General features: G+C 38.3%; 1 protein-coding gene across 1 annotated transcript; it reads right to left on the bottom strand.

Moving 5' to 3' along the window:
- Window positions 1–18,855: 18,855 nt before the first annotated feature.
- On the bottom strand, window positions 18,856–64,310 carry rnf144aa (ring finger protein 144aa). The gene is made up of 8 exons (XM_083910299.1): window positions 64,014–64,310; window positions 48,848–48,998; window positions 47,534–47,638; window positions 46,885–46,945; window positions 45,116–45,332; window positions 44,212–44,359; window positions 43,805–43,894; window positions 18,856–22,233 (listed from the first exon to the last, which is right to left on the bottom strand). Exons 2-8 carry the CDS (start codon window positions 48,980–48,982, stop codon window positions 22,102–22,104), a joined length of 888 nt encoding a protein of 295 aa, XP_083766425.1. The 5' UTR covers window positions 48,983–48,998; window positions 64,014–64,310; the 3' UTR covers window positions 18,856–22,101.
- Between the last annotated feature and the right edge of the window lie 7,779 nt (window positions 64,311–72,089).

The following is a 72,089-nucleotide window of genomic DNA, read 5'->3' as shown; positions in this document are numbered from 1 at the left end:
ATTGTCAATAAGTATAAATGAGAAAAGGTCCTCCTGGTCTGCAATGGGGAACTTTGATTAAGAACCAAACTGTGATTATGAACTTTGAGCTCTAGGTGTACAACCTGCTGGACATTATTGGAAGAAGAACATCTCGTTTGCCACAGGTTTTACTTTAAATCGGCATCTTTATGCCTGACTTTCTGACAGTATGGATGCTTCACAATCAACTTATTTTCAGCTTCACACAGGATCTCAACGATGCACTGCTTACTCTCGTTGCACATTACAACATATAGAAGCAGGATATTAGGTGGCGGACATGTTTCTTAATGGTTGAGAAACCTTTGAACAACTTCATTTTTATCATATATTTCGTTAGGTAGACGGCAGCAATGTGCATTTATCATTCCACAACTTTGTTTATGAGAGAGAAAAGATGGAGGATTTATGTTGGTGTAAACTCGTCCGAATGGAAATCGTTTGTAATCTCTTTTTCTTCTCATCTCGATCAGGCTAGAACACCTCAGGCTATTAGGAGCACACACATTTCTTATGTTAAATGTGGGGGTGCTCTTGTTCTCACCTGGGCAAGTGAATGTGTGTGCATGGGTATGTGTATGGCGGCAGTCGTGGGAGATATTTTCCAATCACCGCTCCGCCGGTTTCTCATTGTTCCGGGAAGCTGTTTGCCACTCTGCACGATTAACAGTATTATCTGTACCTAGCTCAGTCAGCCATCTAGTCCTTGGGCCATTGTATTCCCGTCAGGGGTGAGTGCTCTCCGCACTGCGTGTCATGCTTCCCCCCCCCGACAGCAGGGACAGGCTTGGTTAGGCCCAGGTGGGACGTGCTGGCATTTGGGCACTGACCACTGCAGGAGGGAAGGAGGAGGTGGTGGTGCTGGTGGAGAGATGCCACAACAGAAATGGGTCCCCCTGTGCAACCATAGCCCCAGTTAAGGGATGAGTTGGGGTAAGGGGGTGAGGATGGGAGGCCCCTGGGACCCACCTCCATCTGGTCACTCTGCAGAGAGGACAGCCTCTCTGACACACTTGCTTTTAGAGAAGAGTTTTTATCAAATTGCTATCAAAATCTGTTAAATGTCAACTTTTTATTCTGGAAAATCATGTAACTAGCCATGTTTAATTTAAACTCAATTTTACGCTCCACATGAAAGTGCCTGACAATTTAGCTTGTTTTTCTCTGACATTCTGCAAAATGTTAACACAGGTGTCGACCAACTTGTTAAACATTTTTGTCACTGGATCTTTGCTCCAGTGAAATTAAAAACCAAAGAGCTGAATGACAATAAATGATTGGCCATAGCCAGCCAATTTACAGTGCAGGGACAATAAATAATAATAAATCACATTAGAAGAAATCATGAAGAAAACAATCCTCTGATGTTAATGCCATATTAGCATACCATTGATCATCTACCAGTCTGAATTTCTCATCTCTGTTCCTCTTTCTTCTGCTTCCTCGCAGCCTCTCTCCGCACTGACCCTTCCGCCTGCTCCTTTGATGAACTCATGAATTCATTGCCCCGGTTCTCGGGCCCTTCCCTTGCTCTGCTGCTCTTTACCTCTCTTCCCTGCGCTGTATAATTGACTCAGCTGCAGCCTTTGTGATATAATAGCTAGTTTACCTGGCAGAACGACATTTCTCAGGCTTAGAGCCGCCATAAAGCTAATTGTTGTAGAGCGAGAGGCAGCTAGCAGTGTGTATGGGCTGTGCAGCAGATGATAAGAGGAGAGTGGTTGCTCCATTTGTTCTGTAGAGGCCAACGGAGGGTTAGAAGTAACATTTATCTCCACACTGAGCCTCAGACCCCTCTGTGGCCTGATGTTCTCCTGCCTCCTGCTCTTTCTTGCTCAATTTTTACTTTTAAAAGGATTGTTTGTAGTTTAAATTATTTTAATAACACATGCAGCATGCGTGTGCATGCAAGTAGGTAACATACCTCCTTCTAGACCTCAATCAGTCACCCTGCATAAGAAAGATAAGGTTTTTTAATTAGGCCCAGTGGCTCTATTTCTCCTTTCAGTATTCAGCATAATGCAGAAGGAGAAGCATAAGGTGGTTTCTCTATAGTGTAATTCTGATGTGTTGTTCTGCTGGCTCGGCGCTGTTTGCCCTGTCCATCTGTCTTCTTTAAAATGAATGTATGGTATCAGCTCATTTGTTCCTAACAAATGTCTGCTACCAAATGAGACAACTCCTGTTCGAAGAAATATATCACAGCACACAGTTCACAGCACAGATGCGACGGAGATCTCTTGTCACCTTTGAATTTGAATCTAAATGTCGACCAGATATCCTGCTGAAAGAAAAAAAAAAAATAACTGAGCTCTCTGACGTGAAATGTGTCCATGTTGCAGTGTCTTTTGAAGGACAATAACAGCAAATTTACCAACTTTAATACCTAAAGCTGACAAGTACTTAGGTTAAGTCTTGATTTTACATCAATTTAACTTCAACATGAATGTGCTGGTTCATTTTAAAACACCATATCTTATGAAACTGAGATCTATTTGCCCATCGTTCCACTGAATCACATTCGTTTTTCGAATCTGACAGCACTCTGGGATATCAGAGATCGGCGGCTGACATGTTTTGTATTGATTCTGTGTGTCTGACATTCAGATAGCCTTGTCTAATGTTACCGCAGGAGAGAGAGTGAGAGAATGGGATGGAAGGACAAACGGAGATGGAGAGAGAGAGGAGAAGAGAAAGCTTCCAGAGGGAGAGCAGCTGTTCTGCAGTGCAAGAAGATACATTTCATAATGACAACATACTGTTATTGATTCCAGGTTTGAATGAGAGCATTGATTTGATTGAACAGTCATTACACCGTGGACCTTAACAACCATAATGTGATCAGACTGAAAGCATGTCTCATCTTATCTATCCAGGGAAGGTTTGTTTGAGTGTGCATGTTGAAAAAGAACCTTTCCCATGACTAAGTTTTTTCCTGGCATGTTCATTAGTCTTTGGCCAATCATAAGTTTTTTTTTTATTCTAAGAGTCAACAAATATGAAATAGAATATGTAGACCAGAACACCTTACTTACAGAATATATTTAAGTACACTACCATTCAAAAGTTTGGGATCACTTAGAATTGTCCTTATTTTTGAAGGAAAAACTGTTTTTTTTTCAATGAACAACATGGTAAACGACTATTCTAGCTGCAAACGTCTGGTTTTTAATGGAATATGTAGGTGTGTAGAGGCCCATTTCTCTAGAGGCCCAGTGTTCTAATGGTACATTGTGTTTGCTAATTGTGTTAGAAGGCTATTGTGCAATGCTGTTAGCACAGCTGAAAACAGTTTTGCTGGTTCTTTGACGAAAGGGCAAAATTATTATTTTGAATACAAATCATTATTCTAATCTTGTCTTGACAATATTTTCTATTCATTTTGCAACTCTTTTGATCAATAAAAGTGAAAATTGTATATGTGATCCCAAACTTTTAAACGGTAGCGTAATTGTTAATACAGTTAACACAAAGAGAAAAATTGCACAGCTTGTATTTGAAAAAGCCCACATTTTGAGGTTTAGTTATGCACCAAGTAAATATCTGTTCATGTAATTTTAAATATATGGCACATGCGTCAGTCCTGGCATGTTTGGAGGAGGCATGTCCGCCTGCCTCTGTGTTGAACAGACTGTGGAATGTCACTGCAGCATCACTAGGTTTCTTCTGCTTTGTTCCTGTCAAAAGAACCCACCAGGCCCACCCATTCAAGATGGCCTCTCTGCTTCCCACTTAGAGAAATAGATGGAGTGTTTAAGTGTTTTTGTCGAGTCAAATGGCACCAAGCAGATGACTGCATGCCATTACCATAATTTACCCTGATGCAGGCTGTCAGGTTGTATCATCAGCAGGTCTGTTTCCTGCCCTATGGAGCTTCCTGGAGCTTATAGACAGGTGTAGTACTCCGCAGTGACTGTGAAGCTCAACGCAGGTTCAGCTCGCTGCATAGTTTGGCAAAGTTTTGTTTGTCGCCTGCCACAGCTTGTCACCACTAAAGTTAGCCGCACTTCCTCTTCTCTGGTGACAGCTGAGGGGTGCTGAGTGGCACTCATCCTTCAGTCTGTCTGTATGTCCGTCCCCACCTGTCTCTCTTCCCAAAGCTTTCAGGCGCTTCCTGCACAAATCTGTCAGGCAGATGGGGGGGCGGCTTTTTACATGTCACTTGAGGGAGGCCCAGACAACACAATCTGCGGCCCACAATGCAGTGTGTTTGAACCTTATGAAACCCAAATGGAGAATCGATGCAGTGCCATGCACGGCCCAGATTCTCTGAAGAATCCCTCGCCTGTCTGTGTCTACCTTCTGCCGGGCTTCGTTAGAAGAACTCTACATCTTTTATTTATCCCTTCAAGTAATGCTGGACCCTGACGAGACCATAGGCTGCCCACACAGACACACATCTTGCACAGATATACACACACAAATGGGCCTCCTTCTGTTACTGAAAAGTCGGCAATTATGTAGAGAGAGGGGAGGGACAGTTGGGATTTGCATATGTCGCTGAGAGAAGAAACTACATCTCCCACAAGGCCCAGCGGTGGAAATGAACCAGCTGTCCATGGTTTGTAGATCAGATCCCATCCTCTTGGTTACGAAATCACAGAATAATAAGGACCAAAAAGTTGTGGGCCACGCTGTTTGTTCCTCCTTTGTTGTTCCCTAGAACAGAAGTTATTTTGCTTCTGCTGCCTCCGAGCTGTTTGCCATGTGCCAGTGTTAGGTGCACTGTGCGTCACTTGTTCTCCTTCTCACACAGAAAATTCAGAAGACTGCAGCCCTGCCCCTCCAAAGCTGTCATGTGAACTCCCGCCTTTTGTTTAATTTACATTTTGAGGCACAGCCCATCAATTCCCCCTCTTCCTGCTGCCCCCCTGCCAACATCACCACTACACCACACCAACTGGCTTCATCAAAAATGCAGAGTTCAAACTAATTAGGGACATTTGGCCATTTGTGAAAGTTTTTTCCCTCTGTAAGCTCAGCTTATGTCGAGTATAGCCTCATAGCTCATGGAGGACTGCGATACTACTGTTTATCAATAACAAGAAGCTATTTCTACTATAGTTTTAAGCTGAAATGCAATGCACACTACAATAGGTGATAGGCAAATAACTTGATAATCAGCTTCTGAATGAAGAAGAGCATTATAGTTTTAACTTGTTTACTTGTGATTTAACCCTTAGAACACGGAGCATTTCAGCTGCTTTTTACAGTATATATAGGCTATAAAATGTGTCTTATATCCTTTTTTCAGCACAACATATCTGATTCACCAACTATATAAACACACCGGAAAAATGCTAAAAATGTGATATAAAATGAATCAAAACTTTGACTCAACAATGAAAGCGAAGACGCCAAAAAAAGAGCATTTTTTTAAAGCCTGAATATGTGACCTACTAACACACACGCCCCCAGGATGTCCATGTTGTGTATTATTCCCACGGCAATTTACCACAGATCCAGGCATGTGAGCACTAAGGGTTAAATGTCCACTGTGTAAGAATTAGTGGCATTTAATGGTAACGATGCGGTGTGTGTACATACCTTTAGTCAGTGGGTTGATAGAGCTCACTATCATCTTTCCACACTTTATAATTCACATTTTAGCAAGTCAAAAGGGAGACACACAAAAAAATAGTGTTTGTGCCTGATAACATTTGTACACTATGTTGGGTCTATTTCTGTAAACCTGCGTGTATGCCTCTGTCATGAGAGACATCTGTCTCACCGATTAAAAATAGCTCTCGGTATGAAAGGCAAACATCCAAACATCTGTAGGGACAGAAATAAATAATGTGATAAAATGATGACATGAAAGCTTAATTACACAGAAAAGTGTTGAAGTTCTAATAGCAGCTTGTGCGGAAGTGTAGATGTGGGGATTGGAGATGGCACGCACGCACACACACACACACACACACACACACACACACACACACACACACACACACACACACACACACACACACACACACACACACACACACACACACACACCTAATATAATATAGCATATAAGATAATGTGTCTGTGATTACTACCATGTTACTACCAAGTAAAGCTCACTTGCTGACTTATATGTGACTTGTGATGGAACTGCAGATAATTATCTTCCACCTTCTGCAGTTTGCCCTCAGTTGGTACGAAGCTTTTCGGCATCCGTCAGCTGTTTTTACGGCCCACAAATTTACCGTTGTGGTTCGCTCTCATCTCTCTTGACAGTGTTGTGTTGTGAACTGCTGCAGTGAGGGAAGTCAGTTTGAATATTGGACTTGCATTGACCAGGGTTGTGGGTCAAGTGTGATTGTAATGCGTGAGATACTGTCAGTGCTAACTCTGCAGGATGTCATTATTGTCGCTTAAATGTCCAGTGTGTGAAAATTAGTGACAGCTAGTGGTGAAATTGCAGAATCTGGGGGCTCCTCTTGCGATGACATAAGCTTTATCTTTAGAACACAGAGCAGTTAGGCTGCTTTTTTCCATCACTAGGTGATAAGAATGTTTTTTGTCATTTTCACCAACTATATAAACACACCTGAGTAAAAAAGTACTCAAAATTTAATTTGGAAATATGTCACAGTTCAAAGTTCGCTTGGCTCATTTTTATCAACAAAAATCAAAGAAAAGCAGTCCTGTGACCTATAAACACACACCCCCAGGATGTCCATAACCTAACCCTAACCCATAAGGCATGGTGTATATTATTCACACTGCAATTTACCAAGGGTGCACCTGCGGCACAGATCTGTGCTGCGTAAGCACTAAGGGTTAAGCAGGTGTAACTCGTATAAGGTAAGCTTTTATTTAAGTGACATTAAGCCTGTGTTTATTGTGTCTCTGCTGGCAGTCATGTTTTCTTTCGGCCACAGCACCTGTCTGTTTCTCAGAAATAGTAGCGCACTTGGTGAAGTCATAGCTAATAATGTGTCAGTACCGTAAAAACGGGAATTAGCCCTTTAAAACCTAATAAATTTTCAGTGTTTTGTTCACCACTTGTTTCCAAATAATGCCATGCTGCAGGATTAACACAGTTACACACAAAGGACTGTTTACTATACTCAGCTGTAGTGCACTGCTCAGCTCAGGCTGAGGAAATATTTGTATAATGTCTCCTGTGGCTCACGAGGAGCTTTTGTCTTATAGAATAACAGCTGATGACATCATCAGATGCTTGTCAGCAGCCGGGGCTTTTTCGACAACAAAGGCTGTATACATTTAGAAAAAAATTGCATTCTCATTTTGAGGCAATCAGGATTTTAAGTAAGACGGTAAAAAATGCAACAGAAAATGATCTTACACCCCACCTTTAAGCTTTAACTTCTTTTAAAAGCAGTTTATTCCAAGTTTCCCAGTTTGATACAAGTGTAAAAATATCAAATATCAATTACACCATCTACAGCAACGATGGTGACTGTATGACGTTCCCTTGTACATCAGCAGCGTTCATTAATCTGACGTCTGCGTGATGTCTTTTTGTCAGGATGCTGAAATGATGGAGTTGACTCGAATCCATCGAGTTGCATCACCTCCACGAGATGTGACATCTGATTCATGTCCACATGACACAAGTAATGACTCTGTGCTGTGTCTGTGCACTTTGCATAGAGACGTGCCTATAATTATTCACAATGTCACAGCACCCCCTTCAGCTGACTCACCAGAAATGAGTGACATCTTGTCAAGCAGCGTGTGCGCCTCTGAAACTGTGGTGTGCTGAAATGTCTGTTGTGGTTTGAAAGATTTGATTTGTTGTTAGTTTGTTGGAATAATATTTCAAGAAATCGTATAAGCGATGCTGCAAGGTCGTCGACGTCTGCCAAACTTTTTTTCCCCGCTGCCCTTCCTGTAGAGTGTGGGTGAGGGAAAATGAGCGAACAGCAGAACATAGTGAGGGATGGAGCAGCGCAGGTGAGGAGAATGGAGGTAAAAAGCTGACAACGTTAATATGGAAGCAAAAGGAGAATGCAACCTGGCAGTCACTCAAATTCTGCACCTGCACCTTTATAATGCAGCCGCTCCGGTGTGCTTCTCAGCTCTCTTTTTGTTTCTCTCTCTCTTCTCTTTCCATGTGCTGTGGCTTGGGGCGTTGTCATTTCCAGCGTGTTTTCTCTACACTGTGCACTCTGTGTGTGTATTAATTGCAGCCATCCTTAGGGAAGGGGAGAATGATGAGGAGGACCCGTTTGAGAGAAGTCGTGCCAGGTTCTGTGGTAGGACTCAGCGTGGAGCTACAGGCACCTGGTCTGCCTGAAGGGCGAGAGGGAGATAGACGTGCTTCTTCTCTTTTCTCTCTTTTCTGCCCTCCCTTTGCATTCTGTTCGACCTCTCTTTCTTTTCATCTCTTTCAGTTTTTCACACACACTCTCTCTCTGCTCTCCTTGAGCTTGGAGAAAACAGCTGCTGTGCAGCCTGTGCACTGGCATCCCACCTTACCAGCCCAACCTATCCCATCAATCATGGCACACTGCTCACCACTGTTTGTATGGGTGCAAGTGTGCAAGAAAAAGAGAAACTTTGTGGGTCAATGCTAAAAAATTAGAGGCCTGAAGCCACCGTACCAGCTGACAATTCCTCATAATTCACAATAATTCATCAGTGACCAACCACAGTCACTTAAGTTACCCACTCAGGAGGAGCCAGAGCAGCAATACCACTCAGAACAATGCTATTTTATTACAATGTTTGATATCATTTTGAATATTTTGGTCATTATTTCTTTGTTTTATTAAAAGAAATGTACTTCTGAAAGTAAGAATTGGGAACATGGCTGAATCTCTGCAGTGAAGCTGTCAGATAATCAAACAGGTTTTATACAAACCTGTAAAAAATGTCCCTGGATCTCAGTCATTTAACAGATAAGTTGATATTTCACTAAATATATTTTCTTATTTTCTTGCTGTTAGCAGCTGTTTAGCTCGTGGTTCAATGTGGGATCTTGGATCAAAGTATTTTGTGGGCGAGCGATGATTCACTTCCTGCAGTGTCAGAAAGTTAAAAATAGTCCTGCACCATACAAATACAACAACCTGTTTCTTAAAACGAATAATCAACACAGTTGGTTATCGACCCTTACATTATATTTACATATATTACATATATTTATATTATATTATTTATAATAATGACAAAGCCACATTCATGGATATTTTTTGTCAAAACGACATCTGTTTAAATGATGACATTTTACCGTTGGACTGATGAAACTAGCCTGTGATCTGCATCTGTCACCACAGTGTGACATGGATTTATAGTCTGCAGCGCTCGGCCGCTTTGTCACCGCTCTTTGGCCTTTCCGCTCAACTTTGACATTCACCATCGGCTTTGTGGCCATATGTGCACATGGTGGTTGAGTGATGGAAAAGTTGCCCGTTTTTCATATTCAAGTCTGACATATTGAGGAATGGAAAGATGCTTGTGGAGTGCTTGTGGGCAAAGACAGTGACATACGGACACTCTCTCTCCCTCTCAGATACACATACATACACACACACAGCTCTTGGTCAGCAGCACAGATGAGTTCTGGGAAAACAAGCAGCTGCAGGAGGAGGAAAGGACCATAAGGCTGGACGGCTTGCCAAATTTCATCATCTATTATGGATTGCCTGAGATGCACACTCTACTGCAACCATGGGGCATGTCTCCGATTCACATGCTATCGCAAATCTGCGTGCGCACACACAGATGCATGCTCTGGTGTGTACGCCTCTTGATATGCAATGTTGCAGCGTTTAAAACCCCCAAACCCTGACAGTATGTGACCATAACATAGCAGCCAATCCAACACTTCACTTTGACTTGAGACACACACGCTCATTCATGATGCATTACAAGATTTTGTGAAGTTTGGTCTTTGGTCTGGCAGGATTCAGTAGCAAAAATGTAGATCAGTAAAAACCAATACTGACTTTTATTATTCATGTTTCTGTTTCTTCATGTGCTACTCATATCATATGAAATGCTTTATTTTTACTTTGAAGTTACAATCATCATTGATAATTAAGTGATTTTTTGTCAAGTGAAAATGAATAAATTAGGCAGTGTGTCCAGACACACAATCATTCTCTTATGCCGCGTTTCCACTACATAGTACCGCCTTGACTGGACTCTTCACTGTTTGGTTGACTTTCCTTTACAATAGTACCTCCTCAATGTGGGCGGAGGCATCACACCACAGCTGCATGAAAGTGCCGTGACTTTGTGTTGCCCGCAACACACAAACTAGTGATTAGTGACTTGTCAAGCAGTTGTTTTCAGTGTATTGAATCATTACAATCAGTTAATTAAAAAAGATTTGTTCAGTAATACCTACATGACTGGAGCACAGACTCCTGACATTCAGCATTGCTGTCACTAAATACTCTGTTAAATATTGAGATTTTACTTCCTTTACTTTAATTTCCTTGCTAAATGTTGGAGATTAACACACACTTTTAGGATATTTTTTTTGTCTTTTTAACTGATCTACAGTTCGGTATGAGTCTTGTGTCGGATGTCTTGCTCATGACTCTTCCAGTGACGACACTCTCTGGCCAATCAGTGGCCCGGCAGATTGACAACGTCATGCATAGTATCGGCTCAGCTCACTTCGAGCCCCTCGCCAGAGCAGGTGCTAAGAAAGTACCGGGTACTATGCTAGTGGAAAAGCAAAATTGCCATGCCATGCTGAGGCGAGTAAAGTCATGCTGGGGCCATGTAGTGCAGGGTTTCAGGACAGTGGTAGTGGAAAAGCAGCATTAGTTTAAGTAAACCTAACAGCCAACGAGAATACTTCACTCGAAGTAATATGAAAACACCTACATTAGAATTCACGCCGCATGGTTCCGAACAAGGATAACATCGTGATAATCATGATCTGTGGGGGCAATCTGTTGTGGGGAAAACTCGTTGCACTGACATGATGACGGATGAAGCCACATGAGGTGATAAATTACACATACTATAGAGACAGTGTCCCATAGAAACAAGGGCAATATGGGCATACTGTTGCACAACTGGGGATTAATAGGAGATATTGTATTTTTTGATAATGTTGACATTATATAACTCGATATAGAAAGTGCTGTTCTATGGTTTAAGCAACCACTTATGCTACCACTGCTGTGCAGCTGATGTGTCGTAACAAATCCACTCGCATGTTGTCCACAGGGGCTTCAGGTGTTTGTTTGGAAGTGGCCACATGACGTCAGTGACCAGATGAACCACAGATAGTGTAATCCCTTCATAAGCAGAGGTGCCCGACAGCACAATGGCCACATGGCAGCTGGTGACTCGTCAAATTATAGCTGTTTGTCAGACCTGGTGTCGAATGTGATGTTGTGCTGACTCGGCTATATACGGTTGCTACAGGTCAGAGCCAAAGCACAGAATATCCTTTAGCCTTTCTGCATGTTCTCCCCGTGTGTGCGTGGGTTATCTCTGGGTTCTCCAGTTTCCTCCCATATCCCAAAAACATACAATATGGGGATGAGGTAAATTGGACACTCTAAATTGACTGTAGGTGTGAGAGTGAATGGTTGTTTGTCTCCGTGTGTCCCTGTGATGGACTGGCGATCTGTCCAGGGTGTGACCTAGCCTATCGCCCTGTCAGCCTCATGTGCAGGATAAAGCGGGAGAAGATGGATGGATGAAAAACTCCTATGAGAAACTACTGTTACCACTATCTTTGATGGCATTAGTTTTTGAGTGAGTTTGTTTGACAACGAGGCCAGACAATGTGTCGCGTTATACATGAGACAAATCTCAGTTTTTGTCAGGGAGGAGTTTATCACTGTCACTCCTCAAAGTGTGGAAGAGACAAGGCCATCTGACACGAGGTCATAGTGATATATTTTTTCCAGTCGAGGTAACTTTTAGGCTCAATAACACTCCGCTCTTCTTGTGATTACATTTGGTACCTGGCATTCTTGGTCCCATCTTCAGGAAGGGAGATGGGATAACTTGTTGTTGTGCATGTTTGTGTATCTTTTCTGAGGGAGCACTTTGGCAGGCACCATTACCGCCCAGCAGTAAATTGCCTTGTAAATTACAGTGCCGGGGTAATAAAGCCAGATTTGTATATCTCCGGGAGTGGAGACTGTGTCTGTCTTGTAAATTTAATTAAACAGCAGGTGCAAAATCAGGTCATATGGCTTTGATGTGCCCCATGTGAGAATGACAACCAGACAAAGATTCTAATACAGGCAGCATTTACATATTTTTGCATGCAGCAGGCGGCTTGTACGGAGGTAGGGGGAGCCTCGCCTATCACCTTGTTGTGTATTAAATTTCCCCCAAATTAAAGAGGATTCAAATTAGCTGTCACCTTCAATTTTAATAGATCTCCAGCAAAATAAATGGTTCAGGCCTTAAAAAGCAGGCCCCAGCTTGTTTAGTGTGCATAAACGCAGCCATTACTAACACCTCGTGCAGACTGAAACACTTTCAGACTAATTGGCTCTTATTGCCTGTCTACTGTACATTACATCAGAGTGAACCCATTAGAGTGCAATTGAAGTACTTCCCAAGAACTTCAGTTAAACAAGATGTGACACCACGCTAAGCAGTATAGAATATTAAACAAAAGATTTCTTTTAGCCAACTAGAATCAGGTTTTAATATAGATCTCCTTCTGGCTGATGTGCACTGAAGCCAAAAATCATCCTCTTATGGCTGTGCTTGACCTTTGACACTGTCAGCATGCTGTCTGGGCTCCAGAAGGCCCTTTGCAGTATGTTGGTTTGAGTTCTCTGCCAGAGAGCCTGCAAACGTGGCATCAGTTGACCTGACGGCAACACCTTCACTTGTTTCTTTCTCTTTTTTTTGTCTTTTGTTGGGAGGAAGTGGTTGATAATTACCACCTAGGATGTAGCCATCTGTGCCACCCTTTCACGGCCTGTTAAGCTCGCTTTTCAGAAAGTTTACTGTTGACAGAGGGCACGCGAGAGGAGCGAGTGCCAGAGCGTGTTAAAAAGACTGCACACTCAAGCAATATTAAAGTCAGCGCTAAGGAGCGGATTCACAGGCGGAAAATGGAGCGGGGAGACGAGGAAGAATGGTGGGAGGAGAGGGGCGGAGGCCAAGGAGATGGTGAAATATTGGAGGAATTGTGGTTTGGTGTATGCTCATTAATGAAACTGCATCAAGAAAAAGAATGCTGTTGAAAGGTAGCTCTTGAAAATCTAATAATTTAAAAGTGCAGTAAGCAGGATTGTTGAAGTAGTTGGTTGTTGACTTTAATCCTTGGGGAAAATAAAATACTAGTATTTTTGCAGCATCCTTTCATTAGATGAAATAATGGTATAGTCAAAGATGACTTAATGCTGATATTGATTTACTTATTGTTCAACCATAGACACTCAAAGTGTAATGACATTCTGTAACAAATATGTAAAGAGAACAACTGGAATGTGGACCTTGAGGCGTCCTTTCAGAGAGCTCTGCAGGGTTTAACTGAGGTGTGGAGTAAGTCTGAAGTTACACAGTGTAGCTTTAAACTCGAGGGAAGTGAGTGTTTTTTCTTTTTTTTACTTTCTCTCACAGTGATCTCACTCAAGTTCACAGTCTCCTCTTTTTTCTGTTTGTCACAGCATGCACACTTTTCTCTTGTTCCAGCTCTGTAACTTTTCATCACACACCATCCGTCACTCAGAGTTACTACCTATTGTCATCAGCCATGAGGGACACCTGTGTTTCTGCAATAAGGCAGCAGTTATTGTCGAGCTGTCGGATGGCTGTCAACTGTGGAAACCTTTGCCGTCAGAAGCTGTCAAATTTCACTCGAGTCTTTAATGAGAAAAAGTCAAGTTGGAATCACGGGCTCAGTGTGTGTGTGGTAGAAAGGGAACAGGTGCATGACTGGGAACTGTGGTGGTCATAGGAGCTGAGTACAGTACATCCTCCCTGATCAAACATCAGTCAACTGTCAGCGAGTGAAAGACATGACTGACATAGAGCACTGGACGGGATTCAGCTCCATTCCATGAACCTCTCGTTAAATCCACACATTTTCTTTCTGTTATAGCCTCAGGTTTTGATTTTTTTTTTTATAAAAATCAATGTGTGAGCTGTGTAAACACATCTCGCTAAATCGGCGTTAGAAAACATTCATTTGGGTTGATTTTCCTGCAGCTCACTTTACACCTGGCAATATTGTAATCAGCCAAGGTTTGTTTATATTTGACTTTGCACTCTTCCCAGGTATGTCATCATAATAAGAAAACAGAACTTGTTATTTTCCCCCGTGGCCTTCAACAGCCATTATCCTCACCAGGCAGGCTTCTGTCAGAGACCAGGTGAGGAGGCTCAGGTGATTGACCCCAGGCAAACTTTGATAGAAATACAGGGGAGAGTGTAAGAGAGGCAGGAGATGAGTGAGGCAGCAACGCAAACACAGTGGGCTGTGGAAAAAGAAGTGGGTTGAGATAGATGAGTTTCATTAAGACGCAGAGTGTGGCGGAAAAGGTACTTCACTCGAGGCGTGTAATGACGGATGAAGTGTAGTTCTGAGAGAAAGGAGGGAACGTGATAGTGTTGACAAACTGTCGTATTTAACATTCTGACTTATAGGACACAGCTTGAACACTGTGAACATTGTTAATTCATTTTTTTACGCTGAGACAGACAAGTATAAGACCACTGGTAAACGATCACATCATATTAACCTCAAAATGTTCACACAATACAAGCTTCCGTGCTGTGATGCAGTGGTTATTTAGTGTTCTAACTCTAAATCTATCAAAACTATCAAGTGTCTGTCGAAGTATTAGAGCAATTCCAGATCCTTTTTTTAAAAAAACAATTTATTTTGTAGCACTGAATTCCTATTGCTGGTTGCCTGGCAACGGGAGTCTGTGAGACTCCTGGAAGACATTTCAGTTTAAATAAGCAAGATATGATGTGTTCACTGGATATCACTGGATGTGCTGGTGATCTTACGTAGCCATCACATGAAGCTGAACCAATGGTCTCCCAGCTGTAAACAAGCACTGAAATAATGTACTAATGAGTGCGAGTATTACAGTAGTATTAAGTATTTTGATGAAATGTATTATTTCATTATTTCATCATTTTCTTTCTCGTTTGTTTAAAAGGGGCAGAGCAAATTCACATAAAAATCAATGCTCAGTGTTGGCAGGTGAACGGCAGTACACACAGTATAATTATAAAAGTTCAAAAGAGTACTGAAATATTCCACTCAAGTATAAGTACCACTATTTTAAAACCATTGTACTTAAGTACACATAAAAGTACTGGTTTAAAAATGTACTCAAGTTAAAGTAAAAAAGTAGCTTGTCTCAAATGTACTCAGAGTAAAAGTTACTTCGTTACTTTCTTTTAACAAGGTTGGGGTTCTTTCTTGTGTTGTGCAAAAAATGCTGACTAACATGTATAAGTATCATACTAGCCCTTTATTAATAATCATTAAGCACATATTAACACCTTATTATACGTGACCATAAACCTTATTACGACACAAATTAAGATTTTTCCTACATAAGGTGTTAATACGCTCTTAATATTTACTAATACAGGGCTAGTATGCTACTTATATGCATGTTAGTAAGCACCTAGTTAATGGTGAATATGTGTTCCTTAATCTAAAGTGTTACCAAAATCTCACATGAATTGTTTTTAATTAAAGACAAACCTTTACAAATTAAAGTGCTGACAAAATAAAATAGTATTTTACATATTATGTAAACACGTCATGTATCAGTCAACATGGGTCAAAGGTCACAAATGCTTTAACTTAACTTTAATTTAACATTTATTATTATAAACATTTATTTTACTCAGTAACAGATATGATTTAAAACATGCTTATAAATCATACTTAAGCAAAAAATAAAATTACATTTAGTAAATTAAGTTCAAGAAAAAACCTACTCAATTACAGCAACGCAAGTAAATTAAAATGATCATTCCGTTCCACTTCTGATATGTCGTATATTGAGAATGATGCATCAGCGCTTATCTCATTCTAAGCAAATGATTTAGAGGACAAACCACACAATAATAGTCCATCTTTTGTTGTTGCTGTGACATACAGACATACATACTGAACCTCAGGAAGCTAATGAGCGATAATAGGTGTCACAGGCTGCAGAGACAAAGAGCAATACAAACTCCATGCTGGGATAAAGCAGACCAGAGGTGGGACCCTGTCAGTGCATGTCAGTCATTGGTGGATGTACAATGGCCTCTGGTCACAGTCAGAGCTCTCAGTGCTGTGTGTGCGAGTATGAGAGCAAAGGCACATGCTTATTATTAATCCTGAACCCCCCCATGGAGAGCTGGCAGGGAGCTCTTAGCTTTTAATGTCAACATGTGTTTAGTCCACTCTTTCCTCGGTGGGGGCCACGCGACCTGTCAGCGTGACGCGTCAGGGCAGCGGGAAGAAGACCCTCGGATGCTCAATGAGACAGAAAACACACAGTGAGGTGGAGTGGAGACTCCTAATGACATGTGATAAGTGTGGTCATAACACAAGCTCAGAGATAGCTGCTGTATAAAAACACATCTAAGCTCTGCTTTATATTCACTACATGCATTTCATTGATCAAGCTCTGATTGCGTGTGTGTGTAAAATGACTTTTCCGGGATTAGTTTGAAGGCTGAAAACATTTGTTGTTGCTTGTGTGCTTTGTAAGTACTAAGCAGAGGAGATGATGCTGATGACTGGGAGCAGGAGGACACCTTGGCAGCAGGGTGTTTGGAAGGTACAGCCAGAGCAGTCCAGGCTGATCGGCCCTCAGCCAGCACACGTGTGATAGCAGAACCTTGTGTTCTACACAGAGCAGGTGCAGAGGCCTTGTCTTTCCTCTTTTCATCCATCTCCCCCCCCCCCAGTAATGCAGCCTGGCTCTCCGTCCCCCTGTTTCTCCAAGGTCCAGCTCTTTGTCTTCCAGGCGATATCCCACTCTCTGTCACTCTGACCATCTCTCCATTTCCGTCTACGCACCCCCCCCCCCCCCCCCTTCTCTCTCGCTCATACTTCATTTGCTCCAGATAACACATCAGCTTCACAGCTTCGACGCCCATCCACAAACCCTGTCACCATGGTGCCCACAGATGGTAACTTCCTGTGGTCCTGCATGGCGATTGGTGGAGAGACTTCCAAACAGAGAACAGCTGGTGAGGGATGATATATCACGGAGCGTTTGCACTTTCATTTTCAGGGTTGTCTTGTTAATGCTCCCAATCCAGCATCTGGCAGGAAATCGACACAAAGGCAGACGGAGAGAACAACCTGTTCTTTGGCAGACCTTATCAAAAGGCTCGCACATGTCTGATGAACAGACAGAGCCGCCTCGAATATGAAGGAAAGATGCGTGATGCAAATACAACAATGATGAGATATGAGTATGTCAACACAAAAGGTTTCAGAGTCCTATGAATCCTGTGGTTTTAAGATCATAAAATGATCGCGTGGAATATGAAGAGGAAAAACGAATCACGTACACATTTGGCAAAATAACCCCATTTTCATTCTTGTTGATGTAGGAGTTATTTTGTGTTCATGTCCGACTTGAATTTTACTCTTAAAGAGTCAAAATGAAGTGAACACTTGACAAAAATTTAATTTTTGGAGAAAATGGACTGACTGCTTCACTTAGAGCTTGTGGGGCAGAGGTTAGAACTATCACCACTCAGATAGTTTATGGTCATTTTTAGTCTGTTAGTGTGGCTTTCCTCCACCTATCTAAATGATTATTGTAACATGAGAGTGTGAACGGTCTGACAGCCCTCACGTTCATACTGAAACATATCTTGGATCATAGTTGATTCATTTTTGTAAATTTATTTCATACTTTTATTTTTTCTCTGAAAGGTTGTATTTGAGACAACATTTTCATTGATTCATAATAAGATGTTTGCAATTTATTTCTGTTTAACACAATGCATGATGCTCATTTTACACTTCAGGCTATTTTCTTGTAGACTGTTTTATTTGATTCGTGGATGGTTGTTCATTTGTTCTTATACATTTTTAATACAGTTGGCAATACTTATTTATTATGACTGTTTTGCATCTTGCACCAGTGGCAAATAATAATAAGAGTAATAATAATAATAATACAAAATAACATTAAAAGTAAGAAAAACTAAATTAAAAAAAGAGATTTTCAAAAAAATTAACTAATTAAAACTAATGAATTTTAAAAACACAAAGTTAAAATTAAATAAAAACAAAATCTAATGAAAAAGCTTTAAATTACTCCCATTCAAAGCAGTCACCAGTATGTATCATATCTCGTCACTGGAGGGTGCTGTTGGGTGATAAGACAAGTCATGTTTAAGAGATCAGAAGAAGAAGTGTGGGCATGAGTGATGTCTGTGTGTTCTCTGAGTGTCATCACCTCTTAAGGACCTTTTATGGCATAAACACTGGCACCAGTAGTCCTCATGGAGACCAAAACCTGGTCCTAATATTCTAAGGAGCTGGTTAAGTTAAGGGCTAGCATATGAATTATGGTTAGGTTAAGGTAAGGGATAATGCTTAGTTGAGGATGTCCAAATGAATGCCAGTCAGTGCAATGTCCTGAGAAGAATAGCTGTGCAAACATGTGTGTGTGTGTGTGTCACTTATAGCTACTTTATTAAACAGTTATTCTTTTTCATAATGAATCTTTTGCTGATATGATAACGTATGATGATTCTTGTTATAGGTGTCCCAAATGGAGAAACTACAACTGTTCGACAGCAGAGGGCGCCATTTCACAGCCTAATGGTACACAAGACTCACACATGGTATGTTTGGAAAAATAATATCAATGAAGTCCTGTGCAAAGTAAATAAATAAAGAGAGAGCAGAATCACAAAAAACAACAACCTTTAATACCTGGTGTCACAGTGTTAGTGGAACTGCAGATATACTGAGATGCTGAGTCTAAAGTAGTAAAGAATTGATCCAAAAATGTCACTTTACAAGGTTGATTTCTTTGTTCTAAACCCACATCAATTCACTTTGAGTAACTGAGCCAGAGTGGACAAAATCGTTCACCTCCTTCAAACACAGAAGCCTTGTGTACAGACAGTGTTTTCTCACTTTACTGAGGTGAGGTACATTTAATTGACCATTTGGGGCCAGAAAATGTCTGCTCTTTCAAAAAAAAAAAGAATCATTCAACTACAACAGCTATAATGCAACACAGTCATATACAAAAATAAAGTAAAAGACTTATGAGCCTTCTGAATGGAGGAGAACGTACATCAAACCATTTTCTTCAAGAAAAATAAATGCTGGTCGAAATGGCGACAACGCTACAATTTGAAAGATCTGGAGGCTACGATATAGTAATATTTAACATGTACGTCAGAGACAAATCATGCAGCTTCATCTCTTGACACAACAGCTCAGGTTATATTATAATAGAAAACTGCTGCTCATAACCAAACTCGATCTTCAGATTCATTTTTGCAAAGTCGATCTCGAGCTTCTGTAAAAGACAAGGGATCGAGGATCATAAGTGAAGCGAGCCTGTGAGTCAGTCGTACTGTCCTGTTCCAACAGCTGTGCTGATGATACGTGACTTTAAACCTTTATATCGACCTTTAGAAAATGAGTCATGGTGAAGTGTGACACTGCTGTTCGGCCCTTTTTCTGTTTGTTGCATAATACAGTATATACAGTAGGTGAAGAAGAATGGACATTTGTGAGTCTGTGCCTGCTTTGGACTGATACGTGAATCGTTTTTTTGATTTTTTATTATTTGTTTCTTTAAATCCTGGTGATATCTCACATGGTTTTGACCTTTCAGGCACCGTATCACACACAGGTTCATATAAAGAAGTAAAACAATGAAACCCAAAAATAAGTGTTTTACATAGAGAAGCATTTCCAACTCTGTTAAAAACGGTTAACACGTTACAAATACATGGTCAAAATGCACATACAGTTGACAGTTCTGTTTCCTTTTCCCCCCCTTCCAGGAAGTCTGCTTGGCACGATTGTCATGGAAACAACAACAAAAACAAAAGAAATTCAGGCTTTTTGGGAACTCAACGGCATGGATATCAAATCATTCGGCCAACACAAAAGGTGAGTGAGCGCAACAGGCTACAGGTAAGGCGACTATGACGAGGAGAACAGAAGAGTAAATGATGAGCTACAGTTAAGCTTTGATTAGCTACTGTTTTTGTTTTTTTAAACAACTGTAGCCACACTTTTCAAAAAAAGCTACACCGGTGAATTCCACCCTTAAACTTTCCTAAAGCTTTCAATGATAGAAACAATTTATGACAAAATTATTCAACCTTTTTTTTTCACCCTCCTTTACCGACATAATAGAAAGTTTTTTTGTGTGAAGTTGTTCAAAAAATTTCAGATCCCCAGAAAAAACATGTCTCGGATTTCAAAGCATGTAAAAGACGGAGCAACGTATATGATTCAAAGTTTCTGAACAATTCCCTGATTAAAGAAACACCATGATATGCACATCATACATGGACTGGGACATTCAAACCCCGCCTGTGACACACAGTTGATTATGATAAAAAAAAAAAAAAAAAAAGCCTTTAAGAACGGTAACGTACAAACTTGCATAGATAAAGTGATATAGTATAGAGCGGCTTCATCGTTGTGTGCCCCCCCTCCCCAAAAAATGGAACATTCTTACAGATTTGACTCTCCGGGGGTTGAGGAATAGCTGCTTGTTGTTGGAGGATCGACAAAATGAAACGCCAACACTTGGACCACTGACATATGCAAGTTTGCACTGGTCCTCCTCAGAGAGGCTTCAGAAATACAGGTCCAAGGTCACAGAATCAGTTCAGGACAGTGCTTGTTTTATACAGTATGGCTATAAACAATGTGGCATATGGGTGACATCATAGAATCATTAGAATAAAGGGCTTCACTGACTGCCATGTTTTTAAAAATGCCTTTAACCATGCTTTTCCCTGGGAATAATTGGACTTTGAACTCTTTTTTTTTTTTTTAAAGCACAGGGGGGAAATGCCTGATTTTGGCTCTTCTCAGTTTAAGGCTATTCATTTCTATTTGGCTGATCTACCACTCAGGAACTGAGAATTACAGGAGTGACATCTCTTTAAGTGACGTATTAAAACCGTTCCCACAACATGTGGATACAAAGTCCGCTCATAAACTTTGAATTAACGCTGAACTTAAAAGGGGAACGCCACTCATTTGAAAACAAAGTCTGTATCTAGAAACATGGAAAGATGTCTCCAGTGTACAGAGTCGAAGAGGATGAATCATTAAAGCATAAGCTGCTGAATGGTAAAAGTAGTCATTTGTTGACACTCGACCAAAGAAAACTTGGATTTGAGTGGCGTTCCCCCTTTTTTTTGTACCTAATGGGTTGTAGAACACTCTAAAGTACAACACATAGACACAACTCCGAGCACAGTTCTATTAAAAGCGACAGGTTATAAAACATTGACATCATCAAGAGGACGTGCTGTACATGATGAGCGACAACAGCCTCCCATCTCAGTCAGGGGCACACGGCGGAGAAATCGTGTTCCGTGTGCAGACCAAACATGCGTGGCACACCTCCAATGCTACTGACTGAATCTGTCGAGCTACATCAGGTGTGGCGGCGGTGGCAGGAACAACAAAAAAAGAAGAACGAAGCTTTTTCATACATCAAACCCGCAAAGAAATTGAGCAAGGGTTTTTTTTTTTCTTCTTCAAAGTGGCTCCTGCTCAACAACGTCCGTACAAAAGAGAAGAAGCTTTTCTCCACATTGAAACTTCCTTTGTCAAAGATCTGCAAAAAACACCACACCACAGTGACCCACAGAGAGGACACTTAAAGTGACCCAGTCTTCCTTTAAATCCCAAAACCACCACCATCCTGCACACAAAGACATCGTGGTCCTTAGACAAGTCCAAAATCCCCCTCTGACCTTTAACCCCCCCGCACCTCTCTTTAGGCCAAGGTGTAGGGTCACTTTCCTACCATGCCTCTTTCATGCAGAGTGGTACGAGAGAGCGGCGGGGGAGCCCGAAAAACGTGAAGCACTCGAAGCTGGTGGGAGAGCACAAACAAAACCAGTAAAGGGGGTGAAAAGGAAAAGAAAAGATGACCCATCCTTGGAATGGATTCTCCACTCCAGCTCTAATGGCCTGTTCTAGGTTGGCAATGGGTCGTCGTCGCCTTTGCTGCACTTGCACTTGCAGCAGAGGACGATGGGCGTGGCCAAGAGGAGGAAAGGGGAGGCAACCAGCAGGAGCAGGCCGAACCCAGCAAAGATCCCCACAACCTACAGGGGAGAAGAAAAACAGGCCAATGAACTGATGTCAGATGGTTCTTCAGATCTCTTACAAAGGTCTTCAAAGCTGTTTTGGTTGCTGTGGGAATAATAAACTCCTTATATGGACATACTGGGGCTGTGTGTATATTGGCCACATCTTCAGGCTTTTTTTTTCGTGTTCTTATGTGTTGTTGAGTCAAAGTTATGATTTGTTCTATATTGCATTTTTAGTAGTGCTATAAAGTAGCGATAATTGTGCAGAAGTCACAAAAATATATTGTTTTTCTTTTATTTTTGTTCATAAAAACGAGCCAAGTGAACTTTGAACTGTGACTGTGCAGGAAAAAAGATATAAGATGCTCTATATTGCACATTCCTACAGCCTTTGTATATATTACATACAGCCTAAACGCTCTGCATTCTAAGGGTTAATGTAAATGTGAAAACAAATATTTCATGATTTCCCTGGTTCTACAAGTTCGGCTCTAAAATTGTATTTTATTGCTACCATTTTGTGCTGCAGTATTGATGTGAATTTCCCCTATGGGAGAGTAATGGAAGTGCATCTTTACTGTGTCCTTAAATGCCAAAAAAAGAGCAACCGCAATAGCAGATGTAGTCCAGCAGAGGTCGCTGTATTTACACTTCAGCAACAACAACAACAATAACAACAATACAAAATACATGCAAACATTTTTTCAGGAAAATTGCCTTTAAATCAGGCAATTAAGTGGCATTCTACAGGTAAATGAAGATAAGCAATTCATTTACATTCCTTTTTCTTTTTGTTGACTGTGTGGTGCAGATGTGTCTTTTTACATCCAAGAGATAAACAAAGGTGCAAAAGTAAAGTCTCCTTTACCGAAGCAGATCAGTAACACTTTTGAAATCAGTACAAGGAGAAAGCTGAATATTAATTACATTAAATGAATATTATAATGTATATACATGTTGAGCTTTAAGACTCTCATCTGTATTTATAATGAGCTGGATTGTCGTATGCAGAGTGCCACATGGAACAATACAATCATATCATTCCCCCATCAACTGAAACAAAGGGCATGACAGTCTGAGCTGTACCACATGGAATTTTCTGTTTATCAGTTCGTAGCAGTGCAATGCAGTTAAAGCGCCACAAGGGGGCACAAAACACCAGCAAATTGAATGCACCAAAAATGGAATATTGAACATGCAGTCACATGCAAAAGACGATACAAACACAGTGCTTTCCTTCCTGTTTGAGGAAACGTCATTTTTTGGGTTTTTGTGTGAAAACATATTATGTAACTGTTAATTTTACATTCAGCACACATTCACAGTGTGTGGAGTTAACAGATAATACTCTTATTTACAGACCCCATCGAACTGCAATAACAGCTTGTGTGTAAACGCAGGCTTTTTTTTGGGAAGATGTTGTATTTATGAAGGAGTCAAAGACACAGAGCAGTGAACTGGAACCGCTCTCACTCGCTGATCTCCCACTGGGCAACAGGTGCCAGTGTCTGTGCTAATCTCGACAAAATAATATACACATAACATATATATATATATATATATGTGCACACAGCAGATGAAATCCGTTAGATTGTGTTGAGTGGCCTTTCATGTCGTCACACTGACGGATGAGAACACAGACCGATCGAACTCTGCTAAGAACACGATCTCTGGCAAAGACCCGTCTCGCGCATGTGCGTGCTTTCGCAAATGATTCAGGTTAATTTTACATTTTAGTCTTTTAAAATCTGAATGTAAAACATTTGTTTTGAAAGGCTTTTAAAACCTGGCAGCACTGTGTGTGACAGTGTGTGAAGTGTGTCAGATGCTAAATGAACAGGGAAAGACGACGGTATAAAGAGAGTGAGTTAATTAAATAATGATGAAAAGGTTGATGTTAAATACTTGTATGGAACACAACCCATCCACTAGAGGGAGTCAAGACTTACAGATGTCAATGTTCAAAGTAAGCAGTCAAAAGCTTGCCTGTTCATTTAGCAACTGAGCATACTTTATCACTGTATATGTGACATGACGTCAACAGTTCACTGGAGTTGGATATATGACGGTTTTGGTAAAATTTTGGACGACATGCTATATTATGCGTTTTTTGACAATTTTTGGACGACATGCTATACTATGACGGTTTAGACCATTTTTGGACGACATACTATGGCTTTTTTTTCTTTTTCTTTTTTTTACTTTGTTTATTGGGTTTTGCAGATGTAAACAACTGTATTAAAACATTTACAAAGAGTTGAGCACACACTTTTTCTTTTTAGAGAAACAACAAAGAAAGAAAGTGGTCATTGAAGTAATGTTGCACACCCAAACAACTTATATAAACCCAGAACCACAATAAAAATATTTACTATGACATTTTTGACCATTTTTGACCATTTTTGGACGGCATACTATACTATGACGTTATTGACCATTTTTGGACGACATACTATACTATGACTTTTTTTACCATTTTAGGACGACATACTATACTATGACGTTTTTGACCATTTTTGGACGACATACTATACTATGACGTTTTTGACCATTTTTGGACGACATACTATACTATGACGTTTTTGACCATTTTTGGACCACATACTATACTATGACGTTTTTAACCATTTTTGGACGACATACTATACTATGACGTTTTTAACCATTTTTGGACGACATACTATACTATGACGTTTTTGACCATTTTTGGACGACATACTATACTATGACGTTTTTGACCATTTTTGGACGACATACTATACTATGACGTTTTTAACCATTTTTGGACGACATACTATACTATGACGTTTTTAACCATTTTTGGACGACATACTATACTATGACGTTTTTGACCATTTTTGGACGACATACTATACTATGACGTTTTTAACCATTTTTGGACGACATACTATACTATGACGTTTTTAACCATTTTTGGACGACATACTATACTATGACGTTTTTGTCCATTTTTGGACGACATACTATACTATGACGTTTTTAACCATTTTTGGACGACATACTATACTATGACGTTTTTGACCATTTTTGGACGACATACTATACTATGACGTTTTGACCATTTTTGGACAACATACTATACTATGACGTTTTTGTCCATTTTTGACCATTTTTGGACGACATACTATACTATGATGTTTTGACCATTTTTGGACGACATACTATACTATGACGTTTTTGACCATTTTTGAACGACATACTATACGATGACGTTTTGATCATTTTTGGACGACATACTATACTATGACGTTTTTGACCATTTTTGAACAACGACATACTATACTATGACGTTTTTGACCAATTTTGACAATTTTTGGACGACATACTATACTATGACGTTTTTGACCATTTTTGAACGACATACTATACTATGACATTTTTGTCCATTTTAACTATGACGTTTTTGACCATTTTTGAACGACATACTATACTATGACGTTTTGATCATTTTTGGACGACATACTATACTATGATGTTTTTGACCATTTTTGGACGACATACTATACTATGATGTTTTTGACCATATTTGGACGACATACTATACTATGACGTTTTTGACCATTTTTGGACGACATGCTATACTATGACGTTATTGACCATTTTTGGACGACATACTATACTATGACTTTTTTTTACCATTTTAGGATGACATACTATACTATGACATTTTTTTCAATTTTTGACCATTTTTGGACGACATACTATACTATGACGTTTTTGTCCATTTTAACCATTTTTGGACGACATACTATACTATGACTTTTTTGACCATTTTTGGACGACATACTATACTATGACGTTTTTGACCATTTTTGGAGGACATACTATACTATGATGTTTTTGACCATTTTTGACCATTTTTGGACGACATACTATACTATGATGTTTTTGACCATTTTTGGACGACATACTATACTATGACGTTTTTGACTATTTTTGAACGACATACTATACTATGACGTTTTTGTCCATTTTTGACCATTTTTGGACGACATACTATACTATGACGTTTTTGACCATTTTTGAACGACATACTATACTATGACGTTTTGATCATTTTTGGACGACATACTATACTATGATGTTTTTGACCATTTTTGGACGACATACTATACTATGATGTTTTTGACCATATTTGGACGACATACTATACTATGACGTTTTTGACCATTTTTGGACGACATGCTATACTATGACGTTATTGACCATTTTTGGACGACATACTATACTATGACTTTTTTTTACCATTTTAGGATGACATACTATACTATGACATTTTTTTCAATTTTTGACCATTTTTGGACGACATACTATACTATGACGTTTTTGACCATTTTTGGACGACATACTATACTAAGATGTTTTTGACCATATTTGGACGACATACTATACTATGACGTTTTTGACCATTTTTGAACGACATACTATACTATGATGTTTTTGACAATTTTTGGACGACATACTATACTATGACGTTATTGACCATTTTTGGACGACATACTATACTATGACATTTTTTTCAATTTTTGACCATCTTTGGACGACATACTATACTATGACGTTTTTTACCATTTTTGAACGACATACTATACTATGATGTTTTTGACAATTTTTGGACGACATACTATACTATGACGTTTTTGACCATTTTTGGACGACATACTATACTATGACATTTTTTTCAATTTTTGACCATTTTTGGACGACATACTATACTATGACGTTTTTGACCATTTTTGGACGACATACTATACTATGATGTTTTTGACCATTTTTGGACGACATACTATACTATGACGTTTTTGACCATTTTTGAACGACATACTATACTATGATGTTTTTGACAATTTTTGGACGACATACTATACTATGATGTTTTGACCATTTTTGGACGACATACTATACTATGACGTTTTTGACCATTTTTGGACGACATACTATACTATGACGTTTTTGACTATTTTGACCATTTTTGGACGACATACTAAACTATGACGTTTTATGACCATTTTTGGACGACATACTATACTATGACGTTTTGACCATTTTTGGACGACATACTATACTATGACGTTTTTGACCATTTTTGAACGACATACTATACTATGATGTTTTTGACAATTTTTGGACGACATACTATACCATGACTTTTACCATTTTAGGATGACATACTATACTATGACATTTTTTCAATTTTTGACCATTTTTGGACGACATACTATACTATGACGTTTTTAACCATTTTTGGATGACATACTATACTATGACGTTTTTGACCATTTTTGGACGACATACTATACTATGACGTATTTGACTATTTTTGGACGACATACTATACTATGACGTTTTTGACCATTTTTGAACCACATACTTTACTATGACGTTTTTGACCATTTTTGGACGACATACTTTACTATGACATTTTTTCAAATTTTTGACAATTTTTGGACGACATACTATACTATGATGTTTTTGACCATTTTTGGAAGACATACTATACTATGACGTTTTTGACCATTTTTGAACCACATACTTTACTATGACGTTTTTGACCATTTTTGGACGACATACTATACTATGACGTTTTTGACCATTTTTGAACGACATACTATACTATGACGTTTTTGACCATTTTTGACCATTTTTGAACAACATATTATACTATGACGTTTTTGTCCATTTTTGACCATTTTTGGACGACATACTATACTATGACGTTTTTGACCATTTTTGAACGACATACTATACTATGATGTTTTTGACCATTTTTGGACGACATGCTATACTATGACGTTATTGACCATTTTTGGACGACATACTATACTATGACTTTTTTTTACCATTTTAGGATGACATACTATACTATGACATTTTTTTCAATTTTTGACCATTTTTGGACGACATACTATACTATGACGTTTTTGACCATCTTTGGACGACATACTATACTATGACGTTTTTGACCATTTTTGAACGACATACTATACTATGATGTTTTTGACAATTTTTGGACGACATACTATACTATGACGTTATTGACCATTTTTGGACGACATACTATACTATGACTTTTTTTTACCATTTTAGGATGACATACTATACTATGACATTTTTTTCAATTTTTGACCATCTTTGGACGACATACTATACTATGACGTTTTTTACCATTTTTGAACGACATACTATACTATGATGTTTTTGACAATTTTTGGACGACATACTATACTATGACGTTTTTGACCATTTTTGGACGACATACTATACTATGACATTTTTTTCAATTTTTGACCATTTTTGGACGACATACTATACTATGACATTTTTTTCAATTTTTGACCATTTTTGGACGACATACTATACTATGACGTTTTTGACCATTTTTGGACGACATACTATAGTATGATGTTTTTGACCATTTTTGGACGACATACTATACTATGACGTTTTTGACCATTTTTGAACGACATACTATACTATGATGTTTTTGACAATTTTTGGACGACATACTATACTATGATGTTTTGACCATTTTTGGACGACATACTATACTATGACGTTTTTGACCATTTTTGGATGACATACTATACTATGACGTTTTTGACTATTTTGACCATTTTTGGACGACATACTAAACTATGACGTTTTATGACCATTTTTGGACGACATACTATACTATGACGTTTTGACCATTTTTGGACGACATACTATACTATGACGTTTTTGACCATTTTTGAACGACATACTATACTATGATGTTTTTGACAATTTTTGGACGACATACTATACCATGACTTTTACCATTTTAGGATGACATACTATACTATGACATTTTTTCAATTTTTGACCATTTTTGGACGACATACTATACTATGACGTTTTTGACTATTTTTGGACGACATACAATACTATGACGTTTTTAACCATTTTTGGACGACATACTATGACGTTTTTGACCATTTTTGGACGACATACTATACTATGACGTTTTTGACTATTTTTGGACGACATACTATACTATGACGTTTTTGACCATTTTTGAACCACATACTTTACTATGACTTTTTTGACCATTTTTGGACGACATACTTTACTATGACATTTTTTCAAATTTTTGACAATTTTTGGACGACATACTATACTATGATGTTTTTGACCATTTTTGGAAGACATACTATACTATGACGTTTTTGACCATTTTTGAACCACATACTTTACTATGACGTTTTTGACCATTTTTGGACGACATACTATACTATGACGTTTTTGACCATTTTTGAACGACATACTATACTATGACGTTTTTGACCATTTTTGACCATTTTTGAACAACATACTATACTATGACGTTTTTGTCCATTTTTGACCATTTTTGGACGACATACTATACTATGACGTTTTTGACCATTTTTGAACGACATACTATACTATGATGTTTTTGAACATTTTTGGACGACATGCTATACTATGACTTTTTTTTACCATTTTAGGATGACATACTATACTATGACATTTTTTTCAATTTTTGACCATCTTTGGACGACATACTATACTATGACGTTTTTTACCATTTTTGAACGACATACTATACTATGATGTTTTTGACAATTTTTGGACGACATACTATACTATGACGTTTTTGACCATTTTTGGACGACATACTATACTATGACATTTTTTTCAATTTTTGACCATTTTTGGGCGACATACTATACTATGACATTTTTTTCAATTTTTGACCATTTTTGGACGACATACTATACTATGATGTTTTTGACCATTTTTGGACGACATACTATACTATGATGTTTTTGACAATTTTTGGACGACATACTATACTATGATGTTTTTGACCATTTTTGGACGACATACTATACTATGATGTTTTTGACCATTTTTGGACGACATACTATACTATGATGTTTTTGACAATTTTTGGACGACATACTATACTATGATGTTTTGACCATTTTTGGACGACATACTAAACTATGACGTTTTATGACCATTTTTGGACGACATACTATACTATGACGTTTTGACCATTTTTGGACGACATACTATACTATGACGTTTTTGACCATTTTTGAACGACATACTATACTATGATGTTTTTGACAATTTTTGGACGACATACTATACCATGACTTTTACCATTTTAGGATGACATACTATACTATGACATTTTTTCAATTTTTGACCATTTTTGGACGACATACTATACTATGACGTTTTTGACTATTTTTGGACGACATACTATACTATGACGTTTTTGACCATTTTTGAACCACATACTTTACTATGACGTTTTTGACCATTTTTGGACGACATACTATACTATGACGTTTTTGACCATTTTTGGACGACATACTATACTATGACGTTTTTGACTATTTTTGGACGACATACTATACTATGACGTTTTTGACCATTTTTGAACCACATACTTTACTATGACGTTTTTGACCATTTTTGGACGACATACTTTACTATGACATTTTTTCAAATTTTTGACAATTTTTGGACGACATACTATACTATGATGTTTTTGACCATTTTTGGAAGACATACTATACTATGACGTTTTTGACCATTTTTGAACCACATACTTTACTATGACGTTTTTGACCATTTTTGGACGACATACTATACTATGACGTTTTTGCCCATTTTTGAACGACATACTATACTATGACGTTTTTGACCATTTTTGACCATTTTTGAACAACATACTATACTATGACGTTTTTGTCCATTTTTGACCATTTTTGGACGACATACTATACTATGACGTTTTTGACCATTTTTGAACGACATACTATACTATGATGTTTTTGACCATTTTTGGACGACATGCTATACTATGACGTTATTGACCATTTTTGGACGACATACTATACTATGACGTTTTTGTCCATTTTTGACCATTTTTGGACGACATACTATACTATGATGTTTTTGACAATTTTTGGACGACATACTATACTATGACGTTTTTGACCATTTTTGGACGACATACTATACTATGACATTTTTTTCAATTTTTGACCATTTTTGGACGACATACTATACTATGACATTTTTTTCAATTTTTGACCATTTTTGGAAGACATACTATACTATGACGTTTTTGACCATTTTTGGACGACATACATTACTATGATGTTTTTGACCATTTTTGGACGACATACTATACTATGACGTTTTTGACCATTTTTGAACGACATACTATACTATGATGTTTTTGACAATTTTTGGACGACATACTATACTATGATGTTTTGACCATTTTTGGACGACATACTATACTATGACGTTTTTGCCCATTTTTGGACGACATACTATACTATGACGTTTTTGACTATTTTGACCATTTTTGGACGACATACTAAACTATGACGTTTTATGACCATTTTTGGACGACATACTATACTATGACGTTTTGACCATTTTTGGACGACATACTATACTATGACGTTTTTGACCATTTTTGAACGACATACTATACTATGATGTTTTTGACAATTTTTGGACGACATACTATACCATGACTTTTACCATTTTAGGATGACATACTATACTATGACATTTTTTCAATTTTTGACCATTTTTGGACGACATACTATACTATGACGTTTTTGACTATTTTTGGACGACATACAATACTATGACGTTTTTAACCATTTTTGGACGACATACTATACTATGACGTTTTTGACCATTTTTGGACGACATACTATACTATGACGTTTTTGACTATTTTTGGACGACATACTATACTATGACGTTTTTGACCATTTTTGAACCACATACTTTACTATGACGTTTTTGACCATTTTTGGACGACATACTTTACTATGACATTTTTTCAAATTTTTGACAATTTTTGGACGACATACTATACTATGATGTTTTTGACCATTTTTGGAAGACATACTATACTATGACGTTTTTGACCATTTTTGAACCACATACTTTACTATGACGTTTTTGACCATTTTTGGACGACATACTATACTATGACGTTTTTGACCATTTTTGAACGACATACTATACTATGACGTTTTTGACCATTTTTGACCATTTTTGAACAACATACTATACTATGACGTTTTTGTCCATTTTTGACCATTTTTGGACGACATACTATACTATGACATTTTTGACCATTTTTGAACGACATACTATACTATGATGTTTTTGAACATTTTTGGACGACATGCTATACGATGACTTTTTTACCATTTTAGGATGACATACTATACTATGACATTTTTTTCAATTTTTGACCATCTTTGGACGACATACTATACTATGACGTTTTTTACCATTTTTGAACGACATACTATACTATGATGTTTTTGACAATTTTTGGACGACATACTATACTATGACGTTTTTGACCATTTTTGGACGACATACTATACTATGACATTTTTTTCAATTTTTGACCATTTTTGGGCGACATACTATACTATGACATTTTTTTCAATTTTTGACCATTTTTGGACGACATACTATACTATGACGTTTTTGACCATTTTTGGACGACATACTATACTATGATGTTTTTGACCATTTTTGGACGACATACTATACTATGACGTTTTTGACCATTTTTGAACGACATACTATACTATGATGTTTTTGACAATTTTTGGACGACATACTATACTATGATGTTTTGACCATTTTTGGACGACATACTATACTATGACGTTTTTGACCATTTTTGGACGACATACTATACTATGACGTTTTTGACTATTTTGACCATTTTTGGACGACATACTAAACTATGACGTTTTATGACCATTTTTGGACGACATACTATACTATGACGTTTTGACCATTTTTGGACGACATACTATACTATGACGTTTTTGACCATTTTTGGACGACATACTATACTATGATGTTTTTGACCATTTTTGGACGACATACTATACTATGACGTTTTTGACCATTTTTGAACGACATACTATACTATGATGTTTTTGACAATTTTTGGACGACATACTATACTATGATGTTTTGACCATTTTTGGACGACATACTATACTATGACGTTTTTGACCATTTTTGGACGACATACTATACTATGACGTTTTTGACTATTTTGACCATTTTTGGACGACATACTAAACTATGACGTTTTATGACCATTTTTGGACGACATACTATACTATGACGTTTTGACCATTTTTGGACGACATACTATACTATGACGTTTTTGACCATTTTTGAACGACATACTATACTATGATGTTTTTGACAATTTTTGGACGACATACTATACTATGACATTTTTTCAATTTTTGACCATTTTTGGACGACATACTATACTATGACGTTTTTGACTATTTTTGGACGACATACTATACTATGACGTTTTTAACCACTTTTGGACGACATACTATACTATGACGTTTTTGACCATTTTTGGACGACATACTATACTATGACGTTTTTGACTATTTTTGGACGACATACTATACTATGACGTTTTTGACCATTTTTGAACCACATACTTTACTATGACGTTTTTGACCATTTTTGGACGACATACTTTACTATGACATTTTTTCAAATTTTTGACAATTTTTGGACGACATACTATACTATGATGTTTTTGACCATTTTTGGAAGACATACTATACTATGACGTTTTTGACCATTTTTGAACCACATACTTTACTATGACGTTTTTGACCATTTTTGGACGACATACTATACTATGACGTTTTTGCCCATTTTTGAACGACATACTATACTATGACGTTTTTGACCATTTTTGACCATTTTTGAACAACATACTATACTATGACGTTTTTGTCCATTTTTGACCATTTTTGGACGACATACTATACTATGACGTTTTTGACCATTTTTGAACGACATACTATACTATGATGTTTTTGACCATTTTTGGACGACATGCTATACTATGACGTTATTGACCATTTTTGGACGACATACTATACTATGACTTTTTTTTACCATTTTAGGATGACATACTATACTATGACATTTTTTTCAATTTTTGACCATTTTTGGACGACATACTATACTATGACGTTTTTGACCATTTTTGGACGACATACTATACTAAGATGTTTTTGACCATCTTTGGACGACATACTATACTATGACGTTTTTGACCATTTTTGAACGACATACTATACTATGATGTTTTTGACAATTTTTGGACGACATACTATACTATGACGTTATTGACCATTTTTGGACGACATACTTTACTATGACTTTTTTTTACCATTTTAGGATGACATACTATACTATGACATTTTTTTCAATTTTTGACCATCTTTGGACGACATACTATACTATGACGTTTTTTACCATTTTTGAACGACATACTATACTATGATGTTTTTGACAATTTTTGGACGACATACTATACTATGACGTTTTTGACCATTTTTGGACGACATACTATACTATGACATTTTTTTCAATTTTTGACCATTTTTGGACGACATACTATACTATGACATTTTTTTCAATTTTTGACCATTTTTGGACGACATACTATACTATGACGTTTTTGACCATTTTTGGACGACATACTATACTATGATGTTTTTGACCATTTTTGGACGACATACTATACTATGACGTTTTTGACCATTTTTGAACGACATACTATACTATGATGTTTTTGACCATTTTTGGACGACATACTATACTATGATGTTTTGACCATTTTTGGACGACATACTATACTATGACGTTTTTGACCATTTTTGGACGACATACTATACTATGACGTTTTTGACTATTTTGACCATTTTTGGACGACATACTAAACTATGACGTTTTATGACCATTTTTGGACGACATACTATACTATGACGTTTTGACCATTTTTGGACGACATACTATACTATGACGTTTTTGACCATTTTTGAACGACATACTATACTATGATGTTTTTGACAATTTTTGGACGACATACTATACCATGACTTTTACCATTTTAGGATGACATACTATACTATGACATTTTTTCAATTTTTGACCATTTTTGGACGACATACTATACTATGACGTTTTTGACTATTTTTGGACGACATACTATACTATGACGTTTTTAACCATTTTTGGACGACATACTATACTATGACGTTTTTGACCATTTTTGGACGACATACTATACTATGACGTTTTTAACCATTTTTGAACGACATACTATACTATGACGTTTTTGACAATTTTTGGACGACATACTATACTATGACGTTTTTGACCATTTTTGAACCACATACTTTACTATGACGTTTTTGACCATTTTTGGACGACATACTTTACTATGACATTTTTTCAAATTTTTGACAATTTTTGGACGACATACTATACTATGATGTTTTTGACCATTTTTGGAAGACATACTATACTATGACGTTTTTGACCATTTTTGAACCACATACTTTACTATGACGTTTTTGACCATTTTTGGATGACATACTATACTATGACGTTTTTGACCATTTTTGGACGACATACTTTACTATGACATTTTTTCAAATTTTTGACAATTTTTGGACGACATACTATACTATGATGTTTTTGACCATTTTTGGAAGACATACTATACTATGACGTTTTTGACCATTTTTGAACCACATACTTTACTATGACGTTTTTGACGATTTTTGGACGACATACTATACTATGACGTTTTTTACCATTTTTGAACGACATACTATACTATGACGTTTTTGACCATTTTTGACCATTTTTGAACGACATACTATACTATGACGTTTTTGTCCATTTTTGACCATTTTTGGACGACATACTATACTATGACGTTTTTGACCATTTTTGAACGACATACTATACTATGATGTTTTTGAACATTTTTGGACGACATGCTATAGTATGATGTTTTTGACCATTTTTGGACGACATACTATACTATGACGTTTTTGACCAATTTTGACCATTTTTGGACGACATACTATACTATGATGTTTTTGACCATTTTTGGACGACATACTATACTATGAAGTTTTTGACCAATTTTAACCATTTTTTGGCGACATACTATACTATGACGTTTTTGACCAATTTTGACCATTTTTGGAGGACAAACTATACTATGACTTTTTTTCCATTTTTGGATGACATACTATACTATGACGTTTTTGACCATTTTTGGACGACATACTATACTATAATGTTATTGACCATTTTTGGACGACATACTATACTATGACTTTTTTTTACCATTTTAGGATGACATACTATACTATGACATTTTTTTCAATTTTTGACCATTTTTGGACGACATACTATACTATGACGTTTTTGACCATTTTTGGACGACATACTATACTAAGATGTTTTTGACCATCTTTGGACGACATACTATACTATGACGTTTTTGACCATTTTTGGACGGCATTCCATACTATGACGTTTTTGACCATCTTTGGACGACATACTATACTATGACGTTTTTGACCATTTTTGAACAACATACTATACTATGACGTTTTTGACCATTTTTGAACGACATACTATACTATGACGTTTTTGACCATTTTTGGACGACATACTTTACTATGACGTTTTTGTCCATTTTTGACCATTTTTGGACGACATACTATACTATAATGTTTTTGACCATTTTTGGACGACATGCTATACTATGACGTTCTTGACCATTTTTGGACGACATACTATACTATGACGTTATTGACCATTTTTGGACGACATACTATACTATGACTTTTTTTACCATTTTAGGATGACATACTATACTATGACATTTTTTCAAATTTTTGACAATTTTTGGACGACATACTATACTATGATGTTTTTGACCATTTTTGGACGACATACTATACTATGACGTTTTTGACCATTTTTGAACGACATACTTTACTATGACGTTTTTGACCATTTTTGGACGACATACTATACTATGATTTTTTTGACCATTTTTGGACGACATACTATACTATGACGTTTTTGACCATTTTTGGACGACATACTATACTATGACGTTTTTGACCATTTTTGGACAACATACTATACTATGATGTTTTTGACCATTTTTGACCATTTTTAGGACGACATACCATTCTATGACTTTTTGGCCATTTTTAGACGACATACTATACTATGACTTTTTTGACCATTTTCGGAGACAGATTTTGAACCAAATTTTTTTTTTCTTTTCAAGTGGTCAATATCTGTACGACAAAGGATATATGACAGTGAAGTCATTATTCTCTGGTATAGCTCAGTGGTATAATCCACAGACTTTGGTGTGGATGGCTGGGGTTCAAATCCCATGCACGGCAGTGTCATTAAAGATCCAGCGTGGTCCTTAAATACTAGCATTTTTGACCATTGTTGGACGACATACTATACTATGATGTTTTTGACCATTTTTGGACCACATACTATACTATGACGTTTTTGACCATTTTTGGACGACATGCTATACTATGACGTTATTGACCATTTTTGGACGACATACTATACTATGACGTTTTTGACCATTTTTGGACGACATACTATACTATGACGTTTTTGACCATTTTTGAGCATTTTTGGATGACATACTATACTATGACGTTTTTGACCATTTTCGGAGACAGATTTTGAACCAAATTTTTTTTTTCTTTTCAAGTGGTCAATATCTGTACGACAAACGATATATGACAGTGAAGCCATTGTTCTCTGGTATAGCTCAGTGGTATAATCCACAGACTTTGGTGTGGATGGCTGGGGTTCAAATCCCATGCACGGCAGAGTCATTAAAGATCCAGCGTGGTCCTTAAATACTAGCATTTTTGACCATTGTTGGACGACATACTATACTATGATGTTTTTGACCATTTTTGGACGACATACTATACTATGACGTTTTTGACCATTTTTGGCCGACATGCTATACTATGACGTTATTGACCATTTTTGGACGACATACTGTACTATAACGTTTTTGACCATTTTTGGACGACATACTATACTATGACATTTTTGACCATTTTTGGACGACATACTGTACTATGACTTTTTGACCATTTTTGAACGACATACTATACTATGACGTTTTTGACCATTTTTGGACGACATACTATACTATGACGTTTTTGACCATTTTTGGACGACATACTATACTATGACGTTTTTGACCATTTTTGAACGACATACTATACTATAACGTTTTTGACCATTTTTGACCATTTTTGAACGACATACTATACTATGACGTTTTTGTCCATTTTTGACCATTTTTGGACGACATACTATACTATGACGTTTTTGACCATTTTTGAACGACATACTATACTATGATGTTTTTGAACATTTTTGGACGACATGCTATAGTATGATGTTTTTGACCATTTTTGGACGACATACTATACTATGACGTTTTTGACCAATTTTGACCATTTTTGGACGACATACTATACTATGATGTTTTTGACCATTTTTGGACGACATACTATACTATGAAGTTTTTGACCAATTTTAACAATTTTTTGGCGTCATACTATACTATGATGTTTTTGACCATTTTTGGACGACATACTATACTATGACGTTTTTGACCAATTTTGACCATTTTTGGAGGACAAACTATACTATGACTTTTTTTCCATTTTTGGATGACATACTATACTATGACATTTTTGACCATTTTTGGACGACATACTATACTATAACGTTATTGACCATTTTTGGACGACATACTATACTATGACTTTTTTTTACCATTTTAGGATGACATACTATACTATGATGTTTTTGACCATTTTTGGACGACATACTATACTATGACGTTTTTGACCATTTTTGAACGACATACTTTACTATGACGTTTTTGACCATTTTTGGACGACATACTATACTATGATTTTTTTGACCATTTTTGGACGACATACTATACTATGACGTTTTTGACCATTTTTGGACGACATACTATACTATGATGTTTTTGACCATTTTTGGACGACATACTATACTATGATGTTTTTGACCATTTTTGGACAACATACTATACTATGACGTTTTTGACCATTTTTGGACGACATACTATACTATGACGTTTTTGACCAATTTTGACAATTTTTGGACGACATACTATACTATGACTTTTTTGCCATTTTTGGATGACATACTATACTATGACGTTTTTGACCATTTTTGGACGACATACTATACTATGACGTTTTTGACCATTTTTGGACGACATACTTTACTATGATGTTTTTGACCATTTTTGGACGACATACTATACTATGACGTTTTTATCCATTTTTGACCATTTTTGGACGACATACTATACTATGATGTTTTTGACCATTTTTGGACGACATACTATACTATGATGTTTTTGACCATTTTTGGACAACATACTATACTATGACGTTTTTGACCATTTTTGAACGACATACTATACTATGACGTTTTGATCATTTTTGGACGACATACTATACTATGAAGTTTTTGACCATTTTTGGACGACATACTATACTATGACGTTTTGACCATTTTTGGATGACATACTATACTATGATGTTTTTGACCATTTTTGGACGACATGCTATACTATGACGTTCTTGACCATTTTTGGACGACATACTATGACGTTATTGACCATTTTTGGACCACATACTATACTATGACTTTTTTTACCATTTTAGGATGACATACTATACTATGACATTTTTTCAAATTTTTGACCATTTTTGGACGACATACTATACTATGACATTTTTCAAATTTTTGACCATTTTTGGACGAAATACTATACTATGACATTTTTGACCATTTTTGGACGACATACTATACTATGACGTTTTTGACCATTTATGGACGACATACTATACTATGACGTTTTTATCCATTTTTGACCATTTTTGGACGACATACTATACTATGATGTTTTGACCATTTTTGGACGACATACTATACTATGATGTTTTTGACCATTTTTGGACAACATACTATACTATGACGTTTTTGACCATTTTTGAACGACATACTATACTATGACGTTTTTGACCATTTTTGGACGACATACTATACTATGATGTTTTTGACCATTTTTGGACGACATGCTATACTATGACGTTCTTGACCATTTTTGGACGACATACTATGACGTTATTGACCATTTTTGGACCACATACTATACTATGACTTTTTTTACCATTTTAGGATGACATACTATACTATGACATTTTTTCACATTTTTGACCATTTTTGGACGACATACTATACTATGACATTTTTTCAAATTTTTGACCATTTTTGGACGAAATACTATACTATGACATTTTTGACCATTTTTGGACGACATACTATACTATGACGTTTTTGACCATTTTTGGACGACATACTATACTATGACGTTTTTGACCATTTATGGACGACATACTATACTATGATGTTTTTTACCATTTTTGGACGACATACTACTATGATGTTTTTGACCATTTTTGGACGACATACTATACTATGACGTTTTTGACCATTTTTGGACGACATACTATACTATGACGTTTTTGACCATTTTTGGACGACATACTATACTATGACGTTTTTGACTATTTTTGGACGACATACTATAATATGACGTTTTTGACCATTTTTGGACGACATACTATACTATGACGTTTTTGACCATTTTTGGACGACATACTATACTATGACGTTTTTGACCATTTTTGGACGACATACTATACTATGATGTTTTTGACCATTTTTGGACGACATACTATACTATGACGTTTTTGTCCATTTTTGACCATTTTTGGACGACATACTATACTATGATGTTTTTGACCATTTTTGGACGACATACTATACTATGATGTTTTTGACCATTTTTGGACAACATACTATACTATGATGTTTTTTACCATTTTTGGACGACATACTACTATGATGTTTTTGACCATTTTTGGACGACATACTATACTATGACGTTTTTGACCATTTTTGGACGACATACTATACTATGACGTTTTTGACCATTTTTGGACGACATACTATACTATGACGTTTTTGACTATTTTTGGACGACATACTATAATATGACGTTTTTGACCATTTTTGGACGACATACTATACTATGACGTTTTTGACCATTTTTGGACGACATACTATACTATGACGTTTTTGACCATTTTTGGACGACATACTATACTATGATGTTTTTGACCATTTTTGGACGACATACTATACTATGACGTTTTTGTCCATTTTTGACCATTTTTGGACGACATACTATACTATGACGTTTTTGACCATTTTTGGACGACATACTATACTATGACGTTTTGACCATTTTTGGATGACATACTATACTATGATGTTTTTGACCATTTTTGGACGACATGCTATACTATGACGTTTTTGACCATTTTTGGACGACATACTATACTATGACGTTTTTGACTATTTTTGGACGACAAACTATACTATGACGTTTTTGACCATTTTTGGACGACATACTATACTATGATGTCTTTGACCATTTTTGGACGACATACTATACTATGACGTTTTTGACCATTTTTGGACGACATACTATACTATGACGTTTTTGTCCATTTTTGACCATTTTTGGACGACATACTATACTATGACGTTTTTGACCATTTATGGACGACATACTATACTATGATGTTTTTTACCATTTTTGGACGACATACTATACTATGATGTTTTTGACCATTTTGGACGACATACTATACTATGACGTTTTTGACCAATTTTGGACGACATACTATACTATGATGTTTTTGACCATTTTTGGACGACATACTATACTATGACGTTTTTGACCATTTTTGGACGACATACTATACTATGACTTTTTGGCCATTTTTGGACGACACACTATACTATGATGTTTTTGACCATTTTTGGACGACATACTATACTATGATGTTTTTGACCATTTTTGATCATTTTTGGACGACATACTATACTATGACGTTTTTGACCATTTTTGGACGACATACTATACTATGACGTTTTTGACCAATTTTGACAATTTTTGGACGACATACTATACTATGACTTTTTTGCCATTTTTGGATGACATACTATACTATGACGTTTTTGTCCATTTTTGACCATTTTTGGACGACATACTATACTATGACGTTTTTGACCATTTTTGGACGACATACTATACTATGATGTTTTTGACCATTTTTGGACGACATGCTATACTATGACGTTCTTGACCATTTTTGGACGACATACTATACTATGACGTTATTGACCATTTTTGGACGACATACTATACTATGACGTTTTTGACCATTTTTGGACGACATACTATACTATGACGTTTTTGACCATTTTTGGATGGCATTCTATACTATGACGTTTTTGACAATTTTTGGACGACATACTATACTATGACGTTTTTGACCATTTTTGGACGGCATTCTATACTATGACGTTTTTGACCATTTTTGAACGACATACTATACTATGACGTTTTTGACCATTTTTGAACGACATACTATACTATGACATTTTTGACCATTTTTGGACGACATACTATACTATGACGTTTAGACCATTTTTGACTATTTTTGGATGACATACTATACTATGACGTTTTTGACCATTTTTGAATGACATACTTAAGTATGACTTTTATTACCAATTTTGATACTATGACTTTTTTTGACAATTTTTGGATGACATACTATACTATCAAATTGTTGACCCTTTTGGACGACATACTATGACGTTTTTGACATTTTTTGGACAACACTATGTTAAATATTTAATTACAATTAATCACATTGTCATTTGTCGTGTTTGCAACAAAGTTCACATCGTGCCTCATTCACGTCGCTGCCAGTCACAATATTTGTCCTCTTCCAGGCACCTTTTCGTTAAATTTACCTTTGCACATAGTTCACCTTCCTCAGCGCAAACTGTGTTCTTCGTTTAAACGACGGTGGTCATGGTCACAGCTACAAACGGCAAGTCGGGATATTAAATACAGGTAAAATAAAACATTACACTTGAATGTTAAACATTAAATGTTCATAAAATTCCAGACTTTTTAAGACTTCATAAGACCTTGAATATCAATAATTACATTTGTAACATTTTAAGACTAAGAAGGATCTGCGGGGACCCTGCATTCACTCACTGCTAGCACAGCTGACATGAGTAACGGTAAGCCAGGACCCAAACCCACAACCTTCCAGTTGAAAGACAACTCACTGAACTCCTTTCGCCCTATATATGTGACCTGTTACATAAATGTTTTTGCAACAGCTGTACATAATAGGCTCAGGTGGAAACAGCAGAAAATTGACCAGCGAACACTTGCCGCTGCGTGCAGATCAAACTGCCCTCTTTTCCTATTGTGCTGTCAAGATAATAACAGATCACTGCTAAGTGTGACTGAGCCAGAGAGAGAGAAACAGGCAGGACCAGAGAACACGTGGAAAGCCACATGCAGCAGCATGAGTGTGGGTGGAACCTGAGTGATTGTTTAGACGGCGGTGGCCAGGAGGGGCGAGGAGGACGGTTCTCTCACCTGTGTCCTGTGCCAAATAACGGACGCCCTGGAGTGGCCCAGTTTGTTTCGACACGGCCCTTTGTCATAGTGGATGAGAAGGAAGTCGTCCTGTCACAGAACACAGATAAAGACTGACCATTAGCAGCCTGAAAGACATGGACAGCCGTGGAGAGAAAATTGCTTTTTAAATGATCTGCGGTCTTTAGTCATTTGCTCTCACACAATTAAGATAATGTAAGGCCTCTGGTTTCATCAGTCACTCTAATCCAAGTCTGCCTCAGGCTGTCATTTCCAGATTTTCTAGTGGATTTTATTCCTTTCTTATCAACACCAAGGTTAGGCTACAATTTCCTGATAATCAAAACAATTGTTATCACACAATTCACAAGTAAAGGGATAAAGAAAATGCAAAATGACCGACTCACATCCAGAGACTCCAGACAGTACCAGCAGAAGGCGTGTTTGCAGTTCTTGCACATCATCTGTGCACAGCCCTCGTCCCTCTCGATGTAAACTTTACATTTAGGACAGCGCTTGATTGGTGCGTCGTCCTCTTCGTTCTTAAAGAAAGAGCTGGGGGGGGGGTTAGAAGAATGAGACTATAATGAGTTTATATGTTTCATACCCGGCATTACATTTAAAAAGAATAATTCCAGAGAGGAGTTGCTGCTTTAATGCAGTAATCAATATTTACAGTCTGCGGGCTAAAAGGTTTGACAGCTTCAGTTCAGACAAAAACAAAAAAAAAACACCACCAGAAACTTGAACTTTAGTCTGCGGCTGAGCGTCTGCCTCCTGAAATCTGGAGACAAGGATTTAGACGTTCTGACGTCAAACAAGTCCATTCATTTCCAGGCAATTTTATCTGCTATGAATTGAGAGCAATATATATTATGTGCACATCTATTCACACGGCATGATCTGACAACTGTGAGGCCAGAATGGAAATGACTGCTCTAAATTTGCTTAAAGGAGTATATGATGTTCTTGTTCTGCTTTTAAAGCTCTCACTCAGCAAAAAAAGGAAAGTTAAGTTTTAGATGTAAGATACTTAAAAAGCAAACTAAGCCCATTCTAACTTCCGCACAGCTGCTTTGTTGCCAAGTCTTTCAATCTAAGTCATTACTTGACAGTTGTTTCTTAAGCTGTTGTTCCATGTTATTCATAGAAATACATTTTTTTGTGGTTTTTCCAAATGAATTTTGAACTTGAAATAACATTTCTTTCTGACAATCCTCTCCATTTTTAACTCATGATTTAAAGCCGCTTTTTCAAAGAGGGATGAAATTCAAACGACATGAACATTGACACACAGACAGAAAGCAGTACCTGTTTTCTCCTGGTAGGAAGGATGTAATGGACAGGTTGTTCTCCTGGCAGGCCTGCCCCGGGTGCCAGCTCGCTTTGCAGGCTGAGCAGAACTCGAGGGCACAGACGGCGCACTGGACCAGCTGTGGCATCGTTGGAGAATCCGATTCTTTGAGTTGGCACACGGCCTGGCAGGTGGAGGAGGGGCACCACGTCCGACACGGGTCCAGTAGAACTTCTGATGATGCCAACAACAACAAAATGAAATGAACAGAATGTAATCAAGTGAGTATGAAACTACTGGACTTGACTTGGGTGAAAAGACCTTCTTAGAAGTATTCACGTAATTGTTCATACACGTGTATTTTATCTATTATATTGGAAATGTTCACTGCTGTGTGATTTGCTGATTTGATATTTGTTGCCTGTTCCGTTTTTACTTTGTAACATAATGCACTTGCCCTTGTACCCTTTCCTCCCCTCTCCTTTGCCTCTCTGCCAAGAACTCCAAGCACACATTCCACACATGCACTCTCTTAGCTCAGCCTGAGAAATATGGAACGGTTACAGCGAGCGTTCTGCCTGAATGGACGGGGACATTGATGAGACAGCTGACTGCCCTTCTTCAGGGGAGTACGAACAGCTCTTAGGAGGCTGAGGTTCTGGAAATAAATAAAAACAAATCCTGACAAACATTTTTTCTTTGTGTCCATGTATTTAATCTGCATGCACTGTGTGCAGTTACCACCTCCGTGTAGGTGGACAACCTGCAGCTTGGCAACTGCTTACTCTTGGTAGCAACAGCACTAATAATATAAGACTTATTATTGAGACAGCACGGAGTGAAAAAGCACAGCAACTTCTACATCTTCACATACCTAGACAAATACATTATAAGCGGCAGCATGTGCACCTGGGATTCTGTCAGCAAACTTGCTGTAGGATGATGCCAGGATGATGAAGGTCATGATGGTCAGGAACAGGCTAATAGGCTGATACACTTAAGTTGAGCATAGAGGATGCAGTGATGGGAACTCACAGACAATGGACTCTGCTTGTAGAGCAATCACTTCATATCACACGCTGTCGTTAACGAACTTAAAGTTTGTATCCAGCTTTGCAGATTCCAAATCCGCAATTCAAGACAACTATTATTGTGTTTTTATGCTTCTTACTGATGTCAAAGTGCATGCATGTTAAGACATGCTGACATTAAGGTTTGTATCTATTAGTATGACGTGCAGACACTGACTACGTAGCAACACACAGGCAAGAGAAAAGATCATTGAAATAATGTGTGTATGCTAAGAGATCTGCAAATGTGAGGACTTTAAGCCAAGGCTTCCTTCTTTTACAAGATGGAAGGGTTGAATATTGTAGTACACAAGACGAAAATTAGGTCAGATTATCTGTCACAAAATGTCAAAAAGAGTTGTCTGTCTCTTGAGCGCCGACAACAGCAGTGTGGAAAAGAAAACAGAAAAGTTGTCAGCGCTGACGACTGGAACTTACTGAGCAAACAAGCACTGCTTCCATCTTTTCTATTAGCTGTCCACAGATACCCCATGGTGTACATTCAATAGCAAGAGTGTCTGAGGGGAGGGGAGTGATTGATTTCAAACACAGAGAGCCACACGTGCCAGAGACGGACTGCCGTCATCCTCTTTTTGTGTCACGGCAAAAACGCAGCATCTCTGAGGAGGATCCACGTGTCTTTGAGGGTGACAATCATTGCCCACACACCGCGGACCAATCGCCGCAGCACAGCGGCTGCTTTCGCAATGACTCACCCCTTTCAAACTGAAGCTTCTTGTATCTCTGCATCATCTCCGTGGCCACCATGCACTCGATCTGCAGGGGAGAAGAGAGAAGGGGAGGAGAATAAGCAGGTCACCGTGCATATTTATAGACATAAGCAGTGAGAGGCAATTATGCAGTCCGAACATGGATGTCATTTCCAGGACAATATCACATTTAAATTTCAGCAAGAACACAAACCTGTCCCTTGCTTACTAATCGGACCGTGTTATTCCTTTTACAGGAATAATTCAAAAACTAGGCTTTGCTAAAGAGGCATGCTTTGCCTCACTGGCATGTGGAGCTGTGTTTTCCATTAAGGACCGGTGACACTGAGTGATTAGAAACAGCAGGCTGCTCTGTGCTGAACCATGTTGAGCCTCCACGCTTCAAAGACTGAGTGTGACTGAGTCCATCAAGCAAACTCCTGGAGGATGAAGAGCTCTTTGCCCTCCGATCGACCCCATGATTGGGAAGTCAGGCCCACAGGAACATTCATTATAACGTAATAGACCAATGGTAGGTGGAGTGAGAGCTAAGGCTTTGAAAGGGGGCGTTCAGTAGTTAAACAGATGCCTTCTTTTTTATGACATTACATGAACAACCAATGTAAAAAGTCTCAAATATAAGGAAAATCCTTACCTCTGTTTCCTGCAAGTGTCCTCTTTTGGGGCAGGCAGAGTCTGGACAACTAATTGAAGTTTCAAGGCCTTCCTTTATCAGGAGTTCCACATACTGCTTCAGGCACTACACAGAAAAAAACAGACAGACACACATATATCACCATTTGTCTGTCAGAAGCTTAAAAACCAAACCTGCATATATCAGTACTTTTATTTACAATGGATTAAATGTATAAAGGGACAGGGTTTTCCAAACGTAAACAAACTCTTATCCCTCTGCTTTATTTAAACTTCTTCCAGCTCAATGTTTTGCTTCTGTAGCCCACAGCTTCACACACTTCTAGTTAAATGTAATTATAACAGTTAACACAGTTTCCAGCTGCATCAAGCTGCTGTTTAAAACGTTAAGATAAAACTCAACGCTCCACTACTCGCCCTGTCACAAACAATAGACACTAAATAAAAGAAAAGAAATAAAGCTTCAAAACTGTAAATATTACACTCACCTTTGTGACAGGACAATGTATTTCATATAAACTAAAGATGACGTGTGATCTAATAACATATATTTTTTTGAAGTTAAAAGTTTTTATAACGTTAACTTGAAAAGTGACTTTTATGTATTTGATTCAACAAGTCAAATTTAAGACTTTTAAAGACTTTTTTAAGACCATAATGAATACAATTTAAGAACCATTTCACATCCGTTTGGCAAAAAAAGTACAAAAGACATGAAGGAAAATTGGAGCCACAAATCGTTGAACTTGCACTTACCCATCTTATGCAAGCAATTCGACTTAGCTGTGGGCTTTCGTTAAGTTTTCTTCGCTGCTATGCTAAGCTGCAACACACCATGGAGTTCCTTCTAAAAAACTTACTAATTTGTTCCTACGGGCAGAACATGGCACCTTCCCAAAAACGTATGTAATATATTTTTTTCCACTTTAAATCAGTAAATATTTAAGTAAACTACTTCAGGCTCAAATATACATATCAAATATTAATATTTGTGAAATGTTAACCCTTTAAAGGCCTTTAAAGATATTATTAGACCCTGAGATGGGTCAATGATTAGCAGAAATATTGATTTTGATGCATTGTTTTTTGTCAGATTTAAAAAACAAAACATAAAAAACGGACTAATTTGTTCCTAGCAGCAGAAAATGTCCCTAGGAACTCTTCAGGGTTTAAATTGATTTTGGTTATTGTGTTTACTTTGATTTGGAGCCATGTGAAAACGCTTGCCGAGCATAAAACTATTTTCCTGCTCTTTGCAGTGCATCTTTTTATGTACTCTATATTCTTTAAATGCAGGAGAGCATGATTTACTCACCAGTGTACAGAAGACACATTGGCACTGAGTGATGGTGGTCATCTGCTCCAGAGGAAACTCTCCAAGGCACAGCTTACATGAGACCAGGGGGTCCACGGCGAGCTCCCAGGTGGGACGGTACCGTGCCGTGGTCATCTTTACCGCCACCGAGCTGAAACACACACACACACACAACAAAAAAGAAAGAGCGAAAATCAGTTTTGTTCACGTCTGTTGACATGATGAATCCAGAGTCCAAGGCGAGCTTGTATTTGTCATGACATAATCAGCATGACGCTACGAGCACAGACTGAATATACATTGTGACTTGTGTTTATACATTAGCAGGCCTGTGGATGCAGAGTGACACCAGCTCTCTGCCTAAATGCTCCCCTGACAGCTGTGTTCATTTCTATGCCAAGACTCACTCTTTCTGGGAGTGAGAAGAAATAAAATAAAAGTACAAAGGCTCAGAAAAAAACCTGTAGCCATCATCTATCTCAGCTCCCTGTGAAATTTTCACTCAGAATGAAACATGTTTTTTTTTCTCCTTTCTTTCTCCCCCGTCTTCACTGCGTGTCACTGCATCTCTTTTATGGGTTATTTTAGGCACTCTTGTCTCACTCCCTCCTTGCCTGGGTAGCTGATAGCAAAGAGCACCCACTCGGCTGTTTACAGGAAGTAGTCCCGCACACTACAACGTCAACACTGACAAGCCCTCTCTCTGCTGCCTAGCAACCAACAGAAGGAGAATTTTGGAGGAGGGAGGGGGGGAGTGTGGGGGGTTCTGGAAAGGAAAGGAAGAGAAACACAGCAGTGGAGATGAGACGTGGGGGAGACATCCCAGTTTGCTTTCATTGGTCACATGCAGTGTCTGTTTCTCCGTGCAGCTGCTTGTTTACAGACACCGAAAAAAGCCCACAGCGAACGGGTGAGAGTTCACATGAACGCTCCAGAACTCAAGTGCCGTCTACATGTGCCACCCAACAATGGGAGTGAAGAAGAAAAGTGTGAGTTCTAGTTTAGTAGAAATGTTGTCTATCAATGATTTCATCCATCCATCCTCCACTGGAGGGTCACGGCGGGTGCTGTGCCTATCTCAGCTGACATAGGGTGATAGGTGGGTGATGAAGTTAGTCCAATAGATGCTTTATTGATAAAAATCCAGTCCAATCGTAAAATTTAAGGCTTCACAATAAAAGTTTTGGAAAATCAAGCCTACATCCATACATAATTCAAGGAAGAAAAAAGCAGGAGATTCCACTGGATCCACTTAATTCTACAGGTCCAAGCAGTAAAATACTATATGAACTCTTGCAGCCATGAAATGGTCAAGAGAACTAAGATCACAAGAACTAAGAAGATTGTTCCTGCAGACAAATATTTGGTTGCTCGTAGCATCAATCTTAGTCGGGAGGAAAAAGGATGAATCCCTGAGGAGACGTCAGGGAAAGACACATGAGAGAATGGAAGTCTGTTATCGGAAAAACATTCCATTGGAAATCTATAGGTGATTGAATACTGCAGATGCTCTGACCTCACTGTTTGTTTGTTTTTTGTGACGAAAAGACACAAAGGCAGCACAAGGTCAAGTGTCAAAGGCCTTTACAAAGACTTCTCGTAAACTAAAGGCATGAAAGCGTAACAATGGGTCAGACAATTATCCCTTTAACACTCAGTTAGAGCAAGCACAATTTGCATTACCGTAATTGTGCAACGGATTGTGCCATCGTACAAATTCCAACTGTGTCTGAAAGCTGAGAAGTTGCACGTCAAAGCCAACATATGGTTATTACGGTAATTTCACTCGCGCTGGCAAATCAATGTCTTTGTCAGTTGGAAAAACATACATAGTTTCCATTGTTGGGCCTGATTTTTTGACATTGAGACAAAGACTCAAACAAATGTTACTTTAAATATGTTTTATACTGTTCAAATTTCAAATTTAACACACAAAATCTGGTGTCCGTGTACAACTACAGTGTTTTTTTCCTAAATAAATGTGTTATTACACATTTTTAACATGTAGTAAACTATAAATAACTGCCAGATATTGAACGTTTTTCTGAGAAATGAGCAAAATCACTTACTCACAAGACATGTTTCTGGCCCTTTGATGACTAAAATAAGCAAAAAAAGCCATTTTGAGGCTCAGGTGTCAAAGGGTTACGTGTCAGACCCACTAAAGTGTAAAGCAAATGTGACACATCTGACACAGGGAAGCATCACTTTGTTGTGTGTCAAAATCCTTCCGACAACGTTGAACAAACTGCACACAGGCAAAGACAAAGCAAGGAAAGAATTATGCTTGAAACATGAAAAACTCAAGAGAAAGAAGCTGAATGACAGAGGCTGAGAAGGTGACGACAGAAACAACAGCACTTCCTTCTTAAGCCATCTCCTGATCTCACCGACTGAACACCATTTCACCCTGTGGCAAAAAGAAAAAGACACTCAGACTGTAAAGAGTGTGAATCAGACTCTGTATTGGCTGTAAAGGCACTGAGTGGGTCGATGAGAACTTTTGCACTTATATTGCAAAGATAGCCTGAGGATGAGATGGAGGAAGGAGGGCGACAAATAAAAGGGAGAATGAGTTTCCATGAGAAAAAAGGTGGTGCAGTGTTGATCATTCTGCTGCATTATTAACTACAACTCCACATTAGCCACTGATGGTGCACATGGCACTCTGGGTACTTCGAGTGTGATCGTTTCAAAAGAAGCCTCTCTAGAGTACGGCGTCTCTGGGAAAAGGTCAGGTCAGCCAGGAGGAAAAAAATAAAAATCAATCAAACAGGAAGCAGAAGAAAGAGCAGTGGTCACCATATGTCAGTCATTGTGTGAAGCGGCTGCACTCATAACTTAAGTGGCTACTGCAGCATTCATCTGATAATGACATGTGCGCGCACACACACACACACACACACACACACACACACACACACACACACACACACACACACACACACACACACACACACACAGATATGTAAACAGCTATTCTTCTTAGGACACTGCAATGACTTCCATTCATTTGGACAGCCTTAAAAAGTGTTATCCATAACCTAAACTAATCAAAATCATAATTTTTATCTTTTTATTTTATTTGTATGTATTTTTCTTATTCTTCTATTACTTGATGTTTTTCATATATATTTTACCTGCTTGTTTTTAGTCTCTTTTCCTTTTACTGTTTTATGTGAAGCACTTTGTGAATTACCTTGTTGCTGAATGGTGCTATACAAATACACTTGCCTTGCCTTAAGACCAGGATTTGGTCCCCAAGAGGACTAATAGTCATGACAAGGTTAGTGTTTTTGTGTGAAATAGGTCAGAAAGAGGTCACAAATTATGTGAAACTCCAAAAAAAGTACATGAGACAAATGGATTTCTTGCAGCAGAACACCATGATGCCGTCCACTTAAACTCTCTTCTGCAGCCATAGCAACTGCACTCTGTCCATTACATTATATAAAATAAACTACTCAAATACACACACACACAAGGACACACACACACACATGCAGTAACAGGAACGTAGATTGAGTCAGTGTAATCTTAAAAGCAATCACACGATGACTTGACTGCGATGATGTCAGCCTCTAACTGGCAACCTCAAGAATCCTTAAACAAGACAAAGGCTACTATATATAGTTCACAGTATATAAGAATGTGCCGTGTCTCATTATACAGTAAGAAACGGTGCCAAGCAGCTTTTCAGCGTACCCAGTCTTCATAGCTAAGACTACGTTTATAGACATAGAAAGAAACGTTGCTTAATAAGGACATGTCAACACATGCTTTTGATGAGTCAAGAGCTGGTTGTTATTGCACAACACTGTTCAAACTTTTTTATATCAAGCACCACCTGAGAAAAATGACTGAGCTCTCCGAGTTAAACCATGATCGCCAAAGTTAAAATACAGTGGTGTTAAATAGTCCAAGCATTTCCTCACATGTACTTCACACACTGGTATAGTGACATTAGATTAAGATGGAGCGGGAGATAGAGAGAGAACGTGACTTTAATTATTATTATTTATCTATTTATTATCATTTTCTAAGCAAATTCCTGGTATATACTAGAGCTGAAACGATGAATCGATTATTAATCGATTACTAAATTAATCGAGAAAATAATCAGCAGATTAATCGATTAGGAAAATAATGGTTAGTTGCAGCTCTAGTATATATAGTAGAACACTATCTCCTCCATGTGCTATCAGAGGAAGCTTGGAACCATGGCTGTAAGGTCACACATTTCCATGTGCCAACATAAGTTCCATTGTTATAGCTTCTTTATTTCAACGGTTGACGGTAATGATACGACTGTCAATCAAGCACAGTGGCAAACATCTACTGGTTTGACCTCTTTCGTGCCTTTTCATAAATATGACTGCAAAATGAAACAGTTGATGACGATGAATGGCTCTGGAGTCATCTTATACACCACCACAATTAAGTATTCAAAATAACTTTCAGGAGGGGAGTGGCACCACAGTGATACTTAATGTTTCAACTGTCACTCTGCCTTTAAATCAACGCTGCGTCCTGATACAAAGAACAAAGCTTGATGCCAGTTCTCACCTGAACTGACGGCAGAGGAGGAGGTGAGAGCAGGGCACATTTTTAATACCCTACAGCAGGAAGCAATGCATGCCTTTACTCTCATTAACTGAACTTGATAAACCAGTGTAGGGCTGCAACTAGTAATTATTTTTATTGCACAAAATTCAATGTTGTTTCCTGAACCTCAAAAGACATCCTTCAAAGTCTTTTTTATCCACAAACAAAAGAGTTCACTCAGTTCACTGTCACAGGAAATCAAATAAAACAACAAAATATTCGCTGGTGTTTGTTTTCTATTTTTTATCGTCTAAATCAGGTTGTGTGTAAGAAAAGATTCTTAAAATAACTGAGGACCAATCAGTCAATAGATTAAAGCTGCAGGGCATCATCTGAAGTAATTAAGCGTTTCCATCATAGTACAGTACGGTATATTTTGGCACAGTAAAGGCCTCACGTTTGGACTGAGAACAGTAACTTTACTTGGTAGGCGGGGCAGGCAGCGTGCCCGATCGACGAGATACGCAGCGTGACGTTGTGCCAGCGCTGACAACCAACAGTCGCATCGAACGCCACACGACAGACAACAACATAGCGGACAACAACGGAGCAGCTCGCTTTTTCCTCTCTCCTCGGTTTGTGGCTGTTTCAACAAGACGTCAAGCTTTGTATGAGAACAGAATGCCGCCACTGAAGAAACAGCGACTCTTTTCTGTCGCCCAATCAACGTTAGTTAACGAAACTGGAACAGTTGGGGCCTGTTATTTTGGTACTATTACTAATGGAACCGCACAAATTCCACAAGCAACATCTGAGCAGAGAGAGAGTGTTTGTGTACACTGGACAAAAGTATTCGGAAGCCTGATCATGACACCAACATAGACTGTAAGTATTTCCACACCACACTTCACGTCAATAATTAGTTGTTAGTTGTAAAAAAAGGGCCTCTTCCTCAAACTGTTGACACAAAGCCTGATTGAAACACCTGAATCCAACACTTAACAGGTGTGGCCAACTACTTGTTTTCCCTATAGTGTGTAGATACACTGAGAGTGCATGCAGGGACGGGGCAAGAAACATTCATGCAGTCAAACTACAGAGTAACCGGTGTTTTTGAGCAGCAGATTTGACTTCTGAAACATGAGTGCTTTTTTTTGTTGCGTTTTCTGTCAAACTCACAAACTGTGTGCAGCTGTTTCTCTTTAAGAACACAATTTTGAGATCTGTGTGGAGCTGATAAGCTTGATCACCGTTGTGTGAACTCCTTTGACAATACATTACAGTATTTATACTTACAGTCATACCTAATGCTGCCTCCTGATTTACGAAGAACAAAAAGAACAAAAGCAGAAGCCAATTCTAACCTGAAGTCACTCACAGTCGTGACGGGAGGTGAGAGCTGAGGCTTCAGCAGGAAGCTGCACGTGGCAACAGCGACGCAGGCTTCGACGTTCGTTAACTAAACTCGAGACGAGTGCGAGGCTGCAACCAACAATTACTCCTAGTATTTTATCCACAAATCAAAGAGATTCAGTTCACCGTCACAGAGAAATGAAGAAACCAGAAAGGATTCACATTTAAGAGGCTGTCGACTCCCAAATGAATCAACTAATTGTGCCCCTTCACCATTACTTACTACAATCACATCTAGAAAAGAGAGAATGCATACGTTTCACCTCTGGTTGACACTTTTTAATCGTGTAATTATATAATGTCCCTCTCCCTGCGTTGTATAAGCCTCTATTTATATACTGTGTCTCACCTATGGCTGATGTGAAAGAATAGTGCAAACAACTGGCAGCTGCTGCCATGTGAGCGATGGAGAGAGAGAGAGATAGATAACAGCCCACACATTTCTCATGCTCATTCTCTGGCACCTGTACACATTAACATCCTTTCAACTCCTGTACCCAGCTGTCCTTCAGCTGATTTTACAAGAATCTGCCGTCAGCCTGTTCAGCGAGTTGCAGAGAGAGAGAGAGAGAGAGAGAACTCTGGGTGAAGAAAGAAACTGCACCGTGTTCACCTGATAAGACTTTACCTCAAGTTTCAGAGGAAAAGCCCAAAAAGCTGCTTCACTCAGGGTCATTATTTGCTTGCTGCAGCGTTAACGTCAAGAGAAGCATGACACAACACTTTATTAGTGAAACCTAATCCGTTTACTGTCATCAACATTTCTTCGTGGTGGACTGCAGCAACCACATGATCATTGTTTCCCTGGAGCTGCAGATCCACTGCGATTTATTTCACCTCACAATCCGTGTAGGAGAAATTGCCCGAAATCATGAGCACCATGAGGTACAGTCATGATTTGTGGTTAAGTAAAACACAACAAACTAGATTGGCCTGTCTTTACTGAATCAGTGTGATCTTAGGGTCAGTAATAAGCACAGAGTGATCCTGCTGCCTGCTCCTCCTCCTCCTCCCTGTTCCTTCCTGCCTTTTCCTCCCTCAACAGCCTGGTCCTGCTCTTCATGGCCAATTAGTTCGGCTTTAAAAGTTTCTCTCATGTCATGTCCTCTGTGCGTCCACTGCTGCAGAAAAAAAAAAGAAGAAGTGCAAAGACGTGGAGATGAGGAGAGAAGCAATGAGCCAATTTCCCTTGGCTCACCGTCGCTGCCTGCGCTTACATCTTGTCACCTGATTGTGGAGGCTCCCACCAGGCAACCGTGCACAGAATACACAAACAGACACGCAAACACAGGAGAATTTCAGAATCACAATCACGTCTTTCCAGGAGCAGACTGGATTTTCCCCACATAAAAATCTACGTGTTTGTACTCTATGAAAACCAAAACCTGTTCGTTCAGCAGCATAAACTTTAAATGCCTTCAGACAGATGATGCAGGAACTTCAGGACGGGAAGTAAAGTCATCATAGAATGTTGGCGATAAATACAGTAAATACATACTCATGTGAACATTGAACTATTAACAAAGTCTAGTGAAAAAATAACATTGATAAATCATGTCAGTGTCAATTTTGAGCATGTTTATCAATGCAGGACATGGGTTTTTATTGTTCTATATGAGCCACAGGTTGATACTAAACAACAGCCATAACTCAAGTGTGTTATTCTCCGTTTTTGACCAACATTCATAACCCAAAGCACACACACACAGGGACTTTTCTCGTTTTATTTTTGGACCACTCGCTCAACGTGAAAGGCGACGTGCCTTTGTGGAGGTGCAGCGGTTGGGGGGGGCAGTGACCATCTGTCTGTGACATGGAGTGGCGGCCAAGAGTGGAGATAGGCCTGGTTTTCCCTCAGCCCTAAGGAGTTACACAATCACACACACAAGTATTTGGGCACTTTAAAGTGACATGGAGGAGCTGTGTTCAAGGATGAAAGACAGCGGCTATATGCCAGGATATATACACCGTTCAAAAGTCTGGGGTCACTTAGAAATGTCCTTATTTTTGAAGGAAAAGCAAGTTTTTTCAATTAATATATATATATATATATATGACTATTCTAGCTGCAAAAGTCTGGTTTTTAATGAAATATGTACATAGGTGTATAGAGGCCCATTTCTCTCCAGTGTTCTAATGGTACATTGTGTTTGCTATTCACGTTAGAAGACTATTGGATGATTAGAAAACCCTTGAAAAACCCTTGTGCAATGATGTTAGCACAGCTGAAAACAGTTTTGCTGGTTCTTCGACGAAAGCAAAGTTTGAAGGGCAAAATTATTATTTTGAATAAAAGTCATTATTTCTAATGGAATAGAAAACACAAAAGAATTTTATAGGTGACCCAAACTTTTGAACGGTGGTGTATGTCCAACTTGGTCTCTTGCTGAATATCTACAGAATAGAGTAAGTGCATGGACCGATTGGTCTTCTGGTGCTGGTTTGTATTTACTGAATGAATGTTTAGTGAGTCGACAAGAAAAAGTATTGTGACCTGCTGTTCTTACTTTTTTGGAACAATAAAATATTGCACATCTCTGCCTGTGATCACATAGAAATGCATGGTACAAGCAGCAGAGAGTTTCCCACCAAGCAATTGGTTGTTTAGTTGCAAAGGACGAGGACAACCATTCATGAAAAGTAAGACCACATCGTTTTTTGTGTGTAAATATTATAGTGTTGGTAACATTTGTCACTCTTAATGCATGTTGCATTCATCGCTGGTTGCTGTGGCTGATAATTAGAGCTGCAACTAACCATTATTTTCGTAATCGATTCATCTGTCGATTATTTTCTCGATTAATGGTTTGGTCCATAAAATGTCAGAAAGCTTTAAAAAACATTGATGAGTGTTTGTCAAACCTGGAAATGACGATTTTCTCGAATGTCTTGTGTTGTCCACAAACCAAAATGATTTCTTTGTTATGTGGAGCAAAGAAGCAAAGAAAATATTCACATTTAAGAAGCTAAAACGATCAGAAATCTTGTTTTAATCATGAAAAAACCCTGAAACGAATTAATCGATTATAAAAATAGTTGACGATTAATTTAGTAATGGATTAATAATCGATTCATCGATGAATTGTTTCAGCTCTACTGATAATGTGATGCTTGTGCTAAAACTAAGTTGGCAGCTTTCACTAACAACCACACCCTGCTGCTCTGATTTCACAGGAGAAGCTACTGCCCCGTGTTGACACTGGTGAGCAATGTAATGAGGAATTCTACTAAGGTAAAGGTGAAATACAAATGATTATTATTTTATTATTATTACAATTTCTTTTTGCAAATTTAGAAGAATCAACCACGGAGACACTTCAATGGAGTCATGTCACTGAAATAATAAATAATTAAGGCATGTCGAACCACTGTCAACCATCTGGACGATAGATTTTTCAGTCAGGGAAAAAGAGAACCTCGACAGAGAGGCACTCAGCCCATAAGTTATGACGACACTCTCCCTGGTGATGGGCTAAACAACTCACAAGCAGTTACAGCTACAGAAAACAAAAGGGCACAGACTCCACATGTGTCCTCCCAATAGCTTGTGCATCCACTTTTCGCCTCCTCGTTCCTTGCAGACGCTCTACTGAAAACACTTCAACACCACACCGTGCACAGAAAGATTGCTCACATATCTCAGCACAACAGCACATTGTGTCTCCCTTTTCGGTTTCTGCCCTGCAGCTCTTTACCTTCCCTTGTTATTGAGCTTCAGCATTGTGAAACAAACAGTTGTCTTAGTCCCTACAGAGACGCGCACAGGAGGGGAGGGAAGCTAAAAATGACCCGAGGAAATGTGACGGCGTCCTGTTGTTGGCCCTTGTTGCCTCAAACACAAAATGTGAACTATGGTGGTGGACGAGTGCAGAGGTGGCAACTTTTCCAACAACAACAAACACAAACAAAAGCATCAACATTGTAAATAAACACTAGAGCTGAAACAATTAATCGATTACTAATTGATTACTAAATTAATCGTTAACTATTTTGATTATCGATAAATTGGTTTGAACCTTTTTTTCATGATTAAAACAAGATTTCTGATTGTTTCAGCTTCTTAAATGTGAATATTTTCTTTGTTTCTTTGCTCCACATAACAAAGAACTCATTAAAACTGAATCATTTTGGTTTGTGGACAAAACAATACATTTGACAACATCATCATGTCCAGGTTTGACAAACACCGATCAATGTTATTTAACGTTTTATCACATTTTCTGGACCAAACGTTTAATCAAGAAAATAATCGACAGATTAATCGATGACGAAAACAATCGTTAGTTGCAGCTCTAACAAACACAAAAAGAAAAAAGTTGCATATCGAGTGGATGCAGTGGAAGTTCTGCTATTTAGCCTGTGCTAAACTACTGGGAGACATGGTGGCAAAACACAAATACCGTCATATTTGGATTTAAAATTTGGTCAAACTATTGCTTGGTCTATTCCATAAGAGTGAAATTTAAATAACAATTGATTTCATATATTCTCAAAAAAGAAATTTCACGACAATTTCAATGTCTATATCTTTATCCACTTGTGGCACAAACACAACATGTTCTGTATTTGTTTCAAACTAAAAGGACTAGTGTTTCAGTACACCCAAAAACGTATGTCTAAATAGTGGAAGTGGACTACAACGCAGGGCATTGTGGGTAAACACAACCAAAGCATACGCGCATGTAGAACAATAGTCGTGAGAACGAGGAAAAAGCTTTAATAGAAATATGGTCAGAGGAAAATATATCACAACTGCTGGGAAGTTTTAACCAATAGATGAGCGAGTTTCCTTGTTCATTGTCTCGTCTTCTCCTTTAGCAATTATTCATGCAGCGCCACCTCAGGCGAGGAGGGGAATAGGGGTTATTCAAATCCAATCGTACCGAGTCTACTGGACTAGACTGTGCTGTCAATCCAATGAAAACACACTTGTTTTGTCTCACTAACACACTGTGTCACACATATTTCCACATAAGGGTTGTTATTCTTGCCAGACAAGAACAGAGGTGCACCAGACACCAGCTGATCAGCAACACAACACACAAACATCCAGTGGGTGTTGACAAAAGTATGAGGCTGCAGAGAAAGCGTCTCCATGGGTGCTAACAAGAAGTTTTAGTGTCAAGCGTACACCTTAACAACGAGAGCATGTTTTTCACAATCACGCAACTGAATCTCTCCTGATGACCACACTGTTCATTGCTGCCTACTTTCCCCCCCGTGGCATTAGCTCGTGTTTCACCGCCACACTAAGCTGACACTCCCAGATCCCGGCCTACCTCCTGACTCATCCCGTGAGTGATTTCTAAGAGTGCCTCATAGGAGCGTATGGACCTGTTGTACATGTAGGTGGAGAGCATCATTGATAGAGGCAGACATGGTAAGAGCAAAGGCTTGGCTGATTCCCAGTTGAGCTGAAAGTGTGAGTTCTACCCCTTTAATGAACATGAAACGTGGTTTATTGTTGGAACGCAGGCACTCGTGGGTGAGAAAACTCATATCTTCCTCTGCAAAATATCTCTTCATGACCTTTTATTTCAATTTGTTTACTGTAAAAAGGAATCCGTGTAGTGGGAAATGTGACGTCAACAAAAGCTGAACTAAATAAACACAGGGGGAAATTTTTGTTGCAGAAATCAAAACAATAGATCATCGAATACAAACAGTTTTGTCCCTCACTGTGGAGTCAGTAAGTAAGTAAATATGGATGGATGCAGCTCATCAGTGCTTCTTTGTTTCAGCGTTTGAAGAAGATTAAGACACATCTGTGAGCTCACAGTCAAAAACAGAAAAAGGATGTTTGTTTGGAGTTGCTGTTCTGTCTAAAATTACTTGGCTTTATCGCTTATTTTTTGGGGGGATTTACTCAGCACCAGAGGCCTGCGGCGATTTTACATATCCTGAAACGCTACATCGAGGAAAGCAATGGGCAGTCAACAGAATCTGTGGTGCATTTATTACATAACAATAGCTCACTCTGCGAGCCATACCTGAGAATAAATAAGAAAAATGCGACTGAAGCAGCATTGCTTACTCTTCGCATAAATGTCCCCATCTCACCCTAATACACTGGCACGAGGAGGTAATGCACTCCCTCAGCAACAAACATCATTTGCTATGCGATGAACCACTGCATTGTTGACTGTGTGGATAAACAAGCACACACAGTAAACATGGACAGTGGCACCACCTTCAATACATATACGACACCCTGGTGAAATTACATTTAAGCTGTTGCATAATCCTTGGCAACCCCCCGACTGCTGACAGGCAGACGACAACTCCCCAAAATCAGATTACACCAAACTGATTCCTAAGTTAAGTCAGTTCTGCAGGAATAATGCCGCGATTTAACAAGACCGCCTTGTGGTAACGTTCCCTGAGAAAAACCCCCGAGTGTCTGCAGCAACTGCAGCTACTTAACCCGAGTGATTTTACTTTCAGAGTCGTCTGAGCCCTTACGCCCTCCTTAAGTAATGAAGACAGACTTAACAGCAGGTCAATGCAAACAGATGCTAATTGAGTTCTTATTAGTGATTAAGAGTATTTAAAGTGAAAAGGGTGTCACGTTTCTAGCTCATCTCTCTTTCAGGGACGGCTACTCTACTTAACTTTAAGATAGGATATTGTAGGATATGGCCTGGTTTATTCACATGTGGAAAAACAAGGTAAACCCAAACACTACAGACTGCCAGGTGAGCTCTGTTTTACTTATTATAAACTATCGTTCAAAAGTTTGGGGTCACTTAGAAATGTTCTTATTTTTGAAGGAAAAACACTTTTTTCAATGAATATAACATCAAATGAATCAGAAATGCACTCTTTACATTGTTAATGTGGTAAACCACTATTCTAGCTGCAAACGTCTGGTTTTTAATGGAATATGTTTGCTAATCGCGTTAGAAGGCTATTGGATGATTAGAAAACCCTTAAAAACCCTTGTGCAATGATGTTAGCACAGCTGAAAACATTTTTGCTGGTTCTTTGATGAAAGGGCAAAATTATTATTTTGAATAAAAATCATTATTTGTACTCTTGTCAATGTCTTGACTATATTTTCTATTCATGTTGCAACTCTTTCTATGAATAACATTTTATAGGTGACCCCAAACTTTTGAACGGTAGAATGTTGTGATGACACTATATGATGTCATAACTCATGAGATACAAACACTGTCTCAAATATCAACAATTTAATTAAAAAAATATATTAAAATGTTGATTATTTTTTGGGGGTTTTTGACCATGTGTGTACTCCCCCCTGGAGTGGAATGGAATGGCACAGTGAGTTCTGGGCATCATAACCTCATTCCTTCTCATTCTTAAGTAAACACATCTCCCCTGAGAATGTGTCTGCCTGTCATCGTTCACTCACACACACACAGGGAGGAATCTGTGACTGTTTTGTGCTGAACATCTTTCTCTCGTTTACGACAAATCTGTAACAGGGTGTGTTACAGTGGCATGATGCATTAACAGTGACCCCCCCCCCCCCCCAAATGAGAGCAGGCTCTTTCAGATGAATAATGGAAAGAGTGCATCACTTGTGCATCAGTGAAATTCCATGTGAAAGACACAACTCTCCCTAAACTGTGTGTGTGCACTGCACATAGAATAAGTAAGTGTCTTTCAATGTTTTTGCTCCTGCTGTTAAAGCTACAAGAAGCATGAAACTGAAGAGAGAATCAATAACAGACAATGAGGGGGACGTTAAAAGCCATGGTTTACGATAGGAGGCGGACCAATCGATGGTTTATCCCCATATTTTTAATAATTTACTTTGGCCCATTATTGTTTTAACATCTTAACAATTTGTTATTTTTATTCATATACTTAAGTGTGGACACAAAATCCATATTAAAAAGATTTATGATTGCTAAACTGTTATATTTAAATCAGATTGAGGGTAAAAGTAAACGGCTCAACACTTTCAACCAATTTTCTTTAAACAATAATATAGAGCTGCCACTAATTACTATTTTCGTAATTGATCGATCGATTAATCGTTTGGTCCATAAAATGTCAGAAAATTTTCAAAAATGTTGTGTTTGTGTTTGTCAAACCTGGAAATGATGATGTTGTCCAATGTCTTTTTTTGGTCCACAAACCAATGATTCAATTTCTTTGTTATGTGGAGCAAAGAAACTGAGAAAATATTCACATTTAAGAAGCTAAAACAATGAGAAATCTTGTTTTAATAATGAAAAAAGCTACAAACCGATGAATCAATTATCAAAATAGTTGACTTAGTAATCGATTCATAATTGATTAATTGTTTCAGCTCTACAATAATAATCATCATCCTTATATTGAAACATCAGCTGCCCTGATTTTCAAAAATCTGCATTAACCATAGGAGAGATAATACTGTGTTTATAACCACTCTATAACCACTATAAGCAGCCAAAAATAAACCAACACAAGCTAGTCATAAATCGCAGGTAAATCATTCAACAGCAACTACATAAAGTGCATTTACGGAAATTATAACGCATAATATACCATTATTGTACTGTTATAATGCTCACATTATCACTGTCAGATTCAAAAACCGCTTGCCTACCTGAGATGAGAACGTAGGTACAGCAGGTACAGAAACACGTGCACCTCTAAAGCTCTGGAACACAGTTATATCTGCTGCATGACAACTTATAGACTTGCTTGCTTAAAAATGGAAAAGAGCCAAGGGAACAAACAAAGTGAGTGGCCTTTCAGAGCTCAGCAGAGACGTCCCACACTCTCAGAGCGTGGAATGGTTCAAGTTCAAGATGCAACTACTTGTTTTGTTTGCAGCTGCTGCTGCTGCTGCTGCTGCATGGGGAGGGCAAAATATGATCTGACAATTACAGCAAGTCTGATCAAGTGTCAGCAAGCAACAAAGACTGTGCATGCACACACGCACGCACGCACGCACACACACACACACACACACACACACACACACACACACACACACACACTGAAATCCCTCCTGATGTCATTCCAAAGTCAGTACTTTGTTTTATACTCACTACATGTATAGTTACTTCAAATAATAACACCAAAATGGAGCTTATTTGCACTAGACTGAGGAAGACACTGCTGCTGACATGGCTGACCCAGGTGATCTGTAGTTTAACCTGACATTAACAACACTATAATAACTGCGCAGCTGCTACTTGTAATTGTGCGTTACATGAAGTCAAAGCATTAAAAAAAAATTATTTACCTGGCTTTCTGAGATAACGCCGTCTTGACTGGTGAAACCTCAGCAAAGGGTTGGAAAAAAGATGATCCCCCTGAATTGGATTAAGGAAGAAGGCCAGCCAGTCAGTCAGGCGGCAGGGCAGCAGGAGGAGGAAGAGGAGGAAGAGGAGGAGGAGGAGGAAGTCTCTGAAGGGGTGATGCCCATGTCCGTTATGTGTCCCTCCAACGACGGGGGTGGAAACATTTGACCCTGCTACTGTCGCCTGCAGCAGCGCCAAAGATCAGGCCCTGGTGAAACAGTGACACCCGCAAGCATCGGCGAAAAACAAGAAACACACACGCACACGCAGAGAGAGAGAGAGAGACTGCGGATAAATAAGCACAGCGGAGAGAAGCTGCGCTGTGCTGCAGCTGACACTATCCTGTCTGTTTTGGTTGACAGTAGGCTTGTTTGTACAGCGGGCACAACGACGCAACGTCCAGCCGTCAGACCCGCGACGCACCCGGCGTGTAAACAAGACAGAGGTCAGTGTGTGGCGCTGCTCAGGAATCCGTGGGCGACGTGCGTGTTTACCTCTTCTGTATCATCCCCGCTGCTAATGCTGCTGCTGCTGCTACTGCTGCTGCTGCGCTCTGCAGGAAATCAGCTGCTTTGCACCGGAGAGACGCCATTTGTGTCCGTGAGAGGGTTTTTCCTGTCTGCTGCCGCTCAGTGGAGAGAGAGCGGCGCCCATATCCTATTTACACACAACAGCACCATCTGCTGGACAAACGCAGCAAACACAATTTCCCTCCACGCTTGATTAAAAGTGTATGAACCTCCCTCTGGTGGTACAAACCATGCACACAGTTATGTGTGCAGGTTTTTAAAAGGCACTGTGTGTAGTATTAAAATTAAAATTAATTAAAATTAAGCAGAAATTGCAGAAAATGTCATGTGAGTAAGTGCTTTTGCCCATTTTTCCCAGAAAAACTTTCAATATATGGCAATTATTTACAATTTACTGCATGGGTCTCAAACTGTCGGTCCCCCAATTGATATCATGCTATAATGAAAACATGGGCCACGACCTCACCGTCTTTTAAACAAGGGTGTGTAGCTGAGTCACAGCTGCCAGCGAGGTAATAGAATAGAATATAAGTTTCCTAGCAATGTTTTTATAACAGTAATAATAAGACATTTGGTCATAATTATCCCATTATTGAATATATCGTATACAACATTCAATTACATATAAATATGTATGTTATGGCCCGAGCCACGGAATGGCAGAGGCCAAAACGGCTCCTGGTACAAATTTTAATTAGTTGTCCACACTATTATTTATGGCATTTAAAATAAATGTCTGTTTTTGATATTAGTACATTAATTTTGCATCATAAATAGTATTATTAAGTATACGTGTGATATCATGATGCAATATTGTAAACAGTTGTTTTTTCCCACTTTTGGCTCTCTAGTTTGAGACCCCTGATATACTGCATGTTAAAATAGTGTATTAACAATTTAAAATGACAGTATGAGATCAGATTAGTCCCACCATGAGGAAATGTGCAGTATTACAGCACCTCAACTCTCGACAGCAAAGAAGAAAATTAATAAGTAGCAAAGATGCATTACAAAATCAAGAAGTACATAAAAAAACCCTTTTTAAATATAAATATTTGATATATTTCATTATATAATAGTAATACCAGTTGATGTTATGATTTTCACACACAACCATCTCCAGGCTTTAAAGACAATGGTCCAAGTACATTCAGCAAATGGCAGTTCTCAGGGTAAAAAAAGAAAATGCCTTTTTGATGCCAGAGAATAATTATGGTTCAATAATGACGGTAAGGTAAAGATAAGTTGTAAAAGTAACTAAAATAACCACTCGAGAATAAATCCCAGGTTAGAAACGAGCGGATGAAATTAAGAAAAACTGAGATTGTGTCTCAATAGCTGTTGGTGAATGAGACCCAGTGTGTTTTAGTTTCAATGTGAGTGAACTCACCTTTTAAAGACAGGCTGAGAATGTTGACCTCCATGTCTGTAGAGTCCCCTGCAAAAAAATTTCAGCATTATTCCATTTATTTTTAGGAAAAAAACACTATTATCACCAAGAAACCTCACTTCAGTTAACCGAGAACATTGAAATATAGAAAATAACTTTTTTTTTATTCCCGTGAATGTCTTGTTATTGTCACCATCGTCACAGTATGCAGATAATCCCCTCGTTCATCAGGAAAGGTAGAGTGAAAGATTATAAACGAACAGCTGTGATTACCATGTTGCTACAACAGTAGTTAAACTTGGAAACCCGAGGCCAGTCTGCTTAGTTTAGCTCTGATTAACATGTTGACATACAGAACAGCATGGCCTAGTTCCTGTTCAGAGGACCACAAATGACACAAAGGCCACACACTACACTTATGAGCGTGTGACGCCACATATTTCTCAGCACACACACCTCAGAATCTTCATCTAGCACCATCATCGCCTTGAAGAAAGTGTGGTGAGCTCTGTTATGAGCTCTGTCCATGATTGAGATATGATGAATAAATGAAGGACACTTTTTTTACAGCTGGATTTTCAATAATCTGCTTTATATTCTTTCTTATTCTTATTATTTTTTTTCTTCTTAATATGCTGCTGACTTTTCATATTTCTTTGCTTATATTGAATCCTGAACCTGCTCAACTCTATTATGGGAGAATTTTGTTCTCTCCTCAACTTCTATACACTTAGAAGTCACAATTATTCCTTGTTTGAGCCAAACATTGATGATTCTTTCTGTCATTTTTGTCAAGTTTAATCTAAGAGATCCTCATCTTTTCTTAAACCAGGTTTTTATACAGCTTTACGTAGCGTGTGTGCTTATACCAAGGTTAAAATAGTTTTAGTTTTTATTTCATTTTGACTTTTTGCTTTCCAAATGAGTTAGTTTTAATTAATTTTTAGAGCAGGTTTGCAAGTTTTTATCAGTTTATTTTTTTGTAAATGCTTCGTTTTATTTTAGTTTTTTTATTAGTGTTAGTTTTTTGTAATATGGAGTAATATTGTCATTAAAAACCCAACAAAAGACGCCATTTTAACCCTTAGTGCTAACACAACTCCTTATATATTAATAACATAAATACAGTTTATATGAACCCAAAAGGCTTATGTATAAAATACATTTGCAAAGACAAAAACTAAGCACATTTTAACTACAATTTTACTTAGTTTTGTAAACACTAAACACACAATTCAGTTTCAGTCAGTTATAAGGTATTAAAGTCTAGTTTTTATTTTTATTTCAGTTTATTTCTGTTTTTTCAATTTTACTTTTTGTTATTTCATTAAGTATACTAACCTTGGTTCATGCTGTAGAGGTGAAGACTTGTGCACTCTGCATCTGTGGCGACGCACAGAGAGCCAGCTGATGGAAAAATCAAAGGTTTATTATGTGGTAAATACAAGCACCATTGAATCACCCATCTACTTTCAACATCATTTCCTACACTTATAAAAGAGGCTTATGATGGGCTGTTGTGGACTCATTTCTAAACTGCTCATACCTGTTACATAAACATATAGATGAGGAGAATACAGTGCAGCTTTAATTCGCAAAAATATGGAAAACTGACGCTCTCCTGTGCTAGAGGAAGATACAGCAGTGAATACCAAGTGGCCCAAAGTACTTATGTCTTCCATTAATCTATCAGTGGCAGGTGGCACACTGAAGTGTGTGTTCATGTGTATCACAGTCTATGACTCCCTCCTGCCTCCTCTCACAGCAGCAAACTGATGTTGCCTGCTCTGCAGTGTGGTGACATCATCCCAGGGGCGAAAGTCTGTGCTGGAGCTGCTGCTGCTCAGCAGAGCGCAGGCCAGAGGTAAAGCAGACTTCCCTGTTATTGTCATGGAAGACCTGAATGCCACAGGTTAATGCCATTACCTCATAAATACATACATAATTAGTGTTGATGTATAGATGTCTCTCTAAAGCGATGGCTGACTCTGCTCTGCTAAAGCCATTATCTGCCAGTGAGCTTTGTCTAATGGAATATCATGTATCATGACCTCAGAAAACTTACGTGACTGAGAAAATGGTTTGTATAATAGCTCACTTATCCAATAAGGTTTCCAGACCTCATGAAAAACACATAGGCAGGGGGAGTTGTCTCAGAGATCAGTTCGTTATGAGGATTTAAATCACAGATTGTATCATTGGTGCCCACAGTGCCCTGTCTTTGTTTGAGTGATTTTCCCATCACAGGTAAGACACTGTGAGTCCCTGAGGGCAGTTCTGCTGCAGTCCCTTCCCCAGTGCCTATGCCCCTGGGTGAGCCCTCTTTGATCAACCCTCCATCCACTAGACCTCTTCACTCTAGGGAAACTAAAAGTACTTCACAGGAGACCAAACAGAGCAGCAGGGCATGAAGACACCTGTCAATGTTGACAGTTAAAAACAGCCGAGGTGTTGCAGCAGGCGGAGTTAAGTTTGTGACCTTTTTTGTCCCCCCCCCCCACACCTTCTTTTTTAAGAAGTTGAGGAGGATAGAGGGGATGATAGAACACCTTCCACGGGGATCTGGACTTGCATTTCAATATTTTATATTTTATATTTATCTCACAGTCTGCCTATGAGACCATGTCACCTCATCCTTCCACCATTTCAGTCTTCAATCTACCATCTTTTATCTGCCCCTCGATCATGGCACAGCACAGCAGCCCATGCCATCATCACACTAGTGAACGATCCAGACCCTCATGTGGAAGGTAAAATGGTAGAAGATGGATGGATGGATTTTACATGTTTACTTTACGCACACACAGGGAGAACATGCAGCAAGGTACTTGTTCGCGAACCCAGGTCTTCTTGCTGCACAGAGTGCTGATTGACGATACGGACGAATAACAAATGGCATTTTTTAATCAATTTAATCACCAAGAATCAAATTATGGAATCATGATCTTGTCGCAGAACAAAGTCTGCCATGGTTTCTTGGAAACCCAAAGCAATGTTTTCAAATTGGTTTGTTCGACAATTCAAAACCCAGAGATACAGTACATATTAAAATAACTGTGAAATAACTGTTTAAAAAAAAGAAAAAAAATAGTTTTATTGTATGACCTGTTTATTTGTGTTGTTTTTATATTTTCTAAAGTATGTTCATTGTTTTATTGTTTGTTCTTAGGTCTATTAGGTCACATGTTTGTATGTTTTGTTTCATTTGTTTATCTCTGATGTACAGCATTTTGTTTCAGCTGTTGTTGTTTGCTTTATAAATAAAGTTGGACTGGATTGGATAAAAATTCATTTTCTGGCCTTTAACTACATGACATTTCAATAGTATTTATTGGAATTAATTTTCCAAGTGAGAACAACTAGTAGAGTTCAATGCAAATAATGTTGTTTCAATGAATTTCACAGGTATAGGAATTTAGGAATCACAATATAAACTATATAGGTTAAATAAGTTAGTTTTGGACATACTTTTTTCTTCTGATATATTGACATATATTGGTGATATTTACACTCAGTGAACACAAAGAGAGTCAAACAGCCCTTAGCGAGTGTGAAAAACATCACAGATGGGCACAAACTGTACAGCACATTTCACCGAGTCAGGTCAGCTCGTCTTAGTCTGATCCATCAAACACTTAACAATCAATTACTGTCTCACGGGGGAAAGCGGCTGATGAGAAAGAACAGGTGATTAGTTGCTGAGCTGTTGTGCTCCATTAAGCTGGCCAAAACTCACGGACACTGCCAGCCCAGTTAGTCGCTGCGCAGACAGGTCGATGGCTACTTCCATTCATCCTCTGTCCTGACATAATGGCCTTTCCACATGGGACAGCCAGATGTTGGACTAGTAGAATTACAAAAAAGCAGCGAGTTGACTGTCTGCCACTGAGAGAACGAGAGATTCTGCAGACTTGGTCCATCACTATCACGAGGACTATCCTTCATTTGTCTCAGGAAATGGCTGCTGCACTCTGAGCCATCTGTGTTTCTCGTATTATGTTTCTCAGTTGTTGAGCTTTTCAGTCAGTCCTCGTTTTGAGTTGCCAAAAAATTGTGAGCTGTCAAAATACTCAACTTTGAACGCAGATTATGCAGTGTAATGTAAAGTGTCATTCACTGTGTTTAAGTTTGTTGATACGCGTGTGTGTGTGTGTGTGTGTGTGTTTGTGCATCTACAGAGTGAAGGAGGCTTACAGGCAGATCAGTGGCCCAGCTTGCATCAGTGTGGATGGTAGTCCTTCTGTAGATAAAAGTGCTCCAAGTGCAGCTTTTAATTAGGGGCAAATGCCACTTGTAAACAGTTCTCTATCTCCCCTGCTGTCGGCCAAGCATCAAGTGGACGCAGTCCCTCCTCTCGCCACTGGGTGCCAGTAAGATGCTGTGAATGAGACGGTGGGAGAAACCAGATCTGAGTGTGGAGAGGAGTTGTCATTCAGAATGAGTAAAGATTAAATGGCTAAGAGCCAGAAACGCATGCTACAATCAGAAATACATATTCATGCAGCCACACACACACACATGCGCGCTATGAACGAATTGTCAAGAAAAGGTGTGCAGAAGCTGACAGGAAAATAGATTTAAAGTATGATTTGAAAAAAGAATACAAGCCCCAGTCGAACAGATGTCATTGAGTTCACAAACATGGACTAAAATAAAATGGAAAAAAACTATAGAATCCATTTAGGGTTTCGATAAAACCAGCATTTAAACGTAGTTGTTTTATGTAAAACACAGAGATGTGGTTATTTAATCTGAATGTATCAGCATGTCTGTGTATACCATCTTAAGCAGCCCATTAACACGTTATTTTTCAAAGTAAAAATGAGTCTTTAATGCGATGCACTGCAGATGGCAGCTTCCCTTTAGTCCAGCTGTTTGATCATAAAACAACTGATCCCACTTGTATTGACATGCTGTGTGACTCACAATGGAGTGATAGGAAACCCTTGTGACATACACACACACAACACAGTCTGGTGCTGTTTGCACTTGATGTCCTCGTGGGCACAGGTACACACACACACACATAAGATGCACTTTTACTAAGAGCATAGACTGTAACTCATTTATATAGGGAGGAAGTGTATATTTGGCCTATGTGATGGGAAGATTAATTGGGGGTTTTAGTAATTATGAGCTTGGCAAAGCTGCGGGCTGGAGAAGACAGAGTGACCCATCTCTTTTACTGTGATGCATCAGCAGAGCGCCAACCACTGCAGACCCTATTCATATGGCAATTAATGGAGCACTGTATATCAATGTCATTCCAGTGCTCCCCCACATAAGCGCATGGATTACTCCTTCTACCAATTACAGCAATCCAATGTTTTACTGAGTGGAGAGGTGCTGTGGATGCAAATCCCGCCTTTGAACGTAATCACATAAACTAGAATAAGGTGTCATTATGTTTATGGAGTATGGATTCCATAGGTAACTGATCTGAGGACAGTTTACTGGATTCATAAGTCCTCAGATGCCTGGGCATGTGACAGGAAATAAATGAATTTTGATGGCGATTAACAACAGTAGCCTCCGTCTCAGGAGAGTCCAAAATGTATGAAACAGGAAGGCGAAGCAATTAGGCACCGCGCCATACATCATACCTGAATGCAAAGTTGTGTGTGCCTGTGGTGTCAGCCATATTTCCATGTCAGATGTTCTTCTTTGTTATTCTTGGCAACAAAGAGTGAGTGGAGACTTCATTACTGCCCCTCGTACAACTCTAATATGACATTAATGGCTCATAATCACAAGACATTACATAGGCGCTGAAATAGTTCCCTTTACAATTGTTAATTGTGTTTTATTTCTTTTTATTTCTTTTTTTTTTTACATGATTCTGTCAGATTGCCAGGATTCACTCAACAGTCTCACCAACGACAATCCACACTCACAGGGAATGTTTCAAATTCGAATTGTGGTTTTCGCACAAAAAAAGTTAATAACTAATCCAATCTGCTTCCAATCTGTGACCCCACTACTGAAGTTTTGAGATGAAAGTCCGAGCCACATTTAAGGGAAAAAAACTTGGATCTGTCTGAGAACTGCAGGAGGGGCCTCAGCCTTACACACACACGCATGTCGATATACACAAATAT

This window comes from Microchirus variegatus (genome assembly GCF_963457635.1).
Source record: "Microchirus variegatus genome assembly, chromosome: 2".
Lineage (NCBI taxonomy): Eukaryota > Metazoa > Chordata > Actinopteri > Pleuronectiformes > Soleidae > Microchirus > Microchirus variegatus.
Note: the sequence above shows the minus strand (reverse complement) of the source record. Positions and strands in the feature narration are given on the sequence as shown.

Excerpts from the sequence above, each read along its gene's own strand:
- rnf144aa (XM_083910299.1), bottom strand. The coding sequence starts at position 48,982 with ATGACCACGGCACGGTACCGTCCCACCTGGGAGCTCGCCGTGGACCCC. Across the intron at positions 47,639-48,847 it reads AATGTGTCTTCTGTACACTG|TGCCTGAAGCAGTATGTGGA; the intron begins GTGAGTAAATCA and ends TTTTCTGTGTAG. Across the intron at positions 44,360-45,115 it reads TTCCTACCAGGAGAAAACAG|CTCTTTCTTTAAGAACGAAG; the intron begins GTACTGCTTTCT and ends CCCCCCCCCCAG.